At 41.0% G+C, this 72,089-nt stretch overlaps 1 protein-coding gene across 1 annotated transcript; it reads left to right on the forward strand.

Annotated features, from left to right (window-relative positions):
• Window positions 1–7,734: 7,734 nt before the first annotated feature.
• On the forward strand, window positions 7,735–45,900 carry HDX (highly divergent homeobox). Its single transcript, XM_009949503.2, has 9 exons — window positions 7,735–7,881; window positions 12,454–13,578; window positions 18,902–18,955; window positions 29,844–29,990; window positions 35,870–36,077; window positions 39,405–39,484; window positions 42,346–42,429; window positions 45,020–45,142; window positions 45,775–45,900. The coding sequence occupies exons 1-9, from the start codon at window positions 7,735–7,737 to the stop codon at window positions 45,898–45,900; spliced, it is 2,094 nt and encodes a 697-aa protein (XP_009947805.1).
• The last annotated feature ends 26,189 nt before the right edge of the window (window positions 45,901–72,089 follow it).

Consider the following 72,089-nt stretch of genomic DNA (forward strand, 5'->3'; position numbering starts at 1 on the left):
GCGCACTGCGCCTCCCCCGGCGGCTCCGCAGAGGCAGGCGCTGGGCAGCCGCCGCCGCTGGCGAAGTGCGCATGCGCACGGCGGCTCGACACGCCGGGGCGGGAGGTGTGGCGGTGTGCCTGCGCCTGCGCCGCGTCCTCCGCGCTGCGCCTGCGCACCGCTCTGCGGCCAGGGTGGCTGGCGGGGCGGCTCTGGCGCATGCGCCGAGGGGGTACTTGCCGTGCCCGCCGGGAGGTGGCGGGCGCTGGTGTGTCTGTTCCCCCAGCTCTGGGCCCCTGCGTACCTGTGCGGGGCAGCTCCTTGGGGCTGGCCTGGGACAGTTGGAGGCTTTGAGGGGACAGTTGGGGAGGGGTAAGGAGGAGGCCTCGTGGTGTGAGGCCTGTGGGGCTCGCGCAGGGGCAGAGGGACACCCGCGTGTGAGTGGGGCAGGAGGTGGCGGCAGTAGGGAACGGCCACGGAACGGCTCGAACCTTATTTTCCCTAAGGACTAACACCCCTCAAAGGCCGTATTGGCCCTGTTTCAGTGCCAGACGCAGCCAGTCACACTGGCAGTTGAACAGAGTGTCCTTTTGATGTCAAATTTTAGCCCTCAAGTATCCGGAAGGGAATGGGGAGGGAGGGATGCACTGGTTGTGCAGTCTGTGGCATTCTGGAGGGGTGATGGTCCCAGTGGAGGTCTTTGGAAGTGCTTGCCCCATTTTGGGAACAACAAGCAATCCCCAACCCTGTCTCCCTGCATTTTGTTAGCCAAGGGCTTTGGATAGTATAGGTACGGTTGTACATAGCTAACCAAAAATAGTTCCGTATCCTCCAAACTGGAGTCTTGAAGCAGCTCACATCTTCAGAGTAAAACTGCATTTCAGTATTCATTCATTCAGTATTTTTTCTGACATAGGTCTTACCAATGCCCATGTACATGCTTAATTTAAATTGTGGCTAATCCAGTTGAAGTCAGAAGTCTCGTTTGCATAAATAAAGTGGGATGGGATGCATAAACCTGCAGAGTTGTGGTCATAGGTTATTATGTTATTGAGTTACTATTGAGGGCTGTCTAATTTGTCTCTACTAAAGGGCTGAATTTTATAGGTAGAACTGTAACCCAATATTAGAAATGCTGTACTTAATGGAGAGGGAAGTAATTGTGCTGCGAGTCATGGATGTTTAAAAGTAGTTTTACAATCTGGTCTGTATATTCCACTTCCCCAACCATAAGCGTAATCTACAGCATTTACAGTTGTGTAGCTGTAACTGTCTTGGCCTGTGTAGGGAAGAGGCAGTAACCTACGAATTCAGATTATTAAACACTGTTGCTTGATGTACGTCCAGTACCTCCCCACATGGTGTGTAAGCTGGGGGGTGGGTTGGTTGGTTTCTTTCCATTTGGGCTGTGCAAAATTTGTGATCTTTTGGCAGACATAGAAAGTGAATTAGGTAATTGCTGGTGCAGTTCAGGTTTCTAAAGCTGTAGTAATAGTGTCACTACTGCAGTCTTGGCTTATTTATGTGTATAGTAGCTTTCTTATTATAGTTGGAGTTTTGTCTCAGATTTATATTGGCGCTGAGTCTTGTTATTTTGTACCGCGGGAGATCTGTGGAGGGAAAGAAAAAAAGAAATAAATTGAGGAGTGTGCCAGTTTTCTTGTTGTACCTGTTAGGGATGGACAAAAACAGTAATAAGCTTACAGGCTTGTGTAAGATGGCTTTTTTCCAAACAAATGCTTGTTTGGTGCAGAGGTTAAAAAAACCCCCAACTTCACAGAAACTGAGTGTTCCCTTTCATCACTATCTGTTAATCCCTGATGGGTTTATAGTGTTTTATACCATAAAGATTTTTACACTTAGTTACTTTGTGGCAGCTTGCACTCTGAGACAATTACTTTTTATTTATTAATTATAATTTCACATCCAGACTAGTTTCTGTTACTGTTTGAAATGAGAGGAGTATCATTAAGTTTTGATTTCCTATTTTTCAAATTAATTAGTATTATGTAGTATTTTATAAAGACTTACCTTGTAAGTTTACTTGGTTCAGCAATCTTAATATTTAAAGACTTTGGCACTAAGACTATAAAGACCACAGACTTTTTTTTTTCCTTTACATTGCTGGGTTTTTTTCCTTTTTTTTTTCCTCCAGATCTTTCACGTGGTCATTGCAGAACAGCTAAATAATTATTGAAATTATTATTTTATTTTTTTTTTAACCAGGGGATCATTAATACAGGATTATTCCCATTTTCTTACTGTTGTTCTTTCTTTCTGGGACTCCTTAACACCAAGTTGTTTTCATTAGTTTCTCAAAATACATCTCTGAGCTTCATCAGGTCTCCCTGAAGAGATTCTTGATTTTGGATGTTGAATAAAGGAACTAGAATGGAAGGACTAGGCATTTGCAGCAAATAATTGTTGCATTAAGTACCTATTTCATGAAGCAAATGGACTACTATTTCAGAAGTAAACTTAGCTTTAGTTCTTCCATGTTCTTCCCTCTCCGCTTGTGCTCGCTCTTGCCACAGAAGGGTAAGGAAGGTGGATAGTGTGGAAAAAGTTGCTACAGCAGCTGAAAAAGTCTGAAGTTGAGCCATAAGAATAACCTTAATCTGATCTGATGAGGAGCTGATGTGACAGGTCGCAGTATGTTGGTAGGATTGTCCTTTGTGAGGCTCATACTCAGAGTCTTGGAGAAACTGAAGGGCATGGAGTTCCCGTCTTCATTCCTGTTGCTCAGCAGCCTTAGATCCCTCACGTGTCCCCAGTGCTGACAGCACTTGGGCCACAGTTACATCTCCCGAACCACTGCATGTAGCAAAGAGGTTCTTCTGCTATTTTGTTCTTTTGTTTTGTTTTTTAATTAGTATTCAATTTAGAAAGGGAGTGAAGAGCAACATCTCCATATTGATGGGTTTACAGAAGGTTGAGAGTGGGAGACCACCAAAGTGGAAAGCTGAATGATGTGGCCTAGGACATGTAGCAGGGGTGAAAGAAGTACTTACAGGAAACCTTCTTTTTCATTTGTCATAGATTATTCTCTGCATCGTCACTTGGACAGCAACATCCTTGGCCAAGGCTGCCTCGTTTTATTAGCAGAGCAGATAGGTGTTGAACTCTTAAAATTACTGCTTTGCCACGTCTGTCTTTTACTGAAGTGAAAATATAACTTACAATCGTGGAATTTCAGTTTGCATAATGCTTTCCTTGAATTTTATTAAATTTCACAGAGTTCTTGTCTGAAACAAACTCTGTTTTCAGTGCCAGTGTGTTGCTGGCCAACAATGATGTCCAACATCTGGCTTCTAATCTTGGCAAGTCAAGATCAAAATGAAATTATGATAAAAATCCATGTGAATTTCTAACTTGGAGTCTTGAGGTTCAAGGCAAAGGTGAGAAAACCTGAAGAAACTGAGTTGAGTGCTTCGTAGGTACACAAATTGGGAAAATGAGTTTACTTCATTTGAAGTTAGTGGGATTGTTTTGACTGAGTCCGTTATGAAGGCGTGTGACCTGCTGATACCCTTGATGCTAATCTGTCTACCTTAATGATTAGTAATGTCAGCACTTTGTAATTTATTTCTCATATTAGACAAAATGTAAGAATTAATATCTTGTTCAGTATAACTATGAAAACTGATGTTATAAAGGTAATACTTCTGAAAAGAAAAAAAAATCAGTGTGATCCTTTGGTGAATATATCCTGTATTAATTTGTCTCAGAGACAGTAACATTATGTTCTTACAGATGCTTGCGGGCTCAGTGTACTTAGTGTAGGTACATTGCTAGGTCTGACAGGTATGGAAAGTGAGCAAAACTTGTTGCTTGTGAAGGTGGGATATGCAGAGAGCGCTTCATGGATTGACTTGCTTTGATGGCTTTGGCTTTCTAATGGAGCTTTCGAATAGTCAGTAATTGGTTTATTCAACACAGGGTACTGTTTTACATATTCTAAATAAACACTTAAGAACTGCTGATAGCAAACCAGCTGGACTTTACAGATGCCATACTATCGGTGAGCTTTTAACCTGCACAAGAAGGGATATTGCCGAATACCCTACAGGCTGGTGCGAAGTCAATATACCAGTTACTGTTTTTTCCTACTCTGTTGAGACTGCATGCTTGGAGGTGATTGCTGCTATTTCTAATGCCTGTAGTAATCTTGAGATTTTTTATACCTAGTTAGAAGTTATTATGTGGGCAGTTAAAAAGCAAAGAAACTATGGTTCTTAATTTCCTTTCTCTTGTTCTGTGTAATCTAAGATCTTCATGCGGAGTTGTGTTTCCTGCCCAGCTGTGGCCCGAGCACGTGTCTGCTGAGGTTGTGCCGAGGTTGTGTGACATCTGCGGCCCAAACAGCCAAAACCGCCCTGCAGCATCCTGGGGGCGGGCAGGGGTTGTTGGGGCTTTCTTCTGGGTGTTAGTGCTCTACCTCGAGGTTATCCATCGCTTCTGCTCTGGCTGGAGCTTAACATCTGCTTGTTAATAACCATGCCACAGTAAGCAGCTGTAGCGTAGTTCAAAGTATTATGGGATGTAATAGAGTGGCTTGTGTTAGTGCACCTGTGGACCCAGTGTTTTGGTTAGTTTGATTTGAGTTTAATATTTTGAGTAGAATTTGAACCAAGTTTTCTGTTGGGCAGATGTAGCTGCCTGCATAGGCCTGCTGAACTTCACGTGTGTGCTCTGGTTTATTCTGCAATTTAGCCCTAAATTTCTGTTGCCTCTGCTAAAAGGCAGTTTAAAACAACAACAACAAAAGATTAATTAATTGGCAGAGCAGAACAAATAAGACTGATTTATGTAGCCGGATAGCTAATGGTATTTTAAGAATATTTTAGTGTCCTTTCTGTAGTTTTGGTAAATATGTGTGTGGATAGGTGGGGCGGTGGGAAATGGTACAGAACAGTCTGACTTAGGATTTGGTATATTTAAAACACAAAAAGCATTAATAAATTCTCACCTGATTATTTGAAAGTTTAGGTGTTGGAATGTAATCTCAAGTTATGACTCAGCTTCCATAACTCCGTGTTTGTAGGGTCCTACAATCTATTTATTTAAATCCATTTCTGATGGCCTCTGCACAGATCCTCTTCTCTACTTGACTGGATACAAGGCAGAAGTTACTAAGGAACTTACCAGTATTTTAGTTGGCAAGTGTGGTTTAAAAATGATTAAATTAAACTGCAAAAATAAGTTGTTAATTAAACCAGACCATGACCTCTCTTGAGCTTAGCTAGGCAAAGTCTGTCATGCAATACATATAGGTTTGTCTGAAGATCAAGAGATTTCATCAAAGTGCTCCCCCCTGTCCTTATCTGAGCTACAGATGTCAAATACAACAATGAAAGTATTTTAATGCAGAATTGACTTTGGATACAGAAATCTGCATAATTAAAAAACGTGTCAAAGACCTGACACGTGTCTTTGCTTGCAGGTCATCAGGTCTTGATTCTAAAAATTTATCTTGCAATTGGAGGAGTCTTCATCGCAGTTGACAAACTATTTGCAGAGCATGCTTCTTTTTGATGAGCCTATGTATAGAAATGCTGGAGCTATTGGGTGACAGACTTTAAGTGCATCTGTAAAGACAGAAGGTTAGTAACTATTTCTGATGAGGTCATTTGTGGGAACTGATCTCAACTAAATAAAACAGGACCACTGGTGCTGAAAGAGTAGTAGACATAGAAGGGTAAGCTGGGTCCTGCCAATCGTGCAGGAGGAAAAAGAATCACAAAATTAACTGTTACGTATTCTTTAAAAGTAACATAAATGAAGTTGGTGACTGTATTGTCATGCATAGCCACATGGGAGATCTGAAGACAGTTCTTAACTTTATAAACTTAACTTCTGTTTTAAGTATTATTGAAAAGAAAACAGTAACTTTTACAAATTGGTAGTTAGTGATTTTTCTGTTGTCTGTTGACATATAGAGGAAAGCAAACTCTAAAGTCAAAGCTGTGGCCTACAAGCATTTTACTCCAAATTCTAGATATTAATCTTTTTCTTTATAGAGGCTTGTGGAACTCTTAATATCCATTACCATTACATAATATAATCATCTTGATTAATAATGTGAAAGGAGTTGGGTGTCCGCTCATGCTTTTGAGCCCTTAATAGGTTTATTTGCTCTAAATTAGAAGCAGTTCTTGTGCAAAGATTGAATATATTGCTACTCTGCTCCTTTCCATCCAAAATTTCCAAAACCAGTAACTAAAAGCTTGGTGGCTACAAATGTTTCCCTCATCCCTTTTATTTTCCTACAAGATGGTGGTCCAGGTTCTTATTCTTTAGTTCGTTCTGCATTATTTTGATACATGTACTGAAAGTCTTAAAAACAACTGGTGGTTGGTAACTTTTTTGTTACCACAAAGTGGCTGGTAACTTTTTTGCTTTCTGAGACATGAAGTCAGATGTAGGTTGTTCCTGGCCAGCGCCTGTGGTGTCTCAGCTGGCGGACAAAATAAAGGCCCTGTTATGCAAATCCTGTGATGATGGGCCTCTTCTTTTCTTGCATATAACCAGAGGGTTATGTTCTTTGCCTGTATAGACCTTATAACAGGAGCATATAACTTCAATTTGCCATTAGGGAGTCTGGTTTGGATGTGGTAATATTCAGCTGTTTGCCTTCTCCAAGCTAGGATGTGAATTTTCGTGCCTAACAAAGCTGTGCCTGGTTTAACGTGCTCATCAAACTGAAGAGGCTGCCTGGTCCCTGGCCACCTCCTGCCTCTGCCATGGCCTGATGTAGCCCCGTGCTGAGCCTGGTCCGGGCATGGCCCTGGCGGGGATGCGGTGAAGGCTCTGTCTTATGGCCTGCGTGGGTCTCTTTGTTCTGGTTGAGCGTGCTGCACTAACACACGTGTGTGGGTAACACACCACTGCTTCAGACAAAGCAAAGGGGCAGGAAGCATCCTGAGGTCCTGTAGCCAGCATTGGCTTGTACCCCTGTAAAACAACCTTTAAGTGTTCTTAAAAAGCCTGATTTATAGCCTCGGGCTACAGTTTCACAGTAGCTTGAACCTTCCTAAATGCAGGCTGTGATTTGGGTGGTCCCTCCTTCCTGTTAATATTAGAGCATTAACATTGCAGTGGGCTGGACCAGGACTGCCTAAAGCCCTTCTCTTTGCATTTTTTTCCCCAAGTTGGTCTCCAGTTCTGGCCCTTGATCTTTGTGACTTTGCAGCTGGGAAGTGCCGGCGCTGACACAGCAGGAGTAGCATCACCAGCCGTAATGGAGTGTAGGATTTGCTGAAGCTGGAGATGGTGGAAACTTTACTCGTGCCAAACAGTCACCTTTGTTTTAGCTCAGATTTTGTTTTGTTTTGTTTTTTCCCCTGGTGGGGGAGGGGAAACAGACCTGCCAATATTGTTGGAGCTGCTGGCGTTACTGTTTTGCCTAATGCCTTTATTTTATTGATATTTTTTATGGGAGAAACCTTTTCTTTGAAACTAGAGGCTCTTGGACTTAGCACCACACCACAATGTAATATTTATTTATTTATGAAAGGCTGTTAGTGTTGTTCCAAACATGTAGTTCACCTGTTCAGCTTGAGTCTATCACAAAGGAATTGCTGATGCTGACTCTAACAGGGTATTTTGGAAAGTAAGTAAAAGTGTTGGTAAAGGACTGTAAAGAAAACATGTCAACACTTAGCACTGTCACAACAAGCATAAATGAGAGCCTGTGAATTCTGCAAGTATTACAGTTTTTATTCCAACTTTCAGAGTATCTTCTTTTATTTTTAGATGAATCTGCGTTCTGTATTTACTGTAGAACAACAAAGGATATTACAGCGTTATTATGAAAATGGAATGACAAATCAAAGTAAAAATTGCTTTCAGCTCATATTACAGTGTGCACAAGAAACTAAACTGGACTTCAGTGTAGTCAGGGTAAGTACTGAGGCCTTCCAAATTTGTATGTTGAAGTTATGCACATTCATTTCTTTACATAAAGTATCTGTAGAGGACTGGAGTCTCTAATTTCATACTTGTCTTAAATCAGACTTCAGTATGCGTGTGTGACATGTTCATTTCTAACCGGTGAGCCTGTTTATAGTTTGTTTTTACTGAAATGTCTTCACGTGATTACTGTGTTTAGCAGGGGCCTGGATTGCACAAGAACTGATTTTTGTTTGTTTGTTTGGGGTTTTTTTTGGTGGTTGTTTGTCTTTTGTTGATGGTGTTTTGGTTTGGGGTTTGTTTGTTTGTTTGCTTTTTTTTTTTAATTTATTAAATTGCAAATTAGTTTGCCCTATAGAAACCTTGTGCAATATGTTGTATCAAAGGTCATGTTATTAGGAAACTATTCTTAAGTTAAACAAATTTCTATAACCTAATGTACTTGGGTGAATAATTGTGGAACTATTTCTTTTGACACATTGTCACATTTGTATTCCATGTCACAATTATAGATATTGTGGTCCCTCATGGTTATTTACAGGGAGTACATTCTTTTCTTATAAAAGAAGAATGTCACTAGTGCTAACAGGAGCTCTTCCAAAGTCTATGAATTCCATGGCAAGGGAAATAATAATCCCTTTGTGAAATACTAGACAACAAAATGTTTGTTGTCTCAGAGCAGAAATAGAAATCATGAAGCATTAGCTGAAAAAATAACAACGGTAGTGGAGCTACTAGGAGTTGCTGCAACAGTGAACACTGAAGAGGAAGAAGTAAGACCAGTCTAGGTTTTTTTAAGTGGTGTGCCAGTGGTATATTGACAATAACAACCCCTCCCACTCCCTAATCCTTATCTGGCTTCCCCTTCCTCAAAATACTCTGGAAATACTAAAACTTACTTTCTCAGCTCTAGGTGGTGGGAAGTTCTCAAAGTCAGTCAGAAATTCAGGCTCCCTGGAACAGACAAACAGTTGTAACCAGAATCTGGATGCTGATGATGCAGTCAGGGCCTGTTTTCTATTTTTATTCTGATTGAAGGACCTACAGGAGGCAGCCAGTCTCTCCTCTACTTGCAGTCCTCTCCATCTTCATATTTCCCTTCCCCTGTTTCCCTTACTGCAGTAATGTATCATGGCCTTTTTCCTCTCTTTTCTTCCCTTACTGAGCCCTTATTTGCAACACTTAAACTTTCTTCCTGCATGTGAAGTGCAATGGAAGCAGCATTTGTCCTGCATTTGTCACTTTTGTATGATCTTACCCTTCTCTTCTTTACACCTCTCCTTTCTGCCTCTCCTAATCCTCCCCCCCCTTTTTTCTTTTCTTTTTTTTTTTCCCCTCTTTTTTTCCTATAAAACTCTTGGACAGAAATTAGTAGTACTTCTTTGCACAATATCTAGCAAAATGATACTTGGGTCGCAGCTGGCAGTTGCAGATATGACTGTAATAGGAACATGAATTCCCTAAATGTAACTGTTATAATTCAAATGTCATAACATGATGACTATATTCTTTCCCCAAATCAGAATTTCTATAGCCTTGTCCCATAGAACTACATCCAGTCTTTCCAATCTTGAGGTGGGTTGGAAACATGGAAAGTCCTATTTGTGATTTGATGTAAACCTCTGCAGATTTTATTACTGCAATATATAAAAATTTCGCTTTCAAAATTAGGAAATGTGGTAGAGTTACTCCTGGGAAAAAACCCTGGCCCTTTTCAAATTTGATAGAGATGTGTTCTAGCTACGGCAGGTTTGAATGGCCTGGTTTTGTTCATTAGTGTTAGCATACTTCCGCGGGTTGCTTTTTTGTCTTTACATGAAACGTGAGCAGTGGGACTTGATATCAAGTGCAAAAGTTCTCCAAGTGTGATTTTCACGGTATCACTGAGTGCTGGGAGAAGTGGTCAGGGAGGTCGTGTGGGGTTCTCCCCATAGTACGTACAACGGCAGATATCCGAGGAGTTACGGCTTTGTTGTTCTTTTACACCTCTTGAAAGATTTCCTGAGGACACTTTATTTTCAGATTTAGGATGGACCTTCTGGTCAAAACTAATGGCCAGGCGTCACTGACAGTCCCTCTGTGGTGTGTATCTGGATTGCAGGACAGTCTGAAGTTCCAGCTCTGCCTGATTCAAGCTGGGAATGTAAAATCAGGGTCTCTTAAATTCCAGGTAATTTTCTTAACAGCTGGACCTTTGATGTGTCGTCTCTTCTGGTAGCTTCTCCTCCTAAATAATAGTTAAGAATTTCAGTAATGCTTCCAGTGTTAGTGAAAGTGCTCCCAAAACTTTCTACTTGTGGAACTTGATTGAAACAAAGAATCCTGTCCCTTTTCTGAAGATACTTTGTACTTAATGATTCCCCTGTCACATCCAAAATGAGTACCATGACCATCAAGCTAGTAACAATATGGAGCTTCCCTTTCAGTCTAAGGGTATACTCTTAGATAATTCTTCTTAGCACTGATATCTCACAGTGCTGAAAATGGGAGGTTTTGTACTCTTGTACTCTTCCCTTTTCCCAGCTGTGCAATTCTTTCTCTCCTGTCTTTCTTCTTGTGCTGATCATCTCTCACATTTATTCAGTTTCAGAGTAACCCAGTTAAATTTGCTAACTTTACCAAAACTTTTTTTCTTTTGGGGGAGTTGCACTCACTGATCCTTCAGGTGGATGCTTTTGGATAAATGGTGGGAGGAAGAAGCTGGGGACAAGGTCAGGAGAATGAGACTCTTTCAGCAGTGGTAAATCTGACTTGTGCTGTCTCGTGAAACTGTGCTTTAATCCCAAGTGAATAGTAGAGCTAGTAAGTTATTTGCATTTCTTTTAATGCGTTTCTTTTCAGGAAAACTGAAGAAAAACTTCAGATTTTAGTTCTATACAGTTGTGAAAGTTGGGGATGAAATCTCTTTTCCTGGTCCAAAATTTGCAATTTCTCTATTTAATTGTCATTTGTATTTTGAAAGTTTACTGATTGAGCAGAAATTACAAAAGAATTATTTTGATCTTCTCAATTTGGTTTATGCAATAAAGGAAAGTAACTTGAGATCCGTGGCTGTAATTTCTGTATTTAAACTTGCTTTTGAGAAGAAAAATTTTGTCACTAATAACTGATGCAACAAATCATGCCTCAAATTGGGGATTTTGCAGAATTTGACAACAAAAATGCGTAGAATGGAATGGAGACTTCAACGTACTTCTGTATGTCAGGGATGCGTATTTTACTGTAGAAAAATCTGTTGACTTCCTTAGGAGTTTCAATAAGCTTTCCTGCTTTCATGTGGTGAGATGGAAACCTAAGATAGGTACTCAGTGCAGTTTGCTTGATATGGGGTGAGGGAGTTTATTGATTAAATCAACTCGTTTGGTTGCTGAATGTTGAGATCTTGCTTTGGTTTGGTTTGGAGTGTGCAGTGGATGATACCCAGAGCAGAGCAGAAAACTGCTTCACCATATCACTGTGTGTATCTGATCCTTCTCATAAACAGCGTAAGCAGATGCAAAAGCTAATTTTTCATTCTTTGGCATGTGTATCCTGCCCGCTTGTGCCCTCACATTCAGTACTGTGGTGAAAGAGTTGAGCAAGTCTTGTCTCTCTGATCATGAAAACTGCCGGAAAGAGTTAGGTGGTGCTTTTGCTTCCAGTATTAGAGCTGATGCTTCTACCAGATTAACTCTCTTTATCTTGAAATACTGAAGTTAATGTTTCTCCTTCAGTTTTTAGCTATATCTTAGTGGGTTACTTGCAGTACGGGCTTTCCTGTGTGTTTAAAACAGCAGTATGCTTTAACCTGTGCACAACTGCCATATTACCTGCCTTTTTGAAATACTTTTTTCTCTACTATCTTTTACACAAAACCACGTACTGTCATTGTCACTTTTGGAAATGTCCATAATAGCAAACTTTTGTGGAGTTTAATCCTGGTAGTCCTAATCTTGTCTATCACTCTCTTTCAAAAGCAGGTTTTGACATCAGATCTCGATTTGTGTAGCTGGCAGAGGAGGAATTAGTCCATAGGTCTAAACAATTCACAAAATTGTTTTGTAGTTATCTAACTCAGAGTTCTTTTTCTTCCTCTCATCTAAATTCAAGAATTGGCAGTTTCTGTTCAAGGCAGTTTTGAAGGTCATAGCTTTCAGTTATTTGATTACAAAAGTTTAGCTATATACCTTAGCGATGGTTCTGCATCCCAAGTAGCTAAATACTAAAAACTTCAATTTGGAGGAACTGGTCACAGTGCTGTCAATAAAATAAATCTTAAGGGTAACTTTGGGACAGGAGGCATGATACAGTCTCAGGATTTTTGAGAAACTGGGGCTTTGGAATTGAGACTGGGGTTCTCATGTGTATTAATATATGAATCCCAAGCATGAGAGGCATGGATTTCCACCCTGCGTTGTTCAGGCTCTGCATAATCAGTAAATGATTTACACATTTGTAAGCTTAGGGCTCAACTTGAACACTTAACATTTCATCAGATCTGCTTAAAAATGGAATTGCCTAATTTTTTCTGCTTATTTAATGCTTTGTTTTGTGTTTGTTGTCATTGTTGTTTGTTGTTTGCAGACGTGGGTTGGCAATAAACGAAGGAAGATGAGCAGCAAGAGTGCTGTAGAATCTGGAGGCACTCCTCCAGGGACTGTCCCTACTACTCCCTCAGTACCTCCAGAAGCAGCAGTTAGAAATGTGGTAAATATTGCTCGATCCCAAAGTCAGCAGTCTTCTTGGACCTCTTCTAATAATGATGTAATAGTTACTGGTATATACAGTCCTGCTAGTTCATCCAGTAGGCAAGGATCCACCAAACAGGCAAATGCTTCAATGGCAGAAATACATAAAACCTCTATTCCACGACTACCAGGAAAAAGCGATACAGAGTTTCAGCAGCAACACATCCCTATAGGACGACAAGTACCACATTGTAAAAATGCTTCCCTATTAGTAGGGGAAAAGACTATTATTTTATCTAGGCAAACAAGCGTGCTGAATTCTGCAAACTCCATATATAGTCACACTAAGAAAAGCTACGGTGGTTCATCAGTCCAGACCGCAGAGTTGGTGTTACCTCAGAAGCCGATGATATGCCACAGACCCTGTAAAGCTGAACCTGTGGGATGTCAAAGGTTACAAAAAGCAGAGCATGCTGCTCTCACGTCGCATGTGCCCCCTGGACAAAGGGCTAGTAGCAGGGACCCTTCTTGTAGCACACAAAACCTGGAAATCCGTGAAGTGTTTTCTCTGGCGGTTACAGATCAACCGCAAAGAATTGTGGGAGGAAGTGCAACGCAGAAGCATTGCTCAGTGGACGGCAGCTGTCTGTCCATCGCGATGGAAACTGGAGACGTGGATGACGAATATGCTAGAGAAGAAGAGCTAGCATCCATGGGAGCACAAATACAAAGCTATTCAAGATACTGTGAAAGCAGTAGTTCTGTTCGAGTAGAGAACCAAAGTGCAGCCTTGTCTGGGCCAGGAAGAAATGTGAGCTGTAGTTCACAGATGGTGAATGCCAAGGACATGCCTGACAATATTCTGTATCATAACAGAGACTACCACTTGCCTGCACGGACCTCATTGCATACAACATCCAGTACATTATATAACAGTGCTAACCCATCAAGAAGTACCTTTTCTCCTCATTTTACGTCTTCAAGTCAACTGAGGCTGTCACAAAACCAAAATAATTACCAGGTAATCCATCAATTTATCTCGGTCTTCAAACCTTGAAGACAAGGTTGTAGATAAATACTGTTTTCTTTGAAAGTTGGTAGCTAGTAAGCGATAGGTTCACCTTTCTGCAGGCTGTGCTCCATTTACTTTCAGTAGAGATAATGCCTTCTTAAATGAAAGTGCAGGTAGGACTCTAGTATGGCAGCGCTCTTATCTGTGTAGCCAAACCTGTGGCTGCAGTGGGTAGCTGAATATTGAGGATCAGTGTGGGCTTCAAACGTTCAATAGATAAACTTTGGTTACAAGAGGATCATACGTACGACTGCTGATGCATGCTGAAGTCTGTGTTGTCCTGCGGTGGCTTGCCAGCGCGCGTCACAGCGATACCCTTGGTTGTTCCTCTGTAGACAGACTTCATGTATGGCACAGGGCAGAACATGGGATCGTGCTGTCATTTGTATGCTTGCCCTTATTAATGTCAGCTTGGATCAGCTCTTCCATCAGCACTGCCCGTACCCCCTGTGCAGTTGCCAATCTCTTGGACCTGTTTTATCTTAGGGATTAGTATCTTCTGCAAGGTAGTTAAGATGATGGGAGACACTAAGTGAGCAAATATTCTTCCTCGCTCACAGCGTCTAATTCAAATACCGGTTTTATGTTCAATCCCATTGTTTCCTCATCCTGTAGGAGAGTCCCTTCAGTGATACTGAGGGGAAAATTAAATGCAGATAACTGAAGAATTAAAAGTTGTTCAGAAGAAGCTATAAGACCAACACACTTATATTTTCATTTTTTTTTTATTATAACTAGAGAAGAGATAGTTGTGCAGGAAACATCCAAATTGATTTTTTTCATGGATTTTTATGCCAACTGGCACAACATAGTCTAGAGACACTGAGATAAAAGTCTTAAGACTGACAGGATGTGATGCTGGCTATGTTACCTTTGTGCATTTGCCTCTTATTACCTTTTTAATTTATCCTGAAAGTGAACCCTATAAACAGCATACCATCTTTTCTTGTGCATTGCTCACTAGTATAGGGAACAAAACTTTGTGAAGAGGTTGCTTTGTATTTTGTTTTTTTTTTTTTTCTGACTTGTTCCTATCTCATGTGAGGATTTGAAAGAAAGCTTCTGTGTCCAAGTAAGTGCCACTTTTCATCAGAATTATTGCTTTTCTTGTTAAACCTGAAGTTCGAGGCACGTATGTACTCTGGAGTGGATTCTATGTAGTAGATGGGACATCTGCAATTCTTATTTATGGCCTTTTCTAAGCAGAGCACTTTAGATGAGCTGTTCTTTCCCTTTCTTCCTTCTCTCAGGTAGTCTGTCAGTATTTGCTATTACTGTTCTTGAGTTACAAATTTCCTTAAATGCTGCATAATTGTGACATGCCAGTTTCATAGCAGACGAAAAGCTGTAAGTGTACTCATCTGTTCAGTAAAGGGCTGGTAGACCTGCAAAAGTGCATACGGTGGAGTTAAGGAAATTTTTCTTAAGTTTCATGAAGTGAAATATATTATTGTTAGCTCCAGCTGTGTGCTCTTGGTACTTTGTTTCACTCTTGAGAAAGCATCAGTGAGATTTATTTCTTACTACTTACTTGAAATTTTTAATAAAATTTGAAATAACTTCGATTTGGGATTTTTTGGGCATAGGAACAGAGTCTTTTTAAAAACAGCTAGAACAATTCGTGGTAGATGACATTTTATCTGTCCATGTGGTGTGATAATGGATCAGAACAAGGAGATCTTTGTAACTTCATTTTGTGGGTTTTTTTTCTCTCTCCTCCCCACCAGTTTGCTAAGTGAGGAGTTCGTGTGTACCCTGTTTGACTTCCAAGCCTGTCTCTCAGAGACCCTGTTCTGTGGATTTGGGACTGCACCTTGGATTGGGGATGCTCCTGTTTCCCCGTGGTATCCCTTGCCCGTCCACAGTTTTAAACCTTGGAAAGACTGTCCAGGTTGCTATTAGTTCACTTGTTGCTGTGTGCATCCATGCTGCAAACCTCTGCGATGACGCTCTTCAGTATTAGAGAGTTTATAAAGGAGGGCAGAACTGTGGGGTTGGGGCATGTAGTATCATGGCTCTGCAGAAGCTGCAGAGGAATAGTGTCCTACAGCCTGGCCAGATGCTGTCGTACCTTGAAGAAACGACAGTGCTGATTTCTCCAGATCACTACGTTCCTTGGTGAGCGTTTTTAGCGCTTTCCAGAGCAATGCAATAGTAAGATCTGTAGCGTAAGAGGTGGTGGTGTATGACAGTGACGCTTCCAATGTTCATTTGTCACGTTGACAAGAAAATTTCACCTACTGCCTTCAAAGTCATGTGTGACAAATAGCGTACCCTGCTAGGCTGATAACAACATATTTTGTCGAAATCGTCAGTTCTGCCCTAGTTTAACTCCCTCCTGCAAGTCCTTCTTTTAATTAAGTCCGCTATGACTGCTATTTCATGTAGACATTCCCCTTATAGCTCAATAATATTTATATATTAAACTTCCAGAGACATAGATTTTGTAACAGGTCTGTTACAGTTCAGCTGTCTGAATTATTTTAGACTTATGCAGGATGACATTTAGTTTGTATGTAGTCAGTTTCTGCTAATTTTATTGCCCGTATTTAGCTAATTTATCCATTAGCGTAGGGACGAAAATCCTTGAACTTAGGGAAATCTTCCTGAATTTAAAAGCAGATTAAACCTGAGCTACATGATTATTGGAGTAGTTAAACATCCAAGCAGACGCTTCTTCAAAGTCAGGACTGTGTGATTTGTGGTTTGATGAAGTAATTACTGTCGTACATTGGTGGGTTATCTAATTAGCAATTAGTTACAGCTTCCTTACTGGTTCAATTAATCAAATTCATGTTAGTGTAACTTAAGAGTAAATTTAATAAAGTGATCAATTTTAATGCCTGAGCAGTTTCAGTAAACAAATTGTTCAACCTACTTACTTTTTTTCGTTTGACTTCAAGCATATTGAGCTAGAGAGGCTATTCTTGCTGGTCCTCAAGGCTGAATTGTAGTTTAGTCTTTATTTCTTCCCCCCAACCCTAAAGGATAAAAATACTCTTGAAAGTATGTGTATTTTTAATTACTTTGTTATACACAGTTATCTAATTTAGGCCTGTCTTCTTCAAGGGAAAATCCTAAGCCTTGCAGCCAGTGTGTCAGAATAGAATATAGATATAATAGACTTTTATTTATTTTTAAGATTCACTTTAAGGATGCTGCTTTGTATGAATGAGCTGCATGTTTGCTTTATTTAAGGAAATGGGACTACAGTTTTATTTTGGTTGTTTGTTGTTTTGTTTTCTAGTATGTGTCAACATGATTTCTTACTTCCCTAGAGACTTTTGAAGACAAGAGGGGTACTTTCTTGCTAACTTTGGGCAGCACAGATTTTTGCTAGGAGAAGCAACATGGTCTTCTCTGGAGAGACCTGAATAGTGTTTTGCGACAGAAGTGGAGTTACCTTTGTCACAGCAGTTCCTTCACTGTATTTCTGGGATGAAATACTTCCAACTGCTGGAGCAGGGAGAACCTGTGGGGCTCTGGGGAGGACAGCAGCAGTGAGCAGGCTGCAAAAACACTGAGTATGGCCTCAACTAATGCTGGGACACACAGCAACCAGGACTGGATTGGGGCTTTTGGTGTGTTTTAGTGCACTGAATTTGGGACAATCTACAGGTGGATTGGGAAAAGATTATGTAGGGACCTCATATAGTGTAACCACTTTAATTAAGGTACAGCATTGATGGGACACAAGTGTTGCAGAACCTGTGAACTTTCTCTAGCATCTGCCAGAGTTGCTGTTTCTGAGACACAGTATCTTTTCTGAGCGGAGCATTCAGGTTGTCGTTTTTGCAACATGTGGTAGAGTCCCAGTTGGACTAGGGCTGGAGTTAACACCTGCGGATGCAGGATAACTATCCATCTTGCTCAAAAAATAATCTTGCTCCCCCAAAAAACCCCAACCCTTGTGCCTTTTACATAGAGCCAGTTTAGAATAACCCCATGCGTGTTGTCTTTCAAGTAGTTACATTGAGATAAACTTGTTTGTATTTGTCATCGTACCTGTCAGAACTTTGTGCGTTTGTCTATCAAGTAACTGCCAGTGCTCTGCCAGACTGATTGCTTTAATCACATAGAAAAACACTTTCTTCTGTAGCCCCACTTTAAATTTGTGAAGAGGTCTGTGTGGGTGCTGAGGACACATCTACAGCAGATTCTGTGGTGTGAAGCTGTTGTGTGGAAAATGTGTGTGTGGAACTAAGAAATGAGTATTTTAGACACAAAAGCTCATGCAGACTTGCCCTTAGGAGGGGAGGGTGTTCATTTCTAGTTCCTCTCAACCTGCCTTGTGCTGTCATGAGAAAGTGTCTGACCTTAGGTAACCTCCAAGCACTTCCAGCTAAAAGCTTGAAGAATGAAAGTATCTTGTGTGCTTGTACACTAGACAAACTGTACCAGGTATTCTGTGTTTGGCTATGCTCACGCTGCAAGATTCATTAGTAGAGCGCTTCATAAATATAAAAACTAGTAGCATAGTTTGATACAGTCAGCAGAATTGCGTAGGTTTTTCTTGCTCACGTATATAGCGTGTGTAACGACTTGGGATTGATTAATCTCTCAAAAGCTATGTTTAGTCTCTCAAGCATTGCTTGTGTGCAGCAGAAGATGAACATGGAATCCTAAATAAACCTGAAATATTCCAGGCTATGACACATTTCTGATGGCCAGGGAAAACAGTCCGAGACTATTGTTTAATAAAGTCTGACCTCTGGGAATGATGGAGAAACAATGGGAATCAAGGCAGCTAACCTTTGCCTTCATACCCCTTCCTATTCCAACCTGATGGCCCTAGTTTTGCTGCTAATATGCAAATCCTTAACATCTGACAATGAATAGCTCGGTTACTAATGTGATAGTATTTTTTCTGAAAGTTTAACTGATGTAATTGAAAAATATGTGACAGCAGTTCTGTCAGACATTGGCCTTTGTCTAACTCCAGGCTGCTTAATCTTACCAGTTTTGTGACAGATAGAAAGTGAAAGCTTGTCCTCTGAAATACAGGTTTTGAGATGGCAGAAGTACAGAAACACCCAAGTTGCCACCGTGTTATCTTACCCTCACCCAAAGAAACACTGTTTTGTTTTTAGTCCTACAGCAGTAAGGCTAAGTGTGACTTTGGTTAAGATTTAAAAGCAGAACAGTTTTAAGGACATTCTTGCCAGAATTGAATGCACAATATTGAAGTCTTGTGAAAGCTGCTCAGTATTAGCTATCATAGCAACCTAAGCTGCTGTTGTTTTCTGTTCTGTTTCCTCCTTCCCCTCTACAGATTTCAGGAAACCTTACTGTGCCTTGGATTACAGGTTGTTCCAGAAAAAGAGCAGTAAGTATATTTCCATTTAATTATCTAATGCATCAAGTGAAGGAATGAAAAGTTTATAAAAATGCATTTTGGAAAATGTCAGGTCTATTTACCTTGTGTGGTTTTTTTTTTCCTTTTCTACTTTGACTAGTACGAACATTATCTACAGATATAGTGTTTCAGTTAACGTAAAGTTGATGTACATCTTCTGAAAGCAGGTCAAGGTCATAGTCCTGTATCAAGTAAAGTGATGCCCAGGTATAGGAATTGTGCTATTAGGCGAAGTATAACAACTGAATTGATAAGGACTGAGAATTTAGAGATCAGAATATGGTTTTTTTAATATTCAAAGTGAAATGGTTATTAATTGAGGCAACTGAACACTTCAGAGAGTAACTCCCTCTTCAGCTACTCTGCACATGCACAGAATTAGTCCATGCTGTCTATAGTAGCTTTTATCAAGTCTAATTTTATCCACATGTATGTACTTTCACATTAGGCAAAGACCAGCCAGATTGGTGTCCTCGATTCACAAATTACCCCAAAACAATTCACAAATTACTCCAAACCATAACACAAGGATTGGAACAGCTTTTGGCAAGAAAATATCTCTATCCAACTCTCACTTGATTATTCTTCAGCATTTCCATTCAAGAGTAGTCTGCTAGCTTCTCTTTGAAGAGCATGTTGATTCTGCTTGCTTACCAGGAAAGTACACTCTAAACCTGCAGGTTGGATGGTACAGCCAAGCTTTCAGGAGGCGGTTGCATATGACTGGCTATATCAGAAGCAATAACTAGGGAAATGGCTGTCGTCATAACTAACAGCTGTCAGTGTCGTATGTGCTGCTTTGGCAATGATGTCTAGGTAATGGAAGAACCTTTCCTTACCTTCTCCTCCCTGCTGTACCCAGGCCTTTCTTCTTTTTTTTTAATTTTCAGTTCTGCTTAGTCTTCAAAAGGTGTGAGTTTGGTAGTGTTTCCTGTATAAGTAGGAATCTAAGGACCATCACATTAGTTGTGTTTTCTCTCAGACTTCTGCTAGGTTTCAACTGTAGCACAGTTCCAGTTTCTGCAAACTTTGATAGTATCACTTATAAAGTGCTCTCTGTATAAATAGAAATAAGAGCATCTACTCTAGGTGGTCCTGCTCTGGCAAGGGGGGTGGACTAGATGATCTTTTGAGGTCCCTTCCCACCCCTAACATTCTGTGATTCTGTGATCTCCAAGAGGAACTAGTACTTTTATACAAATCCTATCAGTGCTCATTCAATCTGGGTTTTGTTCTTCCCACCTGCCCCTCCCTCCCCCAAGTCCTAGTTCTCTTGAGTAGGCTTTTTTACATGTAGCCCTCTTCTGGAAGGCACCTTCTCTCTATCACTTGATGACCTTTTAAAACACCAAGCAGCTGGTAACTGTCCTAGAGTACAGTTTCACTGTTTGGCTGAGTAGATTTCACAGCCCATCACTGTTGAAGGGGAGAGGATTTTCCCCCCTCTCCCCACTGGTGCGTTGCTACCCCGTCCCTAGTGCTGGTATCTGATTGCAAGGTAATCCAGGTCAAGCGTCTGACCTGTCAGATACGTTCCCTTCTGCTGAGTTTTTCTTTAGTGCCTTGAATGTACTCTCTGGGGATCAGATGAGTGCCAGAGCCAGCTTACAGCAGGCAGCAGGAGCACGTGGCTGGGAGCAATGAAGGGAGTGGGGCATGATCCTGTCCCCTACTTTGTAGTGCTGGATAGGTTGTGGAGGCATGGTGATCACGCTAGATATCTGACACAAATTTCTGCAATAAGTTTAAAACCTTCAAGGATGTAGAAGTGCCTGTTTGTTAAGGATGGTTACCAGGGAATTCTTTTTCCTTAGACCTTTACTCCTCTATCTTTTATAATCAATAAAATGCATAAACCCCATTGATTAATACAGTCTCATTTGACAACATCTGTTTCCACATTTGTGGATGCACTTTCTCCAATTTGAAGGCATAATTAGCCTTCTTAAGGAGCCAAGTTTAGGAGTTGCCACTCTAAAACTGCTGTGTACACACAGGTGTAAGACAACAAAAAGAGAGAAAAAAGTCCTACTTCCTAGGAAACTTCAGTTTCAAATGTGAAATTCTTTTGAAGAAAGAGCATGAGGGAACAGAAATAGAATGGTTAGAGTTATAGGACTGCGATTATGGCAATTACTGCCATTCAAACAGTAAAAAGGCTAATCTGTATTTTGTTTAAAATAAAGAAGATCGTCTTTTAGATGCTCTGAATTTTTAATCTTTTGCCTTGATGTTTTGTTTTCCTTGGTCTGTCCTTCAACTGCATCAAGAAAGAAATAAAAACTGTGCAGTTCTGCAGAAGCTCTTTCTAGTCTGCTCAGCTATGCTGTAAGGTGACGTAATCCTGGCTGTTAATGAATATTAGTCTAGAAATATCACCCTCTCAGTTATTCATGAGAATGTCTTTGGAAATTACAGAGTTCTGTATTCTGTCATGATGAATGTGCAATGCATTGGCCTTTATGAACGCATTGATTTTTGATTTTTCACAGGGTGGTGGAAGGATAACAAGGATTGAAAAATAGCAGTGAAGATACAGGTTAAAGAGAATTAAAAGGGAGACAATATCTTCACTTTTGTCCTTGCATTTCAGTCTTGAGTGTACTAACTGTGCTTAGGTTATGTCTCACCTGCTGTCTTAGCAGAATGGTTAGTGTTTATGGTAGATATAACTTGGTATGTTAACTATGAAAAACATATGTTACGTAGGCGTTGACTCTAGGTAAGCTGTGAAGTTTTGTTTTGGGGGGAGAGAGGAGGTTTTGTTTGTTTTTTTTTTTTCAGTTGCTAATTGGGAATGGTTCTGGTGGTCTTCATATCAAGTCTGAAACACAAATCTTTAAGATAGCAGATTAAAGTCTTAGAATTATTTCTCCCCATCACCCTCCAGAAGCAGGCACAGTAAATCACATGTTATGTGGCGTATGTCTTTTGGATGGGATTTTCAATGAAACTTAAGTTGTCTTTCATGTTAACATCTGGGCTAGTTCACATGAGGTTCTGCCCTCAGTGGAGAGACTCACAGGGGAGCTAGTCTTGTATTTCCCCTCAGAGTCCTGCCTGTCACAGGAAGAGCACAGTAGATGTGCTTTGAATCAGGTAAAGGAGCTGGTCTAACCCCAGGTCAGTGTGAGACCTGCCAGTGGTTGTACTGGCACATCCACGGGCATGGGGAAGACAGCTGGACTGACTGGAGGAGACTAGGTGCAGGAGATAGGTCAATACAACTGCTGAAGAAGATACCTCGTTGGACTGTCCTCTAAAAGTCTCATGAAAGCTTTGGCAGTTGGCTGCCACAGTAAGCCTATGTGCACTGGAGACAAAAATATCTTAGAGTGACTTTTAAAGTAAAATGAGAACCCATAGCGATTAAAGCTACCTAAACCTCGGTTGTACCTTTTGTTTTAAAACTACATCAATATTAACTTGTGAAGTTCTCTTCACCTGGTTGCATTACTCTCCTCTCCTAGAAGGGCAGAGGGAAGAAGACAGTATTTCAGTCAAGCTGGTTAGAACATGTCTGAGTAAGATAGTCTGCAGCAAGAGAGACAGAGAAGCCAACCTGAAGATCTCCACAGAACTGAACTGTGAATGCTGACCTTATTCATACTTTCTATGTCATTTGGATAACTGGTTAATATTTTTCCTGTTCCTGTGAAATATTTCACCACATATCTCAAGGTATTTCACTTTGTTAATGTTTACATTAGATGATAACAACATGCATAGCATGTCATGACCTTCTTGCTGTGAACAGCAACTCTTCACTACTCTCAACAGCAATCCTTTAGTTAAAGGGAAGGCAAAAAGCCAGTTAAAGCAAAGGGGAGGCAAGTCTTACCATCGTTTCAGACAAAACACGACTTTTTATTATATGGCATGCTGCACCTAAGTTCCCCAAATCACCTAGGCTTATTGTATGTGGTGATCCTGCAGGCTAGAAATAATGTCATATCTGGCCAGGAATTGGAAAAGCGGGCTTTCTAGTCAGATATGAAGAAGATGTTAACAGATTACGTAAGAGTCATGATAATTACTGTCTAAAAATCAGTTTACTTTGAGGGTGAACATTCATTATTTAGCAAACTAGTTCAAAATCTCAAAAGAAGGGTGAGTTGTCAGTTTTTGTGGTTTGGAGGTTGTTTTTGGAAATGGAGTGAGATGACTGGAGTTTAGAGTAATTTTTTGGCCAGACTATTCTATTGCACCGATATCTCTTCTTTCTTTTTTCCTTTTTTTTTTTTTTTTTGGTGGTCTTAGCTGTGTTTGGTTTAGAAACACATATTAACAGAATATATGTAATTTTGGCTGAGCGTTGAAGCAGTTACAGCTCTTTACAAGCTGTGGTACTATGAAATATTTATCAGTTTTGCTTCCATCGGAGAAAACTTCAAGCTTTCCCAGCCAGTGGGAAAAGATGCAAAAAGTCTCTCTTCCAGAAATCTAGCAGTTTGTGCACTAATGGTATGTTAGCAGTAATAGTTTAAGGGTGCCTCCAGATGCCGATTGACTTGCAGTCTGTTTCCAAACACCTTTTTGCCTGAAGGCTGTGCAGCTTGCTGCTGTATCTTCTGCTCCGAGTGAAGCTGGTAGTAGCAACTCTCTCCTAATCATTTGCTTTGCTAGAGGCATTCAGGTACCTTTCTTAGTCCTAAGATTGAAGGTTTCTTGTGATGAGTACTCACATGATGAGAAGGGAACTGTCAAGACTCAGGGAAAGGCAGTGTCTGAATCGCTCTGGTAGTTATGGCCACCAGCTGCCTTTAATTTTTTTCCCTTGAGGAGAATCATACATGGCCTGGGAGTCTTTAGGGCTTTACTGTGTGTAAATGCATGCAGAGTGCCAGTCTGCAGGAAGTATGGTTCTTTCAAACCTGATTGCACCTTTTCTGCACAGGCAGCATACACTGTGTATGAGCATCGGTGTTTGAGGCAAAGCAGCAGGATTGCTTCTGTAGCAGGAAATTGGGTATCACTGAAATGGGGAACAGGTTTGTGACAGCTGTGAAACCTGAACTTAAAACCTCAAACTGAAGGAACGTGTAATCCGGCATAACTTTAATGAGGTCACATTTGTTGGTAATGTTAAGGGAAAATACAGACCTTCAGAATTTGTGTATGGAAATGAAATCAAGAAATAATAAACTGGAGAGTAAGAATAATTTAAGTAGTGCAGATAGAAAAGGGGCAACATATGTAGAACGATTGATTCAGAAATAACTTTTATTACATACAAATAAGTTCTTGAGATACTAATTGATAATCCTCTACAAAAATCAGTTAGACATTAAGTAGTGTCAAAGCTCAGAGAGCTGAATGCTCAGTAGGAATGGTGAAGAAAACAAAATAACACTATGCTTTTATAGAAGAATCTATAGGATTTGTTCATACCTTGAATGCTGTGTGCACTTTTGATCTTCCCATTCCTCCCAAAATGTAACAGAGAGGCAGTGACAGTGATCAAAGGCACAGAACAGCCACATAGTGAACAACGAAATGGGCTGTATCTCTTCAGACTTGAAAGAGATGACTGGGAGGGAGTGGAGGAGTGTGATGGAGAGCTTTAAAAATATGAAAAGTGTGGCAAAGCACATACAAACTTATTTGTTCCGGTATAAGAGTAGGGATCAAATCGAAGTAGCCTTAAATTGGCTCAAATGGAGATTGGACATGTTTGTTTAGAGTAACTCAAAGTGCTTCCGATTTAGAAGATACTGGGATTGCTAGAGAGTATTGGAGGTAAGTGTCACTGTTTGTCCTATTTTACTTTTTACTAAACTTTAAAGAATCTTTAAAATGTACCAAAAAAAGTATTACCCTCTTGAGATTTCTTGCTGTTTCTCCATGAGTGAGTTTCTGAGTGATAGTGACTAGAATTTGTTGTGAGAGGTTTGTTTGCTAGAAATAGCCATTACCTTAAAACATTTCATCACAGAGCATCAGAACTGAACTGTTGATTTAATATGATTTCACTGCAATTTGAATAAACATAACTTTTTGTTAACAACGTACAGTGCTTGGCTGCAGCATAAACTCAATAGTTACTACCTTTATATTAAAGCTTTAGGGTTTTTTTCATTTTTTTAAATGTCTTTTATTAATAATCTGAAGATTGTGTATGGCTTTTGTGCATGTGGCCTGAAACATTTTCAACTCATGCATAAAAACTGATCTAAAAAAGCAGGCTCTAATAAAAGGCAGGATAAGGACACTCCACTGCAATGCAATTATTCATACCAATTATAGACGCCAGATTTGCACCACGAGTATTGCCTGCACAGTGGGTATTATGAGGGGCTCGGCAAAGTGCCAGGGATGTCTATAATAAACTGGGTCATCTCGTATAAGAATGTTGTTATTACACTTGAGAGGTCAGGGGATAAGCAGGGTTTAACCCTGTGCTCGGCAGAACTGCTGATTCAATTTGCTCACAAGGATTGCTTTTCATTTTGAGTTGATAGTCTGTTTTCTGCTGGAAGAAGCTTCTCTGCTTTTCAAACTATGGACAACAGGGCTGGTAAATGTAAAGAATTCAGCAAACAGTTAACACTGCTGAGGATAAAGCCAAGCCTCAAATCAGCAAGCAGGGCATCTGAAGAGAGGAAATGAGAATTGTGTTCATAATAGTTGTTAAATGAAGTAAAAATAAGAACTGAATCACTGGCTTGTCTTCAGCTATGGAAAGTATTGTCCTAAATATGAAGCTTTTCAATATTATCTGTTGATACTTTTTTTCCTGTGCTAACTGATGCATAACCATGAATGTTATGATATTTATAGGACAGTGGGTTTTCCCTCTTGTTTCCGTAGTTCCTCTGATGATAGTAAGCATGAGAAGATTATTAACTAAGTTGGAAGTGTAGTTACCTGTTCAATGTAGAAATTCAACCCTTTATTTTCTCACAAAAGTCATTGGCTTTTGTAAAAGCATTATGTGATTTTTGAGCAGCTTGTAATGCAGGAGTCAAACTTAGGTACAATCTTTGTCAAGGGGATGATCTTGTAAGTCAATGTAATTTGTGATTTCCCTAAGAAATTAATGAAAAGGCATATGGCAGAGTCAGTTACAGAAACGTAGTTAGTCTGGATCTAAATGTTGGACAAGCTGAAATGTTATTTACATCTAGTGAGCCTAAGGGTTGAGACTGATCCCATTACGATGGTGGAGTGACAGCGGAGTGAGTAAGCAACCTTCCTTTGCACTCCGAGATACCATAAAGCAGCTCACATTGACTGCGCACGGGTGCGCAGGCAGGCAGCTCCCGCACTTCACTTCCTGTGTGGTGACCGGCTGCCTTCGAGCAACCTCTGTGTGAATCAGAGCCCTTGAATGTCGAGAATCTTTTGTCTGGGGCACTGGTAATAAAATTTCAAGTCCAGAAACCTGATGGATTCTGTCTTTCATTGCTGCAAAGACTGACCAGCTGTATCACAGTCATCACTCACGCTGCTGAAATGTACCTTTTGGAAGACAGCGCTTTCAGCTTCTGAGGCCGAATTCCTACCTGCTTGGCTGTGTTCAGTAGGTTACTCAGTGCTGGCCTTGGTGGTAAAAAAATAGCAAAAGTGAGATACAGACTCCAAAGTAGAAAAGTTAAAGTGGGATGAGAAGCACTACCTGGTGAATACCCTGAGTTTGCTAGGGCAGATTGAGCCAGGCGTCTCAGAAAGGCTGCTCCCCTCAACCCTGAGGGTGACCAGACTTCTCACACCATCCTCTATTTACATGCACTTGTTTTCCCTCAGTTCTGTTCCTGCTTTCTGGACTCTTTCATGTGGTGTGTGTTGTGGGGGTTTTGCTGGTGTTTTTATTTCTTTCATATCAGTTGACTGAAAAAACTTGTTCTCTGTTTCCTTCTCTGACCTGCGATACTCTGATCGGTATCAGTGTGTTTCATGTGCTGCTGCAGGAGCTCTTCAGGAACGAGTGAAAGGATAAAGTGTCTGGTGTGGCAGTAACTGCAACAGCGACAAAAAAGCAAAAATACATACTGTTATCTGAAACACTAGGGATTATTTTTGACAAGGAGATAAAATAAAAACTTCTAAGTTCTTTTTTTTTTTTCCCCTTTCCATTTTCAGAGTAAGTGTCTGCAAAAGACTTCTTTGGGAATGTAGCTACAGGAGAGTTCTGTAACTTTAAAACATCTACTTTGATCTAAACTATTGAGGCTGACTCTACAACTCTGGTCCTGTAGCAAAGTTCTATAGCAGTTGTGAGGTGAAAAGCATTGAATAGTGATTTGTCGGATAAGATTTTTATTAAAACATTTGTAGAAGTTTATCAGAATTAACAAACATCCACCTAAAATGGAAAAGACACTGCTTTAAGTAAAATTTTTGAAAGCCAATCGGTTTTGCTAAACACTGCTTTCTCCACTTAAAATCCTTGTATTTAGTAAGTAAAAGCTGAGCAGGCTCTGCACCCTTCCCTCAGTAGCATCCCTCTGGTAACTCTCTCTAATCAGTTATTGAGTGTCTTGGGATCCTTATGTGTATTGCAAATATAAAGCTTTTCTATTAGTGAGTATCCTTGCCCTGGACTCTTTCAGTAGAAGAAGCATTTTCTTAGATAACTGGAAAATCATGTGGCAAGCAGAAATCTGAACTTACTCCAGCATGAGCTGGACTTTCTTTGATTTTGTTCTAATTTGGGCACCAACAAATTAGGTGAGAGAAGACAGCACTAACCAGAGTTGCTCCATTACATCTGCAGTAACATTAGGCAGATTTCCTTTTGCTTCTCTCATTTCACCCCTCTGCTGGGGAGCGGGAGTTTGCACGACATGTTCCAGAGTGTTTCTTTAAGCTGTGCATATGAAGAAATTTTTAAATTTTATTTTCCTGGGGAGTGTGGATCCCAGTAAGCTGTGGAAGTGGTGGCTTGTCACTGTGAACTCTCCAGAACCAAAAGTGAGCATTACTTACTTGCTTAAAAAATGCTCGGTATACTTTAGAAGGTGACGTACCCTGAGTGTTCAGGAAAGCAGGATAGGCCAGAGTGACCTTTCTCCGTGTAGTTCGAGTGTTGTTATCATGCTCCTTTCTGCCTTCCCTTTCCTCTGTGCTTGGCTGCTGCTCCCCAGCTGCAGAGCAAGAGCTCTTCCCATCACTTTCAGAAGTTACAATCTGTTTTCCCAACAGCTATAAAAGAAGAGGTTGCTGCAGCAATTCAGGAGATAACTATACTTTTATTCTTTGCAAATGGCTTGTAGGTAGGAGGAGCTCAGGTCAGGTGTGCAGGGGAAACTGGCATCTGCTAAGGGTGAATGGGCATCAGGGAGTTAGCCTTGCTCAGCAGGGTGCTCCTGAGGTGGAGTCCGCTTCCTGCACTTTGCTGCTGATCTTAGAGCAACCGTGAAATGTGCCGATTTTTTAGATTCCTTTTAGATTAAAACAGCTTGCAGCGTGTGGCCTGGGAGTGCATCTCATGTGCTGTGGCTGCTGGTAGGCACTGGGTGCGCAGGCCCAGAGGAGAGCTGCTCTGGGCAGCGTGGGAGCTGTGCCCGCCGGCTCTCCGTAGGGGTGCTCCTGGGGCCCTGCACGCCCTATGGAAGATGGCAGCTGGTGGATGGGCAGGACGGAAACGGTTTCTCTAATTCATCCGTGTATGAAATGATAGCCAAATCTGAGTGCCTGGTAGCAGTTAATAATGGACCATGTCTGAATATAACCAGTACATTTACTGGACCACCTGGGATTGTTTTAAGGAGACAAGTTTTTTATACCCTTATTTTGTATTTATACACTAAGGAGACTCGAGTGTTTCTAACATTTTGAGGAAGTAATTTTTGAAAGAAGAAAATTGCAAGGATTACCACATTCTGAAGATTACAAAAAATTAAAATTGGTGACTGTACAAGATTATCAAATGATTCTAGTTCTGCAGAATTTCATTTTACTCTATTTTAAAGTTATTTCATTGTAACTTTTAACTTTTAAGTGAGCAAACCCAGATTTCAGCTACTGAATTCATGATTGTGTCTTACAAAATTCAGCTGTTGAAATAATGACAAATTAGGCACATGTGGCTATGACTTAAAAGTGCAGACTGTGGTATTGCATTTAGGTACTCCTGATAGCAGGAGAGATGACAAACATGGGTTGGTATAAAGAAAATGTAGATTTTTAGTTAAAATTCTGGGCTAAAAGCTTTTGATGAAGCTTTTAAGTTCTGCTAGTAAATGATACTGTATACCCACAACAGTTCAAGAAGTGGTAGGATGTCTAGGATTTGTTTTTCAGTGTTACTTCTTTTATCAGTAATCCACTATCACATATTTTGGTGAATGTACACAAAGAGTTAGGGAACTCGCAAATAAACAGTGGAACCAATTTAAACTCTGAAGCTTACCAAATAAACATTAAAGTATTCCCTTTAGGAACTCCGAATCCTTTGAATTATGCATGTATTGTAGTTTGCAGTAAGATTAAAGAACTTTAGGTGGGGGAGGGTGAGAAACTTGAAAAGCCTTAAGGAATAATTTACATAAATTGGGAGGAGAGAGTAAACAGCACAAGCGGAAAAAAGTTATTTTCAGTAAGACCTTATAGAAGGAGATAAAACAAATTAAAAAAATCAGGTGAAGTTGAAACAAAGCTGAAGTGCTTTAAACTTGCTTTAGCACTGCCATTGCCTTTAAAGCAAATCCCAGGGAGCTCTGTACTGCCCTGGATAAAAAAAAAAAAACAACCAAAAAAAAACACTTAAAAGAATTCTTCAGGGAGAGTTAAAAGAGAAGAAAAGCCATGGAGACAGTATAACGTGTGTCTTACTGTATGCACGACCTCTGGAAATTAAATGAACAGCATAAGCAGAATTTTTTTAAATCTAACAGTATTTTTTTTTATCTTACAGTTACAGGACCGCACACAATTCAGTGACCGAGACTTAGCTACCCTAAAGAAATACTGGGACAATGGCATGACCAGCCTGGGCTCAGTCTGCCGAGAGAAAATTGAAGCTGTGGCTGCAGAATTAAATGTTGACTGTGAAATAGTGCGGGTAAGAAATCTAGTCTTCCCTTATCTTGTCGCAGAAGCAAAAATAGGACAGATGAAAGCCTTTAAAAATTTCATGAGGAAGCTTGAAATAGATTTCATGTATTACATAATGAATGACCATGTTGGGAAGCACTCTCTCGCTCTTTCTGCAGTCTATATATAGAAAAAAGCCCTCAGGTAAGAGTCTTATTGATCAGCAGCAGAAGGAGCACTACAAGCTGTTTGACATTCTCTTTAGACTTGACTAAGATTTTAAGTAAAAGTGTTACAATTTTTAGGGATATCCTAGAAGACTGAAAGTGCTATTGCTGTTTAAGACACAAAAATCCTTTCTAAAGATAGAGGGAAAATATTTCTCATTAATGCTTATACGAAAAAAGTAATTGTAAACATATGAAAGATAATGTTGAAAAATAGGAAAAAATATTTTACAAGGCTGTCTTGAATCTGGGTTGAGATATGGTAGAGGGCAAAGGGTACTACAAAGAATTCTGGGTCGCTTCTGTTTGATAGTCCGTTAGTCCATCGATGAGGAAGGATTGCTTTAGAAAGCACAGGTGTGGTGTAGATAACCTGATTCCTGAGAACCGCTCTTCATTATCTGTTCCTGAGGCTGGGAAGTTTGATATAGCAGCGGTTGTTGCCACCGTATTCCCAATTACCAGACATACCTCATCTCTCTCAAACTGTGGGTGTCTCATTCACTCAGTGTTTCGGTTCTTCAGAAAAATAGTCCAACTGTCTTTGCTGTCAGTACAAAAACATGATTAGAGTTTTCATTTCCCTCACAACAGGCATGACGATTGTGACTACTTCTTTCAGCTTTCGTCTTCTCTTTCCACCTATTTCTTAAAATTCTGACATTTGTGCAAAAGCAGAACTCAGAGCCCTTATTTGAAATTCTTCTTTTGTGGAGACCTCTCTTGGGTTGTTATATCAAAATGGGACCAAAGGTACTTTCAGTATTGAACGCTAATCTGGTTATTTGCTTGCTTGTTTTCCTGAGCACATGTGCATTATAAAGAATTAAATTGTACTTTCGGAGGCTGAAAAGAATTACTCTTTTTCTCGGTAGAGAACAAGCTGCTCTATATTTTCCAAGCTCTTCAGTTTGCTTTCTGAACGGTGAATTCGTTTCCACTGACAGCATCTCAAAATGGACTCCTGGATATGAAATACCTTATTCGCAGGACAGTAAGACTGACACCCATGCTTCACCTCCCTTTGTTCCCTTAAGAACGTCCTTATTGGCACACGCAGGATGACAGTACAAAGTTCTGTACACATCTTTCAGTAGCATCTGCTTGAAATGCTTTTGTCGTCAGGGCAGATGTTGTGGGCTCTGATCAACTCCATAAGGCTCTCTGGCGTAACTTGTATTAGAACATACACACCCGAATGAACCAAAACATTTCTTTTCTTCATAGTAACTGGTGGTGTTACCAGTATTTGTCCCACCTCTGCCTCTGGTTCCTCTATATGGCAGACCTGAGAATTGTAGCAAGGATTAGGTGGAGGTTGGTCCTGCTTCATGCTGCGCTATTTTTTTGGTTTGTAAGGGCTGAATTAATGCTACAGGACACATGTGATCTTCAGTGCTTCCTGTTGTCCTTTCTCTAAGGCACATTGCGTGTCTCCCAGCTGTAGGACGGGTATTTTCCATCATGTGCTCTAGAGAATCTGTCCTAAATTTGTTTTGGGATCTATATAGGCACGTCGTATTGTGCCTCTTTCCTTACCTGCCAACCTGTATCTTCTTCAGTAGGAAACGTGCTGTCTGGAGGTTAGCGTGCAGCATGGTCTCTTTCTCCTAAGGAGGCAGGACCCAGCAATGATGCAGTCAGCTGTAAGGCGTGTGTGAACCACAGCATCTCTCTCCTCTGCTGCATGCTCAGCCCAGAAGAGTTGGACTAAGGGACACTTCTGCAAGGAGCTTTCCCCTTTCAGTGCCTGTAATTTATTGCCTTTGTTTTCACTGTACCTTGAATTCTGGGTAGTGTGCAACTAGCAACTGTTCCTCCATTTGTGATGTAAAAAAAAGTAATAAATGTAGGTATGTAAAATAATACAAAGTATATGTATAAAACCAAGGAAATCTGTATAAATCAAATAATACAACAAATATATATAATACAATTTAATATACATATATAGAACTAAAATATTTATATATACATATCACTTGTTTTAAATCAGTTAAATACATGTCCTTGTATTTCCCTTTTAATAGCTTTTTTAGTGGAAATTCATGACTTGTCCAGATAAACGTTGGCATTCCAGACATTTAAATGATTGATTGTTATGACCCATACTGGCCTGAAAGATCTCCAGTACAAAGAAAGTATCAAATTTGTTTTCTAGTACAAGGAAAGATAATGTTTGCCACTATGCGTAGTTCCACTGGATTTGATCTTTTAAGGTTGAACAGGGCATTTTATTCCGTAGGTTTTGTATTTCTAGTAGGAGAGTGGACTTGCAAAGTGACTGCTGGTTGTACCTTAACATCGTGCACGTGTACATCCTCAGATGTCTTTCATATATTCCCAAGACACCAAAAGAGGGAAATAAAAAAGTTATGCATATATTTAAACATGTGAGCTCTGGCCAATACTTCATTAAACTTACAATATTTCTTTTGCTTACATTATAATTATTGCTGATTGCATTTGTTTGGGTTTTTTTTTAGTTACTTACACATTTTTGTTTATATTTCTTTTGACTAATTTTATTTATTCATACCAAAATAGCATCTGAAGCAGAATAGCCTTCTTGGGAGTGAGACATTAGATATTTGAGAAGGACAGATAACAGCTATCAAAGTCCTCAGAAATATATGAGGAATATAAGAAAAATGCACGACTATTTTTTGGTGTTTTTTATTAATAGAGCATAAAGCTTTCATACGTAAGAGGTCAAAAGCTTCTCCTAGGCACCCACCACAGGCTAAAGACACCTCCTCCTCTTTCCCAGCAGCTCATCAGATAAAAACTGGATTATTGAAAGTAACGGTTCACTCTGAGTTTAGCAGCGAAAACAAGCAGTTGTAGCAGAAAGGCCCCACATTCTTCACAGCTGACTGATGGCTTTTCTTGTTGGGGGCTCTAGGCCTAGTCTGGATCTGCCTTATGATTGCGAGAGGCGTTGGAAAAACAACTCAGAATCTTCCATCTTTATTTTTTCAGTTAAGTGGGATTTCTGAAGGTTCCAACCTAGAATCTTCCTAGCACGTTGACACCCTAACCTCAATCTCTGGAGAGCTGTAATCATGCTTTGGAAGTGGCTCCCTGCCAGTCCACTTACTTATAAGCTGCCTGAGGGCAAACATGTGGTGGCTCCTTCTGCCTGGACTCCAGCCTTTCTTCCCTCACTCTTGCTGGTCATCTGTTCAGTCAAAGCTAGGGAAGTTGCTGGCTACTGTAATAGGCTCAATGAGTCTGATCATGTGCACTTTACAGATGTTGTTTGAAGTTTTTAAGGAGCTAATATTTTAGGGATATAATTAGAATTACTAAGCTGGTTTCCTACATAGAAATACTAGTCTGCTCTTACACTTATCATTGTACTGCTCCATAATATTCACTGTTAAATGTAGCATGCAGGATATGGAACCTCATTACTTTTCTTTCCCATTTTAATTTGAGACACTATAAAAATATGTTCATCTGCTATGACATATTCAGAATGTTGAATGAAAGATTTTATGATTTGAAAGGTATGTAAAAGGAGAAGATCTGTCTTTTCCAAATGCCTCAATTTTTTACTTAATTTTTTAGTGAAAAAGAAGCAGATTCACTTTTAAATTTTATAGTTGTTAGCGCTATTTATTACCATCATAAGATAATGAGAAAATTTAAAGAATGGCAATACACTGGTTGGAAAAAAGAGACATGGGTCTGGAAAGGGCCGCTTCCTTTATTTTTCCCAAACTATATGTAATGTACAAAAATACCTAGGTAGCTCTCTGTGTACCTGTTTTGCAGTCTTCAAAGAGGAAAATGATCAAGCTGGGAAAGCAAATATCACCCAACAAAAATTATTTGCTAAAAATAGTGTTAAGCATGTCATCTTTTAGCCAGTTAAAGAGATTCAGCTTTAAAAAAAATATTTTTTTTTTTTTCCAAGGCTGGCACAACATGGGACTATCTTTAGTAGCTGGGACTGCTATTAATATTTCTTTGTTTTTCTATTTGCTAAAGGAGGTGTTATAAACAAAAAGTTATTTACTAAACTGTTTCATGCTATATTTCTAAACTGTAGTTAAAGAAAATGTGATGGGGAAGAGGAACAATACAAGTATTTCTGAAATAAGACCAGAGTAGTGTATCTTTAAAGAAAAAATCCTATAATATTTTAATGTGTCTGGTAAACCCTGTTGGAACACAGACCTTATGGAAAGGATATGCATTTTGCCATGCCCTGATCATGTTTTCAAAAATAGGAACTACCTGTGCTTTCTAGAGATATGTTTCATTTTTAGCAATCCAGAAATTCCAGCAGTAAGCATGATTCAGAACCTAGTAATGACCATGCTGTGCGTACATCGTCATCGGAGTAATCAAGCATGCTCCGTATGGTGACACCTTACATGGCCAAACTCCACCATTGTCCATCCTGGGCTGGCACGTGGTCAGGTCCTGTAACAATGAGGGTGGGCCACTAGTGCTGTCAGCGCTGCTCCTATTCGTTGTGGTTTAGATGGCGTGGAAGGGGGAGGAGAGCCAGATCAAGAAGACTAAAAGTTAGCAGTTGGTAAAGAAATTGATTCCTGGCACTGAGTAGGATTTTTGGATGCCAGTGGAGAATGGACTTGGATGGAACGAAGTGGCTGGGGTACAAGAGCTGCTAAGCAAAATTGAACTTAGATGAGAAATCAAAAACCTAAGTCATGCAAGGGAAGGGAGAGAGTTAAAAGGTAAAGAGTTGCAGACAATTCTTATTACATCATGTTACACTCAATTTTGAGTCTTTAATAATTTTTAGTGTAGACTTTTCTTTATCAGAAAAGGCAAGTTAATGAACAGTTAACACAGATCCACTTGGAGAATTTTGAGTGTTGGTGTAAAATGAACTTAAAGCATCCATACCCATCTGATCATGAACGGGTTTCCAGGTTCCTTGGTCCTCGACCTGTTTCAGCTCCCACCACTGTTTACGGTATGTTCTTATATACCCTACTGCAATCAGTGTTTCTTAAAGACTTGGCTTCCAACCAAAGAGAACTGAAGGATAATATTGCTCTGAACTTAATTCTCCAAGTTACGTTCTGTCATCAAAGCGGAGTGATGTAGAGCAATCACCTTGGACAATTTCTTCCATGCTGTAGGAAGTCCTAGAACAGGTGGGCCGTTTGGGTCATTGGATGCTTTAGTTCTCTTAAAGAAGTTGCGGAGTGGGAGAACCTGGATCAAAGATCTTATGTTAAATTCGTTGAATAGTTTAGGTGGGGAGGGATCTCACAAGGTCACCTAGACCTACTCTTTATTTACAGCAGGATTGACTTCAGAGTTAGGTCAGGTTTCCCAGGATGTTGTCCAGTAAAATGCTGAGTACCTCCAAGGTTGGAGGTGCCAAGGTGGACAAAGTGTTCTAGTGCTTCACTGCAAAGCATTGGTTTTTTCTTAATTCCAGTCAGAGCTTCCCTTGCTGCGACTTGTGACTGTTGCTTCTTTTCCTTTTGCCATGCACCTTCCCTTTTCCCTTGTATAGGAGGACTGAACCTGGACACAGTATTCCAGGAAGCAGCCTCATGAGGGCCAAATATGGGGGAATTGCTGGCTACACTCTTGTTCCTGTAGTGTAGATGTGCTGATTTGAGTTGGATGTGGGCCTGTTGCTTTTGTTATAGTTTCTGATATCGTTCATGTTTATTTCTTTTACAAGACTTGGATTGGGAATCGAAGACGGAAATATCGTTTAATGGGGATTGAGGTCCCACCCCCTAGAGGAGGTCCTGCTGATTTCTCTGATCAATCTGAATTTGTTTCTAAATCAGCACTTAATCCAGGAGAGGAAACTGCTACTGAAGTGGGGGATGATAATGATAGGAATGATGAAGTATCAATCTGCTTATCTGAAGGAAGCTCACAAGGTATTTGAAAATGCAGTTATTACTGTGCATATATTTTTAATTTTGTGCAGTGTGCATGCTTTGGATTCTGTGTTGTACACATTCAAACACATCTGAAAGAGTGTCTGACAGTCACAAGTTCTCTACCTCAGCTATATTGAAGGTACTGTTTAGTCTCTCTTTCTGCCTCTCACTATATGAATTTTGTTGGTTTCGTTAGCACAGAGCTTGCAGACACCTTTTACCATAAGACCTCTGTTTCTGCCAGATTCATCCGAAGTTAAATGACAAGTTCACAATTTGCTGGTGCAACTGAGAGATGGACAGACAGTACAAATGTATGTCTCACTTCCATAGGAAGCAAGGTTTTAAAAAATGCTCTGTTATCAGGCCAGTTCTACACAGCCAGCTTGAATATCCATTCCTGTTAGCCTGAATCACACCAACAATTCTCATCTAAACAAGCACTAATGCGTGCAAACCTGCTCACTTGGAGGTGACCAGAGCAGTGTACTTCCAGTTTTCCTCATACTAGACTCGTGCTGGTGAGATACGTTCAGAAGACACGGTAGCTCAGACTTGGTCTTGAACTAAAAGAGCTTCACAGTACGTCAGAGCGTAGACCGAACTTCTGTCTGCGGTGTGGATGTGGTCTCTGACACGCAAATACAAACCAACAGAAAAGATCAAAGTCAGTAGCAGGGGACTACGCAGCCTGAGAACTGCACATACGGGGTGCCTGTGTGTTCTCAGTAAATTGCACGATCCTGAGTGACGAGTGTCTCGGACTTAATTCCCTTTTACTCCACCTCCCAGAACTGCATGACCACATTAAATCAATCTCTCCCTTTCCCTCTCGTGCATTAGCGCTCTGGGCCTAGGGCAGATGAACTGCCGCTCTGCACATTCGCTAGCTTCACAACCTCAACTAATTGCTCCCACTGCTTCTGATTAGAAGAGATCAATAAAGCCTTTGCTCCCTAAACTAAAGGAAAGGCTGATCTAGTGTGTGCTAGTGCAGCTTAATATGCCAGACTAGATCGTTTTGTCTGAACGATTTAAAGGAAAGAACTAGGAAATGGAGAACTGCTGGGAATGAATTTGTGATAGCTTTGTCATATTCTACTGTAAAGAGAACAGATGATAAAGAAATGGGTCAAGTGATCGAAAGCCATGTGAGATGCAGAATCTGAGAGTCCTTGATTTGCCTGAGGTGCGGAAGGAACTGATTTAGTCAGATCCACTTGAAAGAAAATAGTGACAGGGGAAGAATCTGAATTCTCTGTAGCTTAAAGTGAGGAATAACACATTTATTGAACGAGGCTTTCATAAAACAAAATGAGGGTAAGACTATGAGTAGATTAATAATAGAGTCAAAGCTTAAGGAAGTGCAAGAAGACTATACGATTTCCACAGCATCAAGGAATCCCACTTTCATTCCTTTATTCTACCACAGGAATTATTTCTATTCATTTCTACAGTTCAAAGGAGCAGGTTTCACTGCTGCAGCTCAGCTTATTTTGAACTTCCTGGGAAATATTTCCACCTATAATCCTGCGTACTGTTCAGTCACAGGTGTCTGATTGTTTTAATGTTTGAGAACTGTAACTTTTGGTCCTAATTTATGAAAAAACCAAAACCACAACCACCAAAAAACACTCTCAAAGACAAGGAAAAGATATTTTTCGTCACCTAATCAAAGTAAAAATGTTGATGGCACCTTCTTTGAAAATGTAGTGTGTAAATATTTTTTTTAAAAAAAAAGCTGTACTCTGATGCAAAATTAAGAATTAAAATTTTCATAATGCCTTATCTTTTTTAAATGTATGTTAGTTGAATCCATATTTTGTGTAAGTGAACACAGCTCTGTGGAGGACATTATAGCTGTGCCAGTTTCTATTAGCCGAGGATGAATATTTAAAGAGTTGAAAGTGCTGTAGGGAGTTCCTTCCGTTGACTGTTGAATCCAAGTGGTGACTGTCAGGGTTACCGAGTGACTGGTGCGTTAGACTGTTTCAGAGTCCCTGAGGTGCGTCTTCCATGACCTTCATCCCTCCGAGCATAACGATGGCTTGTATATTGCTCCCTGCTTTGCAGTTCTCCCATTTGAACCCATTTGCTTTTGCTGCTAGCAGAAATGTTCCTCTGAAGTTGTGACCAGTGGCAGACTAAATTTATTTGAAACCACTTCAAGTAAAATTTGCTCAGTTTAGAGATATTTAACTGGTAGAAATGTTATTTTAAAAACTGTCTCCGTATGGTCTGATCTGACTATTACCCTATCTTTGCAAGTGTTGGTAATCTCCAGTTAAATCCTGTAACTAACCCCTGTGTCAGCGTGGAAGTGATACACCCCGCACCATTGTCTGCCCCTTTCAGTATCCCACATGAACACTTGCTGCCCGTTCACTCATCATGCCTCTTCCTCTAGATGGGATAGCTGGACTGTTTGACCCTACTCATGCAAGCTCTGCCCTTTGCAGAACTGTGTAATTTTACTAGCACTTGGAAGGAGTGCTAGTTAATTAATAGCCTAGCTATTAATTAACCAACTAATTGCCAATTAATAGCCCAACTGTTAATGACGTAATTTAAGTTTTTTATCATAGCTGTCTTGCCTCTGTGTTTAGTTTTATTTCCTGATATGCTGTTTCTATCAATTCTTACAATTAATATACAGAGAATTAAAGTCTGAGAAACATACTTAATCATAGGGATAAACAGGCATCTTCCTTGTTCTAGCCATAGTTAGGGCTAATGGAATCATCTAGTGCTCGGGGTTGAAGTTTAAGGATAAGATTTGCTCTGTTTTCAAGTGTATACTTTTCTTATAGATAAGAGAGCAGCTTAGGTTCACTAGGAATAAACATTTGCCATACAAGAATGAATTAACCTGCTTGATCAGTTTTTGGTTCAAAACTAATCAGTGTCTGCAAGGAGGAGATGGGATTCTGATATGTACCCTGTAATTCCAGTGCATGCAGGATTTTTCATGTAGTAACTTATTTTAATTTAAAAAAAAATGTTCTGCGCATCTCTGATGTGAAACTGTTCATCATTTTTGAATATTCCAACATGAACCTAAACAAAGGAAGGTTTTGGTACATTGCAAGAGAGTGACTGATAGTTTTCCTGTCGTTCGGATAGAAATTGGCCTGACGTTGGCCTGAAATACTTGTGATATGATGTCCTTTTTAATAAGACATCCAGTATTTTTTATGAATACACATTGATAATATGACTTTGCTTTTGTATCTAGCAGATGTGACATATTTAGTGGTAAAGACTATTAATGTTCCTTCTGCATCAAATTTGAATGAAATCTGAAAAACTGATTTATTTCTGCAGAAGAGACAAATGAAGCTCTTCAAAATGAAGAAATCGGTCATAAAGACGATGACCAGAATCCAGTATCTACTGATAATGTGGTACGTATACTTTTCCCTTTCCAGTAACGTGACCTCCTTAATTGCTAATGTTGAGGTTGTCATCCAACACTAGTGTTTTTCACTAGGTGAAAACTTCAGTCGAGTGTGCTAAGAGTCCTTCCTAATTGGTGGAGCACTGGAAGTACTAAAACACAGAGCAGTGCACGTTCAGTAGGAACTGAATTATATGGCTTTTTCTGTATTATAACTGTCCAGCGTTCTTTTTCTGGAGTGCAAAGCACAACACTTGGGTAGTGCTCTATAAGTACCTAGTATAGTAAAACAGTAAGAGTGAAAAATCCAGAATAATAATTGAAAATGTTTTTCTGTAGCTTTTAAGTCAGGTATCTCTAGTGCTTCCTCTCCGTAGCTAACCTTGAATATGTGAGGTCAGGCTGGGGTGGCCATGTGCTCTTCATTCCCATGCCCTTGACAGGGCATTATTTAGATGTTTCTTATTTTCTCACTTGCATTCACATCGAGTCAACACAGTTGTTCTTGCTGGTTTTAATTGGCTGCAGTGAGACAAGGAAGGAAAGACAGAGGGAGGAGTCATGGCAAATAATACAATATATCCCCTTTGTTTAGCCTGCCTTCTCTCAAATTAGAAGAAAGGAGAGGAGGAAGAGGAGAGAAGACCCCAAGTGGTAGGGTAATTTTTATCTTAAAAGTTATCTGCAGAATGAACAGGTGATGGTTCCAGTTCCCAATTGCACTCTTATTGCAGTCAGAGATTAAATGACAGTAGCTCAGATCATGACGAGAGCATTTGTGTCACATTAATCACAGAACCTGAAATGGGAAAGCGAACAGGAGATTCCTTTCCCTCTATACATGGAGAGAAGAGAGAATGTTTTCTTTCTTTCGTTAATATACAGTCATCTTTTGCGTGAACTGAAATCCCATGGCTGTATTTTCTGTGGTTGCCTGAATAGAAACAGCTGCCTTTTTCCTTTCTGTTACCTTTATGGCCTGCCATGGCCTTAGATATAATCACTCTGAGTTTCAGGCCAATGCATTTACCATGGAGATGCAGAATGTAAAATGACAAAGGTCAAAGGTTTGCAAAGATGATGTTCGAGAGACTCAGTTCTCCAGTCTACCTGAACTCCAGCATTGTATAATTTGGTATAATAAGAGGGGAGAAAAGAGGAGTAGGTTTTTCATACTCTGTTCTGAAAACACTGTAACAAAATTTTTAAACTATATGCAGCGAAAATTGGACCAACATACATTGGACTTGCATAAGCGATACAGTTTTCTTATTTGAAATTCTAATCCGTTCTTTCCCCTACTGTCTTAAAATGTATAATTATAAGAAAGATAGTGTGAATGTTTGGCATTTATTTAGAGACTCTTTCCTCAAGCTGAGTCTAAACCCAAAAATATTTGAATCACAGCGTTACTCAGGGTATGATATAGCAGCAGATCTTTGTGACATTAAGCCTTTGAAATGTTATCACGTCAGCTGGGTTGTCAGACACTGAAGTACAGAAAATGTGGTTTACCCTCCCTACCATCAACACATACTTGTGAGCTTGGTGGGTGCTACTAGTGAGAGACTGTTAACCTCTCTTGAAGGATTTCCCTGTGGTGATTAGAAGAAAACTTCTGGTGACTGGTCTGCAGACAGACAGGAGACACACATATGCTGCAGAGAAGAGACCTCTAAAATAACACCTCAAGAACTAACCATTGAAGTGTATTGTGTCAGTGGGGCCCTTGCCTACGTTGCATTAAACAGTATACTAAAAGACATAGTAAAATTGCTTTAACTTCCTATATACCGTTTCATAAATGTTTGCAACTGTCAAAACAATGCAAAATAGTAAAAAAAACCCCAAACCTCTCTTCTTGCAGTACCACTGCTTCCCTCTCAAAAATATACTGAAAATTGTAATTTCATCTGGGTAGCCATCCTCCTGAGTTCTGGTTGAAAAATGCCATTCTTATCACTATCTAATTCAAATTCATTCTGTTGGTTTGAGATCTAGCTTAGATAAGAATAAAAATTAAAATCTCATAGGTGCACTGAAAGTGTGCACATTTTAGGTTTTCTCCTATTGAAATAACCTTTTAACAGAATTTTCTTCCATAAGAAGGTTTTTCTGTTGGGAAGAAAAACAAAACATGCAAGTGGTAAATAAAATAAAAGTGAATCTTTTAAAACTTGAGATATAGCTGGAATATATTTCTAAATTCTAAGCTTTGCCTTTAATGCTGTACTCTAGGTAGGTATCTTAGACACTCAATATAAAAAGCTCCCAAGAATTTTTGTGAATTAAGTGAAAATGTCCATGTATATGTATTTGGAACTGTCCTTTGTATCAACATCCTCTACTGTTTAGGGCATTTGACTTGCATTATGGCCAAAGAAGGCCGAAGGAGACCTCTTCATTTTTTTTAGGCAAGAAGTAGGTCAGTTAGGACTTGCCTGTCACTTGCCATAAGGTCTGTTTTGCCCCAGAGGGATAAACTTTCATAACCTTCTTCACCCTGCAGGAGCTCTTCAACGAAAGGCTTACAGAATAAAACACAGGCTTGTGCAGGCTGTAATGAGATATAATATGCGACTTGATGCCAAAAGCGAGGTGACATCGAGCTCCTCCTCTGTACACAGCCTGAGTCACCATGGCAGCAGCTCTGAGCACCCACAGTTTCAGTTTGGATTCTTCCTGGATGTTGTGGCTGAGGTGCATGATTGCCATCTAATGGGGGCTCCATAGTTCAGACTTTCTCATGAGCAAGGAAAAGGTCCTCTTACCTTCATCTTTCCATGCCAGTTTGAAAGCCGGGTTGTTGTTTGTTTGTCTAATCTATGCATTTGAATATTTGGAATGAACCGTTTACTTCTGTTTCAGAAAATAGAAATTATAGATGATGAAGAAAGTGATATGATAAGTAATTCTGAAGTGGATCAAATGAGTTCTCTTTTGGATTACAAGGTGAGTCATTCGGCTATACAATGTTAAGCAGGATAGTCCACAGAAAGTTTGGATGGGTGTATCTGTAAGGAGTTCAGGAAAGGCATGTGGGAGCCTGCAGTTCCTCTGCTTTTATCGTAGCCTCAGTCATGTCTCCTCATCCCATTTACAACCAAATCATCCATAATTCAACCCAGAGGGAGGCAGGAGAAAATTCCATTTCTGCAGAGCAGTTACATTACTTTAGCTGTAGCCATCTGCAGCTCCCACCACACATCCCAAACAAAGCAATTTATTTAACCTCTAAACCAAAACTACCTTTTGTGCGAGAATTGTTGTTTGGAGTGCTGCGGCACACTTTCACTTGCAGCATGGTGCTGCCAGCTCTGGAAAGGGACATAACAGCTAGAATCCTCTAATAAAATGGGGGGATCTGAGAAGTCAGGCTCGCAATGTAGCGCAGAACATGTCTGGAAGCAGTAGTTGCGGGAGGGAGGAAAAGCAGTTGGATACCTGACAGCCACTGTCTTCTGCCAACGGTAAGGGTTATGTGTGTCACTGCTCTCCTGAGAATTGCCGCAGTTCTGTGTTGTGTATTGAGCATGTTTTTACGTATGTAGCTGATTTTTTTTTTTTACTTAGGAAACAGGTATGTTCCACTAATGGTAATCAATTACCAAGGTAATGAATAGATCATCTTTTCAGAACAAAAATTACTCCTTCAAGCAGTGTTTTCTGGTGAGGGCAGTGGAGAATGAATATGGAGAGGGAATGACCTTTTCTTAATGTCACCTGTCACCAGAGTGAAAGGCTTGTTGTGACAGCATGCCCTACAGAACCTTGTTTGTTGTTTGACATTAGTGAGTAGACTTTGGGCCTATGTGTTTTCTGCTACATCTGCATTCCTACTTTGGCTGGGCAAAATCCATTACTAAATAGGCCACTCCTTAAGTTTCCATCTGAAAGAAATGCATTCAGCTAATTTTCTTATGAAAACCTCAAAATCGCAGCCTAAATATTTCTCTTTTATTCTCAGAGCTGTTATAACCTGAAACAGTATGGTGAGCAATGTTCTGACTGAAGAAATGTGAATTTTCTGGGGAAATCAAACCAAACCAACAACCATTTTTAAGGGCTTTTTACAAACCATCACGTAGTCTCACCTTTTCATATCAACTAAAGTTGAATTACATCCACTCTAACAAATGTAAGCATGAATATCAGAGCGTAGTTCTATGGGGGTTGGGTTTTTTTTTTTAAATTTTCATCATTAAAACAAAATACCAGCTTATAAATACACTATTGAAATTTGCTTATGTAATTATTTGCTGCCACCAAACCCAGCCATCAAGGAATATACCTTATGCAAAACTGCCAACCTAATTAATCATATGGTTGCATAAGCAAGGGTGGGTTTTCCCTTGCCTCCAATATCCCTCGGTAAATGCAACACTTGACGTGACGTGTCTGTGAACCTAAATGCTTACTTTCTATGTGCACTGTGTGTCACTAGCAATTTCTGCGCACGTATTTTTTTTCATTATTGCCTTATGGAGGATGCACTTGTGGTGCTACTATGCAGACACCTCTTGCAAAAATGCACCATGTTTTTGAAAAGTGAACTGTTTATTTAGGTTGCATGATCTTTGCAAAGGTAAATACCAGAGAAAATTAATTTTGGGTCCACACTGATCAACAGATTTAGCGTTTTGATCTTGCATACCAATCAGTTGGTAAGTTTGAAGAAGATATATTTGTAATAAACTGAAGTACTTAACAAACTTAATTAAAAATTCAGGTTTGATATTTTTATAGTAAGTGATTTGCAAGTACAGTAACGCATATTTGTGCAAAGGTTGGAAAAATGCCTTTCTAGCCACAGCATGCGCGTTACTGATATTTCTTCGTTTTGTGAATACATTCCTATTTATTCTGTAACCTGACAGATCTTGGGGAGGTTGGTATGCTGACGCTTCATGATAGATGTCAAACTCAGCTGCACTAGAGGATGCTGTATTTTAATTGGTGGTAGCTTTGAGGAATTTTCAAGTTATTTTCTGTGGTCTTTGTGTCAAGCTGTCTGCTTTACCCATGGAATTCGGTTGCTGTCTCTTCTCACGGTCACCCTGCCTTTTCAAAATCACTTCTAGGAAGAGACCTGGGCTTTGTTTTTCTTTATTCTAAAATGGAAGTAGAGGTCATCCTAATAAAATAAAAAGCAGTGCTTCATTAAAACATTCATGTAAACTTCGGCCCAAGTCATTAATGCTTTAATGATAGTAATTCTGAAATGCCTTGTCTGCATGTGGTATGGTTGGCTCTCGCATCTCTCATGGAGGATGATGAGAAATGAAATGGCATACACATCCACAGGTTTAGTGTGACACTTCTATTTGTATCCAAAGTCTATGTGCATTGTTCTGTAATTCTGTAACTGTAGAACTGCTGGCTGTACTTTGGCTGCACTCCTGGTTTTGGCAGGAATCATAATAAACACATTTAACTCATTTTCTCTAAAAACATTTCATTTAACACAAGTATGTTTAGATGTCATTAAAAAGATGCAGTGCTGTTTATTATTTCCAGAACTGTATGCAATTTTCCCCCACAGAATGAAGAAGTCAGGTTCATTGAGAATGAGTTGGAGAATCACAAGCAGAAGTATTTTGAACTACAGACGTTTACTCGGAGTTTGATACTTGCTATTAAATCAGATGATAAAGAACAGCAGCAGGTAAGTCTTGAAGTGGCTTTTAAAAATGGGAAGTGTTTGTCATTTTGTGTTTTGTCACTCCCTTGGTTTTATTCTGTAGTGCCCAGAGGCTCAAATAATGATGAGGGCAGCGTTGTGCTGAACATCTTATAGGCAAAGGAAAGCTGAACTTTAAACAAAAGAAAGCTCTTGCAACCTACACAAGCAATGACATAGACAGAGAAATGTGACTTTTACAAAGGGACAACCAGTGCACCAGTGTACACTGAGGGACTGGGATTTGTCTGTTGTGAGATCCAAGGTGTGAGGTCAGGAAAAAAAGCCAGGCTTCTTCAGTTTCACTGCGCCACATTTAATACATAGCACTTCTGATGTGTGGTTGGATCATGTCTTGTGTGGGTAACATTTTGTGCTTTGTTTAGGAAGAGATTGTGTTGCTTTTATTTTTTTCCTTTTGCCTTTAAGATACATCATCTGGGACAATGTTTTTCCTTTCAATATCTGTCAATACTGTCCTTTTTTTCGTTACGCATCCAATACCAACACTGACTGAAAAGCTCCACAAAGTTTTTTCACTATATGTTTAAAAGACATTTGAATGCTGACATAAAACATATACCTAATACTGTCTTGTGGTATTGTTTTACTTACAGGCACTGCTCTCAGACTTACCTCCTGAATTAGAAGAAATGGATTTCAATCATGCATCCCCAGAGCCTGATGATACCTCATTCAGCTTGTCATCTTTATCGGAGAAAAATGCCTCAGACAGTTTGTGATTTATTTTCTTTAATTGACAAAAAAGAAACCCCACGTAACGTGTAGGTTTCAAGAGAACAGCATTTTGCTATCCAGTGTTCTTCAGTCCAAAAAAGAAAGCCCAAGGTGAAGTAGACTTTACTGAAGGATGCCTGTAGTGTGTCATGGCTACAGTGTGCACTGTTGAGAAATTTCGAACGTTGTTTCTGGTAAATGAAAGAACTGTGTGAGGAAAGGTTTTGCTTTTAGCAGTTTGGCCTTGATTAGAATAACTTCTGACTTTCCAGAATAACTCTTGCTCTATAGCAAAGTTTTTGAGCAGGGATCCAAGAGTGGAAAACACATGTCCTGTTATACAGACACCTAATTCTTCAGAGCTGCTTGCTCACCAGTCCTGTTAATTATTTTTTCCCCCATTTTTACTCAGGTAGGTGATCCAAATAGAATAACGGGCTTTTTATGAGTTGTGCTTGAACCCTTTTGAAAATCTGAAATTAAACTAAAGTGGTTTTCATTATGTGACTTCAGATTGTTGAATCTTCCATTTTCTGACCAAAATAGCTGAAAAAACTTTGAAAGGCTAACTGAAAAATTTGAATTACCGTCAATAAATTATTAATGTAAAGAAGCAGTCATAAGTGTTGTAACAAATTAAATGCATATGGGAAACCTGATAGCTGCAGAAAGTGACTTTCTGATACTCTCGCAGTAGCAATGGGATTAGGGCGTTACACTACTATGTAGGGTTTTGTGACTGTAGTTACAGTTTTTATTTGTCAAAGCCTGAATGCTAAAGTTCTGTTCATTTTTTTAAGTATTGGTTATCTGGTTTTTGCACAAACTTTGCTCCATTTTATCAAGACACTGTCATAAATCCACAGCTGTCATTGTGTCCTGAAAGGTATTCAAGTGTTTGGAATTGAGTTGTGCAGATCCCCTCAATGTGACCTGGTTTTGAAATAGCCCTGTCTGATGGATTTTTTGGTAACGGCCAGGTGCCATTTCTAAACTGTGAGCTTGACTGCAGGCAGTGGCTGAAATGTATTTCTTCTTTCCCAGCTCTCATTGACACTGAATCCCTTTACTCATCCGATTAAATTTTTGTGCAGACCCATTCAAATAACTTGAGTAGGGCAGGTAGGTGCATGCCCATTTTATTGATGCTCTGAATATTCCTCAGCAAGCATTTTTGAAACAGACACCTTCACAGTCTGATAAAAAGCCTAATCTTTCAATTTTGTGCCAAATATAATTTACTCTGGTGAATCCTTATGCATGCAGTACAGTAAGTAATCCCCTTAATTTCAGTGGGAGGTCCAAGGTGTAGCTCAGAAAATCCAGAGTGTTGGGGAAATAACACCTGGGTGGTTTTTGTTGGGTTGGTTTTTTTCTTCAATGCTAGGATTAACTCACGATTTCAGGTTTTTCTCAGTCTGGTCTGTTCCTCCCTAATCACTTCTACAGCTTTTTTTTTTTTTTTTTTTGTATCAGTAGCGAGCTCTGTTCTTCCAGGGTTTTTTTCTGTCTCTGTGTTGTCCTTGGGCATCGGGAGCTTTTAGCAATATTATCAGAGAAGCATAGAATGGTTTGGGTTGGAAGGGACCTTAGAGATCATCTTAGTTCCAATACTGTTCAATGCCAGCTGCATAAAGGATAGTAGCAGTTTTAAAAAGCAAAAGTTTCACAGTTCTGATTACTATACAATTCAGTTAGTTCCCAAAAGACCTCTTTCCATCAATTCTACAGAGTAACCCCACAAAAGCAAGCTGTTGGGGCTGTGTTTGAGTTTAGGCGTTAAAACTGAGAGTGGAATCCTAGGAGGGAGGGAAGGCACTGTGTAATCAGGAGGTAAGTGGTAGGCTACTCATCCTGTCACTGCTTGAGCTGAAATGTCACATCCTGGCTGGCAGACACATTCTTACAGCCTTAGTCAAAGGAGGAGCAGTATTTTACATTCTTGTTGAAATGACCACTAAACTAATTACAGTTTGTGAGCCAAGATCACAGTACTATGCTTCAAATGTGAGATAGAGCTCAACTGTAGTTCTGCTCACTCTGAAAAAATCATTTATAAAGGGTTTCCTATACTGGGTTAACAATGCTTCCTGTTACTGTTCTCTCTAGATAGGAAATCTGTGCCACTGACAATGAAACCTCTTGTGTTCTGTGAGCTTTGTTGAAATTAAAAAAAAACCAACAAAACCAGAACTGTGATTTGCCACTATTTCGGCTCCATTTTCCTGCTTCTTCCCCTTAAATTCCCATGACAAAAGGCAGGATACTCTTACTGCGAGTTCTTGGTTTCGTGATCAATTAAGTCATCCACCTTTATACAAGAAAAAATTTCATTGATGATTCATACTTTGCTATGTCCTGCTTCCATGTCATATGCCAAACAAATTGAAGGAATTAATTTTGAATGAACTACCACCAGATGGAAGCAATTCTGCAAGTCCCTTTTCTCAAGGAAGCTGGAATCCTCTTTAGGATGTGCAGAAACCCTAGCTGCAGTCAACACCCACGTCACCCCTCTGGGCATGTTGTTCTTTAGTCCTTTTCTCTTGTAGGGTGACAAGACAAAATATAGTGAAGTTTTCATAACCTGAAACACTTGGCAATATTACAGGATATTCAGGAAGAAAGAGTATAAATTATATTCCTGTACACAAAATGCTATCTAGGGTAATACTGTACAGCTGTTCTGCGGGTTTTTTCAATATCAGTGTAGATTTTCTGCCATATGTAAAACAAAAATGTTAATGATGTATTGACATTACTGGTATTTTACATCATTGCAGCAACAATAGTTCTGCAGTACAGTGGCTGAAGAGCAGCTTATGAGGTCCTGTAACATAACACTTAACCGTCCTTGAGAGTTATGAAAATACATATCCAAGTATGTCACTTCAGGCTGGCACCACACACGTGCTTTGTAATTTGGGGTTTTTTTGGTTTGCTTGTGTCCCTTACAGGCAACGTAATGTGCTGATCGAGTTCGCAGGCTGCATCCTGATCCGTGTGACTTGTTCAGCGGGACCTTAGAATAGTAGGAGAGAACTGGGCATATTCCTTTCCAGCTTTGTCTTGGTAATTGTACTGACAGGTGTCGCGTTCTGATACACAGTTAGCGGGACGCTCGTTTCCAGATGAAATTCTGAAAGTTCTTCAGGTGACAGAAGATGGTGGGGATGGCTCTCTGGGCCTTCTCGTGGCACATTAGGATTTGGTTTATGGTTATCTCCTGTGTTCATAGGATGAGGATGAAAGCCCACGTTCAATGCTAGTTCATCATTTGCATAGCCTTTCCATGACGGATGAAGCTATGTGGTGTTAGATGACAGAAATAAGCCCCCTTGCTATGTCAGTGGTTTGGCTCTGTAATTCGAATAACCGCTACAGCGGAAGTGCCACATATTGATGTGTTTATCGCCTTTCTGCGAAGGCTCTCATTTGCTTTGTCCGTGAGAGATGGCTTCCCCAGCATTGTTTGTTCCTAATGCATCTGTTGGAACACGAATGATGAAGTATGTCTTTCTGAAGAAACCAAAGTGGAAAAAGGTAGTTCAGAACAGACACTTTAAACCAGAGACAGGACGCTCGCTCTCCTTAGGGAGCAATGCAAGTCTTTGATGCTAGCAAGCTATGTCTCCTTTCATTTCCCTGCAGATGATGCTTCTGTCAAGTCTATAGGTCTAACAAGAGCGAGTAACAGTAAATATTCTGATAGGTGAATTTGGGGCAGATTTAAAAGTACATGAACAGATGTACCATACAAGTGTCAATTTTCTTGAGTGCTTGGTTCTTGAAGCAGCACTGCACTTTAATCTTTCCAAGTATTTCTTTTTCACTAAGGCAATAAAATGTCTGAAAATGACAGGCAGAGTGTGGGCTTTGCAGCCCTCTGAGAGAAAAAAGGAATGTACCAGTTACATCTTCATCTTCTTAAATTGGGAAGCAGCTTATCAAGTCCATTCACCAACCGGAGACAGCTACATCTACTGTTGCGGCTATACAGCCGGAATGATAGGACAAATCAACAGTGTCGTGAACATCCTTATTGTGGAAATGGAAATTACAGCTTAAAATCGATCAGCTGTGCCATTTGGGATCGCTAGTGCAATACTACCGTATTAGTAACATTAAGAAGAAACTGATGCACAACACTAACTTTTCCCTAGGTACTCTAGTCATAGCTGACTGTAGGTCTCAGGATACTGGTAGCATAAGGAAAGACAATAATATGCATAAATGGAATAGCACAGAATATCTGAAACATGAAGAATTCGTAACTTGTAATGTTACAACCAAAAGCTTGATTTACTACCTCCAGTCCTGCTGCCCAGATCCTTCAGGACAGCCAGGGAGCTACGAGGCTGCTTTACATGTTAGAAGGACTGGCAGCTGCATAACCTTCAACTTGCATTTCGAGATTCCGCCTTTTCTGCCCCAAGTCGTCATGAGGCTGAGTTGTGAGATGCCTGATCAAAGTTAGAGGATGGTTAGTGAGAAAACTCCAGCTAGTTATTAGCGAAAACAGAAGCTGGTTTATGGTGTTTGATTTTTCTGCCCAGTTAATATTTTAGCACGTTGGCCAAATGTGAAATCTTAAAAAGTTATGAGCAAAAAAGAAGTGGTACTACAAATTGGTGTTTTCTGTGGCAGAATAGGGTTTCATTCTGACTAAAGGGTATTTATTTGTCTCTGAAAGGCAGCAGCTGACATTTTGGTCAGAAGATGAGAGACACGAATGGGGCAGAAACTTGGGCTTGTGGTGGTGGTTGTTCTTGTTTTTAAACAACTGAGCAATCCTTTTCGATAAAAGAGCTGCTTAAGAATGTTCCTGTAAGGAAAATGGTTTCAGGTCAGTCCTTTGGTTCTGGTGAACATTTTACTGTATTACTGAACTAAGTCAATAATTCTTTTCAGATTCTGTATTACATTTTACACACACTACCTCTGAAACTTGACACCACCTTTAAAACCACGCAGAAAATGTGAACTTACTGAAACATTTTTTTTAACGTTTTATAGGCAATAAATTATTTCCAACACGCATCCTTCAATTTTGTGCTTGTTTTTTAGTTGCGTGTGAGACATTCACTTTGGGGTTTATTTTAGTACTGTTTTTACGTATTTGTCTTAAAACACAATCTATGGACCAGGAAATACTAAAGATGTGATGTTAGGGAGAAAAGATCCACATGTGTTAGTTGTAGTAAGCATTGCTGTTAGAGCTGGAGGGTGATGGAGTGAATGGGCTAGCCGTGCTGGTTTGGTACGGTTACGTAAGGAACGGCTGTTGTCCTTACCCTGGTACTAAATGAGTGTGTAACATTTCTCGATATACCCTAGGTCACTTACCAGAGAGAAGTCAGTGAGTCTCAGCCATGCAATGAAAAGGAACAGGGCTTTGCATTGTCTGGGGCGTGGTGGTTCCTAAAGATGTCCTCGTGGCTTTGTTTCAGCTCTTGTTTCCTTTATTTATTTATTTATTTATTGCATAACTATGTATAAAGACCTTGTAGAAACAATTTTGATTTGCTTCTAAGCAAGTGTTAAATCAAAAGGAATCTGTAGCAAGCTGAGGTTTCAATGTAACTGTAGACCATGTTTTGTAGTTGAGTTTCATCTTGAAAGAGTCCTTAGAATTTCCCCCATCACATCTCTCTCTGAAATACATGGGGGAGGGTGACAGAACGTACAACTGGGGATGGGGGAGGGACTGTGACACGAGGACACATTTCGGTTGAGTAGCAGAAATGAAGATCCTGGGGTTTTAGGCAAGAAAACGACAAACTAAAAAAGTTCAACACCTTGGAAGACAAGAGCTTCTACTTTATCTTCACATTTTGTGAAATACAGTTCAAAAAGTCATTGGCAAATCCACTGAATTGTGCTGGGGAAAAACTGTATTCTCCAATGGAAATGATATCACTTCTATGGTTATTTCCATAATTACTGAGTGCGTATGAGTACACGAATGTGTATTTATAACGTGCACAGATACACTGAACTTGATCGTCATATCCGCATCTACAAAGGTATTTTCACTTAAAATATTAATGTAATTCTTCTAAAATATTTTTTATTTGCTCTCATTTTTGTGTCTTACTATATATTGCTTACATAATTTCAAAATCTAGTCAAATACATCCATACGAATATTGTTTATAGTTTAACTCCTTGCAAAACTTGTAACTGTTAGGCTTGGAAATTTATTAAAATGCCCATAATAATGGTATTTCTAAGTGATCTTGGCAAAGAAACAAGCTGCTGTATTTATGAAGAGCTAATGAATCTTCTGCCATGATAATTTCTGCTTTAGTTTCACTAAAGGTATCAGTTTGACTTAAAAAAAAAATTTTGAAACTTTGCATATTGCTGTAGAACTTGGATGTTTTCCTCAGCCTACAAAACAGGAGATAATTGACCGTCTTAAAACTTGGATCATTTTTCTCTGGGCCAATTCATTAAGCTTTGTAACCCGAGTGTATTACTGAGTTTCTCTGTGAAAATCAATATTTATATTGCATTTTTATTGTTTGTATCAGTATGTGTAGCAAAGAAACTACTACCAATCTTAAACTGAAGTACCTCCACTATGGTCCAGGACATGCGATCTTGGCTTATTTGAAAGATGGATGCCTGGTGAAATATTCCATACATTTGTATTGATTTTTTTTTTTTCTGTATATATAAGGGTATTTATAATCTTTTATTAACAGAGTCATCATGAGAAATGCTTATTTCCTTCTTTAGAAGCCTGCTCAGCTATTTTTATATAAAATGTTGGTCTTCGCCTTAATTTTTTGTGTGAAAAGTTGTGCCATAGATATTTTAACTTATCCACAGATAGTTTACAGAATTTGCTTTGACTTGTCTTTAGGTATTATTTTTTTCCTGAAATTGTTCTAAATCGTTTTCTTCTCCAAATACGTCTCAAGGTTGCTTTGCTTTCTTTGTTATGTTTTTTAAGATTTGGAAGATACCTTCATATGCATGCTTTGGTAGATCAAGTTTTTCCTCTGTAGTTTATTGTTTATAGTTTAGCAAAACCTTTCATTAAAAAAAAAAAAAATTAAAATGGAAGTACTGCTTGTACAAATGTATCTAGAATGGCCCGAACGGTCAGAGTAAAGGGCTATTTAGCGTTGGTAACTTTGTCTACTAGACTCAAGGATATTTTTCTACGTCTGTCAAGTTTGGGGCTATGGAGAAATGAAATAAAGGTTAACTAACTCCTTTTCCTATATGAAGTTCTCCGTTTCTGTATTTATTACTGTCTTGTAAAACTTCAGTCCTGTCCAGAGTATCAAGAATTCGGGTAACATCAGGGCTGGGCGCAGGCGCGTTCGCGTTCTGCTTCCTTAATTCCTTGTTTTCACTGCATCACTAGTCAATAGGAATTGGTGCAATAAAACCGTGTTCCAGTTCTCTAGGCAGAATTTAAGCAAAGGCAGTAACATTTATGGCAGCGCTCACTGTGCAAGCTGAACACAGGTCGGTGACTGTCGGCGATCAGTAGCGTCCTCGTGCTGGGCTGCAGAGCCCTTTGCCTTCCAGCGTGTGGCCTTAACAGAACGAAAATACAGAATTCTTACCAAGGTACAGTCCTCAGCAGCTTACACAGGTTTCTGTGCATATGAAAACAAAATTGGGAAAACAACATAACCTCTTTTGTAGTTTTGTAGCAACCCGCGAGGCCCTGTACTTACCTCAGCCATTCCTTGTAACGGGTTGGTGTTCGTCTGGGCTCGGGCCGAGCCGGGGGTAGGCGGCGCTGTGCTGCCCGGCCATGGGGATCGGGGCGCGGGGAAGAGATGCTGTAAGAGACCGACTGTTTAGTGGGAGGAGTTAGGAATGGCTTTAATTCATTTGTTACTACTTTATGGGGAGGCTTTTCAGAGTTATTAACCCTCTGTCCCAGAAACACTTCTGAAATGCTCTCCCTTCCGCTGTCTAATGACAGCAGTTCACGTACCACGCTAAGGACAGCTCGGACCAATTCAGGTGAACCGTTAGCGCTTAAAGGGTTTGTGTGGTGTTTTTTTTTTAAGTTATCTTAAAGATAAATGTGTTGCTGTTAATCATTAGACCATTTCTTAGCACTTACTACCTTGAAAATCTCCAGAGCTAAATGCAGTGGCCTCTGACTTCAGCTGGCACCCCATGCAGGTGCTGTGACATGCTGATGGAAATCCAGCAAAAACTGTTAGTGCTGGTGACCGTTTGCTTCTTGAGCGACTGTAGGTGATGAAAACAATACCACAGTTCTCCTGCAGAGCTTACTGCTGGTACCACGACTAAGGGAAAGAATTGAAAATTATTTCAAGATCAGGAGTAAAGAGAGAAAAAGAACTGCAAGAAATCCCGTGTAAAAGGCACCAGCCCAGGGGCACGGCCGGGACCGGGACTGCTCCAGACAAGGCATAAGCGAGGTTTAGCCTAATCCCTGGTTTATTCCAGGCTGCCTTTGTTGGCAAGTGGTGGCAGATGGCAGTGTGGCCGCATCCCATCTCGTCGTACAGGCAGATGTGCGCTCGCCCGGCTCTTTTCTCTTAAATCGCAGATATGTATAAACCTGATCGCCAACGGACTTCTCAGTGCTCTGGTCAACTGGATTTGTCCAAAACCTGGAGCTAAGACAGCATCCAACTGCTAAAATGATGGCTGCAGAGAAGGAGGTTAAAAAAAACAGACAGAGATGCAGACGAATGAAGAGGAATTACATCTGTCTGACAACAAAGATTTAATAACATATTTATAGGTGACACTAAACTTGGATGTTTTGGGGAAAAACCAAGCTCGAGCGGGGCCGGTGGCTGTAGCTGTATTGCCACCTGGTGGCGAAAACCCCCAGTAACTGAGGAAAAAATACCTTAAACTGTCCCCACTCTTCATATCTCAGACCAAACAACTATTTTTATCTAAATGAAAAGTAAATCTAATATTAAAATAACGAACCTGGTATTTAGTAATGGAGAGATGGAGATCAGGCTGACTGTGCAGCCTCATCTCTGCACTTTTAGTTACAAAAATTACTGGGTGTGTAAAGGAATAAAGACAGAAAGGTTTGACAGAGTTCTGTGTCCTTAATGATACTCTCAGATTTGACTTTGGTTTTAAGTTTTGATAAGACAGATCAGCTGCAGACGTTGAACCAGCACTATAAAGTAACCAGATCAGTTGTAAACTTGGTTTGTTTTTTTGTTAATACAGTGTTGTGCAGGAGGAATAACAAAATAGGATTTGGGGGACAATATCTAAAGGGTATTTTTGATGAGCCAATGAAGAACAAGCAAGTATAAACTGGGTAAAGAGGGGCTTGAGAGTAGCCCTGAAGAGAAGGACTTGGGAGTGCTGATTGGCGAGAAGCTCAAGATGAGCCAGCAGTGCTGTCATGCAGCCCTGAAGGCCAACCATATCCTGGGGTGCATCAAGAGGGGTGATTCTCCCCCTTTACTGTGCTCTTGTGAGACCCTACCTCAAATACTGCGTCCAGTTCTGGTGTCCCCACCATAACAGGGACATAGATCTGTTGGAACAAGTCCAGAGGAGGGCCACAACAATGATCCAGGGGCTGGAGCATCTCTGCTATGAGGATAGGTGAGGGCACTGGGATTGTTCAGCCTGGAGAAGACTCCGGGGGGACCTTATAGCAACCTTCCAATACCTGGAAGGAAGGCTGGTGAGGGACTTTTTACAAGAGTGTCCAGCAACAGGACAAGAGGAAATGGTTTTAAACTGAAGCAGAGTAGGTTTAGACTACATCTTAGGGATAAGTTCTTCAGTACGAGGGTGGTGAGACTCTGGAACAGATTGCCCAGAGAGGTTGTGGCTGCCCCCTCCCTGGAGGTGTTCAAGGCCAGGTTAGATGAGGCCTTGAGCAACCTGGTCTAGTGGAAGGTGCCCCTGCCATGGCAGGGGGGGTTGGATTAGGTGATCTCTAGGGTCCCTTCCAACCTAAGCCATTCTATGAAGTATGTATCAGGTACACAGAATTTCCTGGATCTGTTCAAACCTGAAGGAAACTGTTCCCAGAAATTAAAGTGAAGCCTCCAGGGACTTGCAGCACGACACAGAGCCTTCCAGCCATTTTCTGTTCTCTCCTGTCTGAATATCGTGTTTCTACAAGAAATGCCTGTAAAAGTAATGATATAATATAAATTGTGTAACGGGTCTGCGTGGCAAGGTTTTGGTAGCGGGGGGGGGTTACAGGGATGGCTTCATTATGAAGTGGCTAGAAGTTTCCCCTATGTCAGATATAGCCAATGCCAGCCGGCTTTAAGACGGACCCGCCGCTGGCCAAGGCCGAGCCAAGCAGCGACAGCGTTTTTCGCCTCTGTGATAACATATTTAAGAGAGTGAAAAAGTTGTTGTGCAGCAGTAATTGCAGCGAGTGAGAGGAGTGAGAATGTGTGAGAGAAACATCCTGCAGACACCGAGGTCAGTGAAGAAGGAGGGGGAGGAGATGCTCCAGGCGCCGGAGCAGCGATTCCCCTGCGGCCTGTGGTGAAGACCATGGTGAGGCAGGCTGTGCCCCTGCAGCCCATGGGCGGTGGAGCAGATGACTGCCTACACCCCGTGGAGGGCCCCCACGCTGGAGTAGGTGGATACCTGAAGGAAGCTGTGACCCCGTGGGAAGCCTGCACCGGAGCAGGCTCCTGGCAGGACCTGTGGCCCATGGAGAGAGAGAAGCCCACGCTGGAGCAGGTTTGCTGCTGGTGACCCCGTGAGGGCGGCTCATGCTGGAGCAGTCGGTTCCTGAAGGACTGCACCCCATGAAGGAGACCCACGTTGGAGCAGTTCATGAAGGACTGAACCCGTGGGAAGGCTCACACTGGAGAAGTCATGGAGGACTTTCTCCCATGAGGGGGACCCCACATTGGAGCAGGGGAAACGTGTGAGGAGTCCTCCCCCTGAGCCCGGGAAAGGGGGGGAGGGGGGGAAGGTGTTTTAAGATTTGGTTTTATTTCTCATTAGTCCTCTCTGAGTTAATTGGTAATAAATTACATTTCTCTTCAGCTGAGTCTGTTTTGCCCATGATGGTAAACGCTGAGTGATCTCCCTGTCCTTATCTCAACCCCACAAGCCTGGTGTTATTTTTTTTCATCTCCTCTCTCCTGTCCAGTTAAGGAGGGGGAGTGATAGAGTGGCTTTGGTGGGCACCTGGCATTTTGGCCAGGGTCAACCCACCACAAAGTGATATAACAAGAAGATATAATATTGTCTGCAGCCATCAGAGGGGTCCTGCTGATGTGTAGAAAGAACTGAAAAACTACTGAAACTGTTGGCTCCAGCCAGAGGGAGGGTTTTTTTGCCTGGAACGAGGCTGGTGCAGGAAGACAAGGGAGTTGCTCTGGAAGAAGGTGATACTCTGAACCTCTGGTTGTGATGGCAAATACTCCCTGGGAGCAGTAAAAACCCTCTGCACGCTCTCTTATCTTGTGCCTGGTGTGAAGGCGGGATGGCTGGATCAGGCCCTGCTCCTGCAGCTGCCCCTGCCCTAGGTGAGATCACTGCCGCAGGGGGGGCAGGGGGCTTTGCTCTGCACCACCTCTGCTCTGATCTATGGACCAAGTGTGTATCAGTGGTTGAAAATCCTAAGCTGGGTGCGTATTCTGGTTTCCGTCCCTCCACAGGGAATCAGGTTTGGGGGTACCAAAGCTGCTCCATGAGACCAGGCGATGTGTGGCGAGCAGGGGCAGCTGGGGTGGCCGCTCTGTCTCTGTGCTCCTGCTGCAGAGGAAACCACTCGTCTGGCTACAGGTGGGGCTGGATTTGTCCCCTTTAATGTGGCTGAGCAGGGCATACATGGCCCTGCTCATGGGTCAGGTGTCTGAGCTGTAAGAGACACAGCTTGGGGCACAGGGGACTTTACACATAATTGTTCGTTCTTCTCATGCAGCAACTTCATCCACAGCCAAAATATTCCCCTCTGGATCTCCCCCGGCCTTGGCTCCGCACAGCTGGCACACCTCAGGCTATATGAGCCGGGGTCACCCCAACCCACGTGAGTGTGTTGCACAGCGCACGCAGGCTGAGTGCACAGGAAGGTAAGTAAGTCTTTCATGGTGAAAGATTTGACCAGCCAAACCTGAGCTATCCAGGAGCTGTTCTCTACGGAGAGCAAGGGTGAGGGGAAATAGTAACAGAAGAAAAAAAAAAAAAAAACAAAAAAAAAAACAGGAAAAAAAAGTGTGTTCTATTTACTTGAAGTTTGTTGTATTTTAGCAGGGAAGAAAGGAGGAAAGGAGAAGCTCTGCTACTCCTGCCAAGGAGATTTGAAAAAGTTCAGACTTTACCTAATATTTTATCTGATTTGCTGGATATATCTCTCTTTTGCTGGAAATCTGGAACAATCATAGACGGCATAAAATTTTTCACTAAAGAAAAGCTGATTTGGAATTTTTTTTAAAAGAAAAATTCTCACTAGCCCCAATCTTCCTGCAACAGTCTCCTCCTCTTTTCTGTTTAATGGGAAGTTTTCAATTAATGGCCTGTTACCTGCTTCTTCGGAAGGGCTTTGGGTACAGCTGACATCACGCTACAGTGATGGGGGTGAGGAAAGTATCACATACTGACACTTGCTTGAGCCAGCCCTGCCTTTTGGTCTGGAAGGCCTTAAAAACAAGCCTGCAGTGATATTCCTTGGGCACGAGGCCAGCTGTATCATCTGCCCACTCCCGAGGGTAACCAGCCTCGCGGGGTGCATGGAGGAGCTGCCTGTAAAGCCCTGTCTCAGACAGCATTGCCCGTTTTCTGGAGGGATACACTGTATTTCACCTATCGTGGCCACGTCAATCAAACACAAGGTGATCTTTGTCCCTGCTCTGCTGGTTCCTTGTTTTTCCCATATCACGTAATTAACTAATTACCCAGCAAACCCCTCCAACATGCTGTGTACATCACGGACAGAGCACACATTTGCTGTTTACGTGGTGACTCTCTGTTTTCATGCCTCTGGCCCTGCAGCAGCCAGGCTTTGCACCCCTTCACCTGTTGCAGGTGGTTTCAGCTCTGCTACGGCAGGGAGCAACACAAGGGCAGAGCTGTCCTGTGCCCTTCAAAACCATGAACAAAAGTCCCTGGAGCAGGGGAGCGCGGTAGCATCGTTTGTGTGCACAGCGGGAGCCTCTGCCGGGGCTGAGCCTCCCCTCGGCTCAGGGGCAGGTCCGAGGGATTCACAGGGAAGGGTGTGCAGACCCTGAGGGGAGATGGGGAAGGGGAGCTTGAGGGGGGAGCACCCTCTGAAAACAGCTTCTTAATTTCAAGTCAGAGGATGTTGGGTTTTTTCTCCTCGAGCTAAGTTTGCTTCCGAATAGCTGAAGCCCTATTTAAAAACTTTCTTGCTGGTTTGAGGAGCAGTCTCAAAGAGGGCAGGTGGTGGTACCTGTGTCTCCCATGGACTGGTCTCATCTTCCCAGGTGACCTCTTGGTTCAGAAAACCAAGGCTATGGCTGTGTAATGGCTGCTTCTTTCCCCCTGCTGTTTAACAAGTGATGCTGGTGTGAGGTTCTTCCCCAGGAGCATCTTTTCTCCCTCTGGCTGGCGCAGGGTTTCCAGGTAGTCCCAGGTGCAGAAGAGCTGCCAGCCCCATGCCTGCAGCAGCGGCTGCTCCCAGGGCTTCCTCCTGGGGAGGACAGAGGGGGTGAGAGCAAGGCCAGTGGGGGAAAAGGTAGTGAAGGCTACAAGGAAAGGGAATATAGATTGAATAAGGGAAAGAAAGGAGCAATGGAACAAAGTGTGAATGATGAGAAAGCTGGTGAGAGGAGACCAAGGAGGGGAGAAGAACAAAAATCCCATGGGAGCACTTGGAATAGGGGGGAATTTTGAGTGAATTAAGGACAACCAGCAAGTACACCCTATCAGAGATGGACGGAGTTTGTAGCAGGAGAGTAGCAACCGCACCAGGAGGCCACATCTCAAGGCGGCCAAGCCCTTGAAATGGCATTTGAGAGCAGATATTCGCCATCCAACGCCGTGCCCAGCAGAGCGCCGTGCCCTACAGGTACTCCTAAGGAAGGTTGCAGGTTCATTTGCCTGTGTTTAGTATTCTGTTAATACCTTCGTTCTGTAACAGTTGCAACCAAAATCCCTTAGACCTTATTTCCAATAACAGTAAGTAAATGGCTCACTGTGATCTGAACTATAAAGAGATTTTATGAATTCTGCCAGAAATTTAGTATTGAATTATTTCTTTATGCCCACATGTCTTTTCTGGTTTTCTTAATTCTGCCAAATATTTAGCTCAGCAATCTCTTCTCTCAGCAACCCACACTTTCCTAGCTACATAATCCTGGGTTTGGACCATTACTTAATATTTCAGCATTTTTACAGAGCTGGCCACAGAAGCAAAACTGATCTGAGAGGAACAAAACAAATGAACATGTTCAGCTCTTGTTTGTGGATCAGGATATTCATTCCTCACACGAAAGCTGGGCTGCCAGGCAGCAGGGTTTGAACCCGACCATGTAAAGCTGAGGAGCCCCAGCCCTCCCTTCCCTGGCTGGCACAGACCCTTGGCACACGGGCTGCCTTTCAACACTTTGTAGGGGGAATCCCCTCTGAGGGTGCCTTTGCCTCCCCGTTGAGCTCAGGGCCATGAGAAGAGGATGGGTACGTTTTTTCATGCTCTATGATCACACTTCAGAAACAGAAGGTTTTCTGAATTCCCTTTCCTTAAAACACTTAACTTTTCTAAAATTTCTTCTTATGAATCCCTGAGTGCTTGGCTGAAAATGTCGTTGCTTGCAGCCACCAGCGGGCCATGAGCTCACTCAGTGCCTCCTATGATCTGTTTCCTCATCAAGAAACAGGATGCCCACGCATGACGATTTTCAGAGTATGTGTTGCTTATTGTCTGAATTACATGTAGAAAAAACAGTGAGAAAATAAGCCTTGCTCAACAATCAGCCAACAAAAATCCCAATTTTGTGCAAACATTCATAATGAAGATTCCTATCACCTTTGTATATTATGTTTCAATTATTTTCCCCCCCTTTAAATCAACTTTCAGCTGAAGAAGCCATCTAAGATAACAAATATTCAACCATTCACGGTAGCTGCTCGCTCTGTGCCCCGAGGCGTCCTGCCACAGCGGGGAGCAGGAGTGGCTGGGGCTGATGGAGCCGTTCTCCCGACGTGCTCCCACCCGGGATGGGGACAGGGACAACCAGCATCGCCGACTGCTCGCTGCTCCCACGCTGAAGCGATGTGTTGATTCACTCTGTAATTGATTTGGACAACTTGAGGCAATCGGTTTCCAAGATACCACATCCTTCAGATATTTAAAAAATCATAACTCTGGCAGTATATTATATTTAAATGTCGACGTACATTGTGTGTGTGTGTATATATATATACACACTCATAGGTCTCTGTGTGAATTGAAAATGTATAGATGGGCAGGGAAGCACGTATAGATGCGCAGGGAAGCGGGTGTAGCTGTCGCATCTCACCCAAAGAGCCTGCTGGCGGCTGGTTCAGTGGGTGGCCCCTCTCTGAGTCACCGCACAATCAATACCTCTGCCCGGCCTTAGAGGTTCCCGTCGGCTCTGCTGCGCTCGGGTTTTCAGCATAGCTCCAAGTAACATCCTGACCACACGCAGTTATTAAAGAGTGATTTCAAATTTTTTATTGAAAAAATGCGGGGCAGTGACCAGTTCCAGCTCAGCAAGGTGCATTTCGTTCACCACTTCTGCGGTTCCTCACCATCACCTCCCCACCTCCATGCTACTGCCACATTTCATGTAGGGATCGCTGCCTTTCAGCGGTGAACCCTTGGCTTCCCCTAGAAAGGAAATTTCTAAAGGAGAGGAACCTCTGCTGTGATCTCTCTCTGGCTTTCCAACCAAAAAATGTACAAATATTGGTTAAATTGGTTGAATATTGTGAGTGCCCAGAGCTGCACACACATCTTTGTGAGCTCCGTTTTTCAATGCACGAAAAGAAAACTCATGTACGTTGAGCAAGAGGGGAAATCTCTGAAGCAGGAGCAGAGGGGATAGCCTGGAAGGTGGATTGGGACACATGGGTCGTTCTGTCTTGGACTGGTTCTGCAGGTGCAGCACAGCACTGAGCAGGAACAAGGAGAGGTGCCCAGAAAGGCAGAGTTCCCAAACTCCCTACCTCGGGATTCTGGAGCAAGAGCAACACTTATATAAATCCTGAGGTCTGGCACAAGCCACACTTAGGCAATGCAGAGTTTTGCCTTGTTTTGAGGCCAAGACAAGGTGTAAAATGTGTTAAAAATGGAAATAAGATGAAGTCTTGGATTTGTGTCCTCCCAGGTTTGTGACCATCACGATTTGGATTTGAATTTGAAGTCAGGATCCAAGATCACCCAAATGCTCCTTTCATCCATCTCTTGGGCATAGGTAGCAGCAGGAGACCACAGAGGAACTGTAAGGGAACAGAACCGAAACAGCTTGGAACTACAGGTACTAGAGACAGATTAAACTGATAGACAAAATGTCAGCGCACATACGTAATGGAGAAAGAGAAGCCTGTAAAGCAAGCCAGCCCTGTGAGATAGGGTCAAAACCACCCCAGGGGCCAGAGATGGACATACAGGTCTTGGGGGAGAAAGGAAGAGCAGCAGGGAATGGGGACCAAACCACAACAGCCCCTTTATTGGGGTGTAAGGGGGACTGAGCTTGGGTGACCAAATCAGAAATAGGGTTGGAGAAGTCACCTGGAGACAATCGTGTCATCCGGGACTGCACCAAGTTGCTTTGGCCCGGGTTCAGACGGAACAGACTTCTCAGTACGAGCCCTGGTGCGGTATCTGTGCTGCACGCCGCGGTGACGATGCTGCCTGTAGGTGTATCAGTGGGATGAAATGACGGTTGATTTTTGGCTCAATAAGGAAAAAATAAAACCCAACCTTTTTTTGTTTGGTTATATCCTCACTAGAAGCTACATATTGCAGAATTTTCATTGAAACATTTTAGGGCTACATTCCATCCAAAAAATAAAATCTGTGCACAAAATAATAACTTGTATTAAAAGCACTGTAGTAATTATAAGTAGAAATTCAAATATAGTCCATCAGAAAATCTGCTCAAGAGGTTTTAAAGGCTGTTTTTACCCTTGTCTAGTAATAACGTTGAGTTACTTATTATTTTTTATATCCTAACAATCTTACAATGACAAGTATTTTTTCTAAAGGTATTTCTTAGTTCAAGGAAAGAGATCTTGAACTGATTCAACTCATGCTCTGAAATAAACTGAGTCACTCCAGCTCTCTCTAGCCAAGATCTGACCTGATAACTTTAATTTACATTTTTTTTGGTGACTCCTTCAACTGGTTAGTCATTTAAAAATGCAATTATAGGCTTACAAATGTGTATTTCTTACTTGTAGCAAAAGGAGAGGATTGTGCCCCTAAGGGGTTCTTGCAAGAACCGTCCGGCACGGGGGGAGCCGGCGTTGTGCCGTGCTGGTGGGAAGCAATGCTGCCCATTTCCAGCTCAGACCCTGGCTGAAGCAGACCTTTCTCAGATGCTGTTTCTGAGAGATTTCTGAATTGCCGCACCAGGATTATAATAACCCACGTGTACGACTGGAGCTCCCCGAGGAGTTTGAATCTCTCTGGAAATCTCAAGGATGACGCAAAAAGGTTTTCACAGCTCTCTGTGAAATGGCTGTCAGCTGAAAGATGGACAGTCTGGAGGCAAAACAGCCGTTTCTGTAGCACTCAATGATTTTCAGCAGATTCGAGAAGAAATTAAAACACAAATTGAGAAGCACTGCAGTCCCATGGAGATAAGACAGAAGGAAGGTGTTTTTACATAGGGAGTGAGATGAAGATAAAAACAAAGCAGGGCTTGGGGCTGCGTTAGGGCTGATCAGCCTACTTGTCGTTTAGAGGGTTAAAGACCCCCGTAAAAGCTCAAACCATGACTTCCTGCTCCAAAACATTTTGAGGGAGGAAGGATTGAGGTCCCTGGGGTGTGCGTCGATAGAAAATAACTCAGTACGTGTGAATATTTCAATAATGTTGAAATGAAATGCAGCAGCAGTTGTTTTGGCAGGTGCTTTTCAAAATGAACCACCAGCCTGTGCAGATTAATCGCCTGCTTTGAGGCAGCGCTTTGGTAAGGAGCTGTTTGGTTGAGCTCAGCAGCCAAGGTGTTTTGTAGGTGAGGTCTCTTTTTTTTTTTTCGCCAGCCATATAGAGTATAATGAAGTGTAGGTGTCACTTTGACATGCCAATAGCGTTACAAAAGCACTCCCAGAGTCTCAAAACAACTTTGGAAGCAGCCAGAACGGCGGGGTTGCAGTTAAACAAACAAGCAGACAAACGAGGAATGACAATTTTCATTTCCCCTGAGCTTTCCGCAGCTATCGGTGGGTTAAACAGATCCATCAGTGTGACATGAGGCAAGTCGGAAGGAAATGCCGAGCACTCAAGACGGCGTTTTATGGAGGAAAAATCTTTTATGAAGAAAATATTTATGGCAAAATGTTCTCCTCTATAGAAAAATGACACAACATCTTTATCCCATTGAAATTGTATCTAACTTTGCAGTGGGGCTTGGGCACTGCCGGAGTCTTGTGCTGGTTCTGCGCTCAGATAAGCATTGTCCTTGCTCAGAAAATGCCATCTCTCAATATTAAATGGGTGCATAGTTTTATTTGTAGTTGTTAATAGGGAGAGATCTGTCTCTGAGTGAAAACATCTTCCATCTAGTAAGCTAAATAAGCAATATTAATAGCTGGATGCAAAATGTCTGTAAAAACATAAAATACTTTATAACTGTCTTATGCAAACACATTAAGCAATGAGGGCTTTGTCATAACAGAAGAAATATGTTACTTCTGTTGCTGCAAGCTTAATAATTATGCTTAATCACCCATTGTTTGGTGATTCAAAATTTAGAAGGGTGTTCTGATTTCAACTTTTAAGAGTTCTCAGAGTTCATGTGCTTTAGAAAAGCGTCATTGGAAGGCAGTTGGGGTACTCTAAAATACACCATTTAGCACTAAATCTGAAGTTGCAGAGCTGCTCACCCAGCCACATGCTGCCTAAAGCCCTCACTGCTGAGCTCAGTGACAATTTTAGCTTTCATTTAACAAGGCTGACTTCCTTCTTTGAGTTGATTTGAACTTCAGCCCTTTATCATCTGCCTCTGTTTAAGTGCATTTATACATACTTTAAAATTTTTAAATTAATATTTCAATGTGAATATTTAAAGTATTTTAATTCTGACTATCTCTTTCAATGGTTCCTGTAATTACAAGGTACGTCATTCATGTTAGATTTAAATATGCTTCCTTCCCACACAAACCCAGCATTATTTCTTTTTCCTGTATATTACTGTTAGCATATTTTAAAAGTGAGTCTTAATATTTTTTTTATATTAAGAAATCCGATCGTCCTCTTTTTAAGAGTTCTGCCAGCCCTGGTGTTTTTTGCTGTCCTTCCAAAGATGGTACTGGATTGTGTTGGTTGCTGGAAAAAATATCAAGGGCTCCTCCTCCTCTTTTTATTAGATAAAGGTTGACGCTCAGAATCACAAGCTTAAAAAAACCACAGAGTTTAATGAAAATAGCACTTTATTTCCCCAGCTATAAGATACACCGGTGGTTCTAAACTCTAGGCTATTCAGCATCCACCCCTTTCCGTGACGGGGTCAGGATCAGCGGAGCTACGTTGTAGCTCAAAAGAGGGAAGGTGCAAAACCAGCCCTAGAGCCCTTTCCAGGGGTGCAGTGCAGAGGCTTAGACTGAGGGGTTTATTGGTGCAAGTCATTTCCCCACGTGCTGCCTACGCTGCTGGAAGAGGAGCGAGCCTCTCTATGAAGTTACCCAGACTTTAAAGAGAAACAGCACTGCCAAGTCTTTGCTGTAGAGCTTCATTTTGATGTAGCCTTTGCCTTTTCCCCTTTCCCATGAAGTCTGTCTGGGTAACGGCAGCGTTTCAGCAGCAAGACTCTAGATCTGGCTCCTTTCTGCTGTGTTGTTTAAAGTCTTGCTATACCAGCTGGAGGGCTCAGTTCTAATTTGCTTAAATTCAGTGAAACACCACTAACTGGTGAAATGTTGTGGACTTGTACCAGGCTGGAGCCAACCTTTTGTAGCTACTTTAGGGCTTTCAAGGTACTCCCCTGCCTGCATTATTCTTGCTGTTAACAGAAGATTACTTATTGTTTACTCCATAGTGGTCTGCTGATGTTCTGGTTTGCTGGGTAATAGCCATTCTTTAGAAGTCTGATCTCATTCTATTAGATGCTTCCTCTGCTGAGTGCTCTCATTTCTCACTGAAGCCAACACACAACATTTACTAAAAAACCCCTCCCATTAAAGGTAGTGAGAATCGGCCTCTCGCAGGGTGCGGACTCTATTTTTTCCTTATCATTAAGAAGTCTGTTTGTCTGTCATTTTTTTTACTGCTTTCATCTGTTCTGCCATGGCTACTGATCAATGCCTGTGACAGCCCATCATTAAAAGGAGAGGCAGCTCTTTCAGTGTCGAAGTCAACTAGTTGAAAACTCTTCATAATCACTTGTCCTCATAGATTTACGGCAAATGAGAAAATATTACAAAGAACTGGGAACAGTCGCAAGTAATGTCCTTTCTTAACTTAGCACTCAGCTGCCCCATGACTGCTGCCTTTCATTAAAGCAGTAGAAGAAACAAGATAATGAAATGAACTGCGAAGCATTTTGTGGCATTTCCCTGTATGAAAGACACTGTTTAAAGATAAATTGCCATTGTAATTGCTGCTTCAGATTTGTCCCCGGAAAGCACAATGTGACTGGGATAAATAGTTCTGGCTTTGCTGACAGTGCTGAGCTATCAGATAGTGGTGACAGGACCCAGCAGTTAACTCGTGCAGAGCAGCACCTTAAACAATGAGCAGGTCAGAGTTACGGTACGTACAGACTCTGTGTTTAACACTCGTGTGTAATGCCAACTGAGCGTAATGGGCGTTAGAGGTGTGCTTCAAAGACCAACTTGCACCTTTCCTCAGTCTTTTAAACAAAACAATTTGCGACTGTAGAGGCTTCTCAGCCTGACATCCAGCCTAGTGCAGAGTTTCAAGTAAGTTCTAGTCGCTTACCTGCTCATCTGCATGTAATACTGTTATTTGTCTAATTGTTTCTATTCTGGTATGTTTGGTATGTAAAAATGCAGTAAAGCCATTAGGCAGGAAAAGAGAAGGAAAGTAGTTGAGATGATTATTCTGTTATCAGTCATGACTAAGATGAAAAGAGATACACTAGCAAGACATTGTTCCTAAAATAGGTATCTTGCAAACAAGAAATGTCAGTCAAATGAGGTTTAAATTAAATTCCTGATAGCAATTACTTACAGAATGATCAGGCTCCCATTGAAATAATTATGAATATTCTCACCATTTTTAATGGAAAAAGAAGTTGCACTTCAGGTACTGCTTCTGAAATGTATTTCTGAATGTCCTCAGCATTTACCATGTGCTTTTATCCTGCTGAACCCAAAGTCACTTGCTACAAAATGCGTACTTGGCTGAACGGCGGCTTTCAGCGAGACTCTTTGCACAGGACAGTATGAAAATGAGTTAAACTGAGAAATAGGCACTTGCAGGAAGTATTGAATGGCCACAAACAAGTGACCTCACTGGGAGGAGAACTGATGAAGTGAAGAAATGTGATGTGCATTCCAAATAAAGAACTGATGAGTCAAGTTGGGCCCCAATTGGAATAGAAGCAAAGTCAAGATGGCTGGAAAATAACCTTGATAACAGTGGAGAAGAAATAGCAATCAATGCCCGTTATGTTGACGCCCAGAAGCTACAAGAAGAGCAGTGGGTCGGGAACATACACTGATTTCTCTTCCTCCAGGATTCTTTAAGTATTACTGCTACAGCAATTATCTGAAGACCTAAACTAATATTACCGAACTGGTATTCAGCGACCTACTGTCTATTCCCACTAACAGATCTATTACTCATGCAGTCAAGTCCTTTTGTTCCACAATAAGGAGAAAACATTTTCTAAATATATTATTTTAAATCAGTATCTTTATACCACAAGACACAAACAGCTACTGCTGAATTATTTCTGACAGATACTAAGTCCCCATTTAATCTTCCAGGTTGAGACATTTTTCTAAGCATGGCTCAGTAGGAAGTTAATTATAATCTTCCAAAACGGGAAGAATTTTCACCTGAGACGATTAGGATACTGCTTTGAGGCATGATATGTGGGCTACTAGCTAAAGTTAGGAACTGGCAGCATCTTTGGCTCTGTGTCATTTCAAAAGTAACACCCTCTGCTGTCACAAAAACTTCCCTGAAGATAGAGATCATGATGATTTTGGATGCAATCAATTCTTTAAGCATTCATCATTGTTGATACATTTGCATATTGGAACATCATGATGGTTTATTCTGTGCTCTGATGCAAAATTCAGTGAATTCAAGTTGAATTTTTCAGGCTTGGTTTCAGCTTCAAGGATTAAACAGGTTTGAAGAAATATAATGAAGCAAGTTTTGGAAAAACATAGAAGTATGTGAGATTCAGCTTAAAAAAAAGGATCAATTGCTTGTGGTAGATTTGCCATCTGTTGGTGTATGCACACTGCTGCAGCAACTGATTTCAGTATTTAATTACTTTTTCTGACCTGCACTCGGCTCAGCTAACGTTAGGAGTTTATATGAGAAATATAGTTGCTTAAGCTTTCTTCGGTAGCCTGGAAAGAACTGAATTACCAAAAAAAGAAATTCTTGTTGATGAGTACTTAGAATGAGGTTTGATAAAGCCGGGCCTTTGGGATTTTCACTGTAAGGCATTACGCAGGGGCTAGAGTATTTCTATGGTTCTCTGCCGGGCTTTTTTAAGGAGGGACTCCAAAACTGTATGCAAAGCCCAAGTATCCATCTCCACAGTGTCGCTTGTGGATGTAAAACAAACTCCCTCCTTACTTGATCACTGCTTGTGTATCCAGCCCTCGTGGCAGGCCTGTCATTTACTCTGAGTCACTGGTCATTTCCCAAAGGACTTCGATAGCTAATGACTGCTCATTACTTTCCTTTCTCTTTGTAATTTGTGCACTACCAGTAGGTAGTTATTTCATATTTACTTCCAAATCCCTAGTGAAAATGTGTACAGAGAAACTGGAATTTCCCCACCCTTCATTTACGGGTAACTAAACAGCCCAGGAATCTTCAGCCTGGGAAACAGAGCAGAGCACGGTACGACGGTGGAGGTGGGATCTATACCATGCACAAAATCAGAAATGATGTGGAGAGGGTGATTAATCACTCTCCCTTACAACATAAGGCTAGAGAACATCTGAGGAAACTAAGCGGGAGGCTCAGAGTGAGATACTTTTGTAATAAGCTTTAGTCGTGGAACTTGTGAGATGTTATGGTTGCTGCAAATTTAGGTATTCAGGAAGGCTTGGGCAAACTGACAGAAGAAACATCCACCAAGACTATTCTGTGCAAGATACCACCCTTTGCTCTTGAAACCTGAATTGCTGGAGGCTGAAAACAAATTCTGGAGAAGTACTCTTAGCTACTGCTTATCCCGTTTGTATTTTCTGCTTTCTTGACCAGCGTTTGAGATAGGATACTGGATCGTTAATTCACCTGTACATACCTTTTCGTTTGACGATACAGAACTTCTGAGATGTGTCAGTTGGCTGGTTAGTAGCATTCGCTCAGTTTTTTGGGAAAAAAAAAAATATATTGTGGAACATTCAAATTCAAAATGCATTTTGAAATAAAGAAAAAAATAAAAAGTTTCAAGTGAAAAAAGTTGAGATAAACACCAAAAAATCTAGTAGGATCTTCATTCACTGTGCCTATCTGCAGTTTTCACCCCCTACTGTCAAAGCAATGTGATCAGCAGAGATAAATTCATGGTATTTTCCATATGGCTGAGAAATTTCTTTAGCTCATTTTGGACAAATGTGGCAAAATTTGCTGCTAAGTTTGTCCTGTGGTTCTAAAATAGCCCAAAAGAACAGTGTTTGCTTTGAAGGCAAGAATGAAATAGTGAGTATCAAGGATCTTTCTCAAGGTGTTGATCTAGGAGCACCATCTCAAATTGGCTTTTTTTATCCATGAGCCAGCTTTTAAAAACTTGCTACAAAACTATGAAGGATGTAGACTGAAAAATATAATCATAAAGCTGAAGCGGGGATTGAGTAAGGGCCTCTTCACTCACACTTCATGCGTTCAGCATAACCACAACGGAGTATGAACGCGATCCTTGCTGTTTCCTCTTGCCTTTGCAGCGTGGGGCAAAGTATACAATAAACTGTTTAACACCATCAAACTGTTCATAAGGTATCTTATACCACATTTCTGTAAATACGTGCACATACACAAGCTTGGCTCTACTTGCATCTTAAAAATACCAGTACATACAGGATGGAATATGGCCTCTCACGTTTCTATTTCATACTCAGACTAACACTGTATTGCCTAAAGATTTTTGTCACGGTACTCTTTCATAACTTAATCCGAATACATACAGATGTTTGGTATTGGGACATTAGTTCCTGAAATTGTGAAAATCTTGCTGTAATATTTATCTTATTAGGACCAGAGCAATTTACGCTGCGTGTAGAGGATCTCCACACCTTAATAGCCGCAACTGTGCCACTGAACTTGGCTTACAGCCGTGTGAGAGCACGCTCTGCAGAACACCTCACTCTCTGCATAAATCAGTTCTTCCCCAGAACAATCCTAGCATAGACACAAGCACAGAACTACACGTTTTTGATGCATCAGGACAGTTCTTCTTCCTTCTCGTATGAGAACGAGCCATGCTAACAAGCATGCTTTGTACCCACGTACATTCATCCACACAATAGGAAAGAGTTGTGCTGCTCTGACTGTGCAAGTGTTGTTCAGTTGTATTGTACAAAAGATTAAAGGTGAAATGATGATGAACTTGAATAAACTTGCCCTGAGAAATTAACTGCATCCCTCCCAAAACCACTTTCACAATCAATACTAGAGTTCACAGTCTGCTGTGAACTGAATCTACAAAAGCTAAATTTGTACCTGTTCCCTTTCAGGGATTTACCATTGTAGTAAAAACAGAATAAAAACATCAGAAACTGCTTGGGCAGTTTCCTCAAATGTTGCTTTTGTATAGTTTCCTTCCTGAGATCTCGCTGAACTAGATACTATTCACATATTCCTATAGTCACACTGGTTTTCACCTTTGCTTTCCAGGGTGGAGCTGCGCTGTACTTGCCATGGTTAGCGTGGTTTGAATTCCAGTATCATTAACTGGGGGGAGGAGGGGAACAAAAGACATTGCCCTGATGAAATTATTCCTATTTTCCCTTTCTTGAAAAACATGCTGGGTGAATGAATACACAGTTTGCCATGTTCTTCTGAAACAACCATGTTCAGGAACAAGGTTGATAGAGATTGACAGAAAACTTAAGAGGGAAGGCAGTTCTGTCACATGCCTCTCTGAGATGTGTCCTGCTAGGAACGACACGCCGGAAATCTGCAGGGATGGTTTTTTACCTCATAAATAATCTGTTGTTCATATTTTCAAGTGTAAGACTGATACATTCAGGGAAATTGAATGAGCAAACTAAGCATGGATGTTGTCAGTTGGCCACAGCCCTGAGGTCTATAAAAGGGACAACTGGGTGGTTGGAGTTCATGCTACTGACACTGAACAGGCTGAATTTTGGCTGCAGATCCCGGGTTTTATTATTACTATTATTAGTATTATTATTCCTTTCCTATTAGGCTCAGTAAAAGAGCATTCTCAGCAACTTTGCCATGTCGTAGAATTAATTTTCAAGCAAATAAATATTTAGAAACTGGTTACTTTGAAACCTTCATTGAATAAAAGCACCTGACAGATGAAAAAGTGGTTATAATGTCATGCTGATCATACAACGACCTGCTGAGGAACATAATGGGCAGAATCTGCTGAACAAATTAAGGTATTGGAAAGTTAAAAATATTCATCTGAAAACTGCACACCAAATGAGATCTGATACCCTCATCTGAGAACTGCTCACCAAATGAGATCTGATATCCACACAGTCACGGACATGGGCTAGATTGGATGCTCTAGAAAAAGGTACAAAAATATCAAAATATGTAATATCTAAATATTCGTTTGAAATGGAAGACGAGGCCTTGGTCCTCCTAAATTAATGACTTCCTATTGTATTTTTGATGTTTCATTTCTCTATAAAAGACCAATTGGAGGGGGGGGTGTCTTGCTAAGTTTTA

Source organism: Leptosomus discolor, chromosome 9 (assembly GCF_034619465.1).
Source record: "Leptosomus discolor isolate bLepDis1 chromosome 9, bLepDis1.hap2, whole genome shotgun sequence".
NCBI lineage: Eukaryota > Metazoa > Chordata > Aves > Leptosomiformes > Leptosomidae > Leptosomus > Leptosomus discolor.

Bases quoted from the DNA above. Each gene is read 5' to 3' on its own strand.
- HDX (XM_009949503.2), top strand. From the start codon at position 7,735: ATGAATCTGCGTTCTGTATTTACTGTAGAACAACAAAGGATATTACAG. The intron at 7,882-12,453 runs GTAAGTACTGAG...TGTTGTTTGCAG, and splicing joins TGGACTTCAGTGTAGTCAGG to ACGTGGGTTGGCAATAAACG. The intron at 36,078-39,404 runs GTATTTGAAAAT...TTATTTCTGCAG, and splicing joins ATCTGAAGGAAGCTCACAAG to AAGAGACAAATGAAGCTCTT.